Consider the following 60,948-nt stretch of genomic DNA (forward strand, 5'->3'; position numbering starts at 1 on the left):
GTTGAAGTTTCTGTTGTTAATGAATACATTGTGGAGGAAGTAATAATTTTTACATCATATTATTTTGAGCATCACGTTTAGACTAAAAGACGAAAATCAGAAAGAAATGATGAAGACTCTATTGATCCCAATTTGAACTCATTATCAATTTTTAATTATCTTGGTCAACCAAATGGAACATATAAGTAGAGATACTTAACTAATCAAGAATAACAGACAACCCAGACATATGTTTTACTTAATTATCCAAAACTATCATCATATTTTGGGTTAGTATATATTTCCTATTTTATTTCTTATGTCGTAAATTATTTGTATTATAATTCAATTTTTTATAATAGGATTTTACAAAACTTATATCCTAAAATGCAGACACTAGAGTTTGATCGATTCTACGATGAAGAATTTGCACCATGGTTCAAATCATATGTAAGTAGTTTTACCTAAATTTGGTTTGTGCATATCTTAACTTTTAAATAAATAACATATTCATTTGAGTTTAGGTTTATGCTAATCAAGCTCGCGTTGAGCAAGAATTTCTAATCTATCTGTCATGGGATCTAAAAGCATTGGCACACACTTGACCAGTATATTTCATAAATGAATATAATTTTCATACTCAAGAATATGGAAATGGGAATACTACAATAAATAGTGGGGTATGTGTTCAATCATCCAATGATGGAGGTGCAAGCAATGATTTTTATGATTAGCTGGATGAAATTATAGAGATAGAATGCCTTGGCCCATAAATGCGAGTTATTTTATTTATGTGTCGTTAGTTTGACCTTGTCAGAGAGATGAAGGTGCATCCACGATATAATTTGGTTGAAATAAATCATAAAAGACTGTATAAGAGATATGAATTATTTGTGTTGCCACAACAAGCGAGTCAAGTTTTCTATGCTTTATATCCTAGTTTGAAATGTGATAAAATTGATTGGTAGAATGTTTGTAAAACGAACATTGGGAAGATATTGTATATCAACAAGAGAAAGTTGCAATTGTTGGAGCAATCTAATGACCCTAGGTTTTGATGTTTGAGCAAAGGTTTAAGTTAGGTTTATTGTTGTATTTGATATGCATTATGAGTGTGCAGGATACAGGTATAACAAGAAAAGTCCAAGTGTGATCTTGGCAAAGGAGAAAAGTCCAAGGATGAGTCTTGGTGGTATAAGTCCAAGCAAGTAGTCTTGGCAACGTAAGTCCAAGTGTGACTTGACAATGGATGAAGTCCCGAAGGCGTGACCTCTTAGCAAAGGAAGACCCGACAGTAATTACAAGGCCAATGGAAACTCTAGAAGGCAAGACATGAAGGATGGAGAGGCATCCGAGGGACGCAAGGCTGATGGAGGAGGCTAGAAGGCTAGGTCTAGGTTGGTCGGACGAGGATGAGTGTTGAGTGAATGCAATCGGGGGTTAAATCCTAGGATTAGAGTTTTGCTGTAGCGTTACTATAGCAGTATTGTAGCAGTCGACTGGTGTTTTTATTAGTCGACTGGTAGCCGACCGTTGGCTTGTAACGATCAAATTTTACTTAGGACCAGTCGACTGGTGGTTGCACCAGTTGACTGGTGGCGGGAAAAATAGTAGGTGTTTTCCTCTCGAGCTCTATTTAATAGAGCTCGGGGTGCTTGACCAATGTTGATGAAATTAGTGGTGGTTAACCCTAATTAGAGTCTCCAAGTGCCCAAGTGATCTAGTGTGCTTGTACGAGGTTGTGGTGAGGTTTCTCCACCCATAAGGAGTTACGTGAGCTAGCCGAAAGTTCTCCGGGGAGTCATCCACCGACGGATCGGGATCATCCACCTTACGGACAACTGTGGAGTAGGACTTTTTATCTGAACCGCGTTAAATCAACGTGTTAGGTTTGTTTTCTATTGTTAGTATTTATTTTTGTATTTCGCTATACGTACTAACCATTGTAGGAAGTGACGTTTTGGGTGAGACGCTATTCAGCCCCCCTCTGGCATACGTCAAGGTCCCAACAACAACTACATTTCAGATCAAGGAATATAATATTCTGACATTACGAGATTCTAGCAGAGTTGTGATAAATGTGGATGCAAGTGAAATTCATGAGAATGATGACGATGACGAGGATGAGGATGAGGATGAAAATGATACTAAGGACTTTGATTTTTGAAGTGTAGGGTAAGCTTTTTTATGATTAAATTTTATTTTAATATGTAAATTTATAAAATTCGTAGCTCAATTAGTTATCTAGATATTGTCTCTTTGTTAAATTTAGATATTTTATTTGCGTTTGTTTTGTATTTTTTTCCTATAGGTCATAATTGATGACATTATCGTCGTAAATTCTCTCTCATATCTTCATTATGCATATTGTAAGTTTTTCATGTTCTTCATTAAGCATCAAGCTTTAATTTACTTTATTCTAATTTTGATTTTTAATTGACAATTTCAACGTGATGGCCATAGACAACAGAGTTTTGGCACTAGGCAAACTGATTCACCGCTTGTCAGCATGCATCAAACTGCAGCGTCTAGTTTAACTCGGTTGATCATATCAAAATCTAATCGAGATACTTACATTTCTCCCTTTTTGATGGTATCAACCCAAGTTAAGTTAGGAAAAATAAACAATAAAATGATTTATTCTAAAATAAATAAATTTACAATTTAATACATATAGTAAATTTTAAATAAATACAAGAAAAATTGATGCCTCTCTCTTAACTTAATCCCTAATTTCTCTTCATTTGATCACATCAAAAAAATATTAGGAAAAATAAAAGAAATTTAAGAAAAAATTGGGAAATTTTTTTAGGGATTTTAAATAGAGTATTGACGAACTTGTCATTTTATCGAAATTGTTTTTCAAAGATAATGATTTTTATCAATTAATTTTCTATTTTGATAAAATAATTTAAAAATAATTTTTATATTTTAAAAACATCTGAAATTTTTTCATGGTTAAAAAGCATTAGTTGGATGAGGATAATTTTTTTAAAAAAAATATTTTTATTTAAAAAGATAAATATTTTTAACAGAAATAATTATTTTCAAAATTAAATGTTATCTAAAAATCTTTCTGATTTTTCTATCCATCCAAAATATAAGGTCTTTAGTTGTGAAATCAAATTGTTGAAAAATAATTTTTAAAAAATTGTAAAATTATATTTTTTGAGAAAAAATGATATAAATGTCGAAAAATCTTAAAAAATTTGCTAGCAATAGGAAACATAATATTTTATTATAGATTTTTTTTTAAAGAATAATTTTTGAAATAATTTTAATTTTAAAAATCCAAATTTTGTTAAAAGTTCATGAAAAAAATTATATAACAGTAAATAAATTTTAAAAATTTATCTGTTAGCATATAATATATTTATTTTTTTTAAAAAAATTAATAGAAAATATGAACTAAAGGTTTATTAAATAATTAAATTTGTTAATAAGGTTAAAATTAAATCAAATTAAATTTAAGTATGCAAAAATTAATTTAACAGTTTAGAACAAATTTAGGATCCCAAAATAAATTTCTATCTACTGTAATTATTAGAAATTTTTTAGAATATAAATTCTAAGTATGTTTACTATTTGGACCTTATGAGTTTTGATATACTAATTTTGCCCTCTAGTATTTTTGAAATTTGAAATTGGCAAAAATTGGAGCATGCATAATACTTTTTCAATAAGTCTATTTGTTTTTTTAATTTTGAGTTTTCCATTTGAATTTTATCAAAATTTTCTAATGGATATGCATTAGTTAAGTTTATTTTTAACTCATTGTTATCTTTTTTTCCCTAAATTTATATATTTAGTTCATAGTTTGCATAAGGATCTAGATAACATTTTCACTGCTTCATAAAATTTATCAGGAGGTAAAAGTCATACCTCACTTATTGTGATGGACTCATAATTTGAACCTCCCTCTTCATCGATGCTCATCTCAGACGAGGTTTCATCTTCTTTTTGGTGACTTGCCATTTGTGCAAGTTTTGCATATGCTTCAACTTTGGATTTTGATGACATTTCGTTTGATGTAGCTTTCAAGTTCTTGTGTTTCGATCATCTTAGCCCTTTATCTTTGGCCTTGTTTTTGAATTTTGAGTAGCTATACTTGAGGTGCCATTCTTCTTGACAGTTGTAGCATCTAACTTTTTTGTTTACCCAGAGAATCTTGTTGGCTTGTCTCTTATAAAAATTATTAGACTTAAAGAACTTTGAAAAGTTCCTTACCTTAAAAATTGCTTTATCTTCGTCGAGCGATGATTCAGAATCCAGCTCAATTTTGTTGGTTTGTAGTGTTAAACCCTAATTTGGTTATTTTCATTGTCATGTAAATTGAGACTCATGTAATTCAAAAATAGAGAATAAATTTTCTAAATTACTTACCTCGAGTTCTTTGGAAATATAGTAGGAATTTATGATAAATGTCTATTATGGTATCCTCGGGGATGCATTTAGCACATGCCTTAGTGAATCCTAATTTATTACCAATTCTTCGAGGTTCGTGAGTCCGATGATCAGCTCCTTAATCTTTGCGTGTAGATGAACTACTGTTTCTTCCTTTTCCATCTAGAGGTTGTTGAGTTGGTTCCGGAGCAAGTCCTACCTCGCTAGCTTAGCCCCTGAGATTCCTTCATGAAGATCCAGGGATTTATCTCAGAGTTCCTTGGCGAAGTTGTAGATACCGATTTGGTTGACTTCTTACGGCAGTAGAACGCTCAACAAATGAAATTTTGCTTTGTCGTTTGCCATAAAATTAACCAGCTCTTTGCTCCATAGATGTTCCTCTTTTTCTTGTTAGTGTTGATTTTTGGGTTCTACAAAACTATATTTTATGATTAAAAGAATTTCAAAGTCTTTTTTAAAAAAATACCTCTATTATCAATTTCCAAATTGTGAAATCTCACTTGAACTTTAGTGGGTGAATGCTTAATCTAGTCATCTCATTGTTTCAGTTGTTGGTTAGTCCTTATAAAACGAACTTCGCTCTTATATTACTTGTAGGTCTAGCGAGGGAAGCTAGACGGGGGTGAATATCTTGCAATTAAAATTAGAACAATTTTCTTGATATTTGAACTTAACAAAGACAAAACACACATTAATTTAAAAAAATGTATAAAATCAAGTAAGAGACAAGGAGTTTACTTGGTTATAACTGGGGTGGTTGTTAATCTAAGACAGTTGAAAAGCTCCAATAAAGATCTCCTTTGCTTATAATCGTTGAAAGTGTAGATTTTAAAAAATAGAAATAATTCGATTATAGAGTGTGTTGTATACAATCTTCGAGCACCAGGACTATATTTATAGCTCACTGGTCGCAACTAGCCATTTGCTAACATGGCACCTCTTGAGCGCCTAAACCTATCCGGGCGCTTGGACTTGGTCAACTCGATCCACTTCCCAATGACTTCTTTCCAACTGATCTCCACTTCTCGAGTGCTTGGACCCGACCCGAGCGCTTAGAGTCAGCTGATGTGTACTCTAGTGTTGATTCTCGTTACAACATCTTGCTGACTTAATTGAGACATCCAGGGCACCTGCACCCAGCCTGGACCTAGTCCAAGTACTTAGATAAAGTCAACTCAGTAGTTGACTTATCCGATCATTTGGATGATTCTCCTGTTGGAATGTATACTAAAAGCCTAGCTTTTTGTATAAACATTTACTTAGAAATAAAAATCATATTGGTTAAATATCTACATTTATAAGTTAAGTGTAGTTGTTTGATTAATTTATATTGTAGATAACATGGTGTGTGGTGTCACACACAGAAGATCATGTTATCAATTCCTTACAAATTATAAACAGTAGCTCACGACTGAGATGGAAAGTAACAAACCATTGGAATAGTCGTAGTGTAATTAGGTATTAGTTTATCTTGACTGATAAATTATACTAGTACACTCTGAATGTATTGAGCAGGATCATTTAAGGTAAGTTTTTTTTATACTGACTTAATAAAAGAACAAGACCTTAGTTATTATCGAAGTGTGTGCTCTTAATCCTAATATAATAACAAGCACATATATTTAGTATTTATTTCTTTGACTTATCAAAGGGTGAGATTTAACTCGATAAATCAATAGGTCTGATAAGTTGGGAAATGATATTACTTATAGTGTGTGTTGTTGATTATAGAAGGAAACTGTGTCCTAGTAATCTAGGTTGATAATGTCCCTAAGAGGAGTTCATAAGGATTGTCATGTTAAACTCTGTATGTGGACTTAGTCCAACACGACAATAATGTTGAGTGGTACTACTCTTGGACTAAGATATTAATTAAAGCGAGTTGTCAGTAACTCAATTAATTAGTGGGCATCCGACATCTTAAACACAGGGAGATTAACACACTCATGATAAGAAGGAGCCCAAAATGTAATTTGGGATTGGTGCGGTAGTTCAATAATAATTCTTTAGTGGAATGAATTATTATTGATGAAATTAAGTTGGGTGTTTGGGGCGAACACGGGAAGCTTAATTTCATCGGGAGACCAAAACCAATTCCTCCTCTCGGTCCCTATCGTAGCCTCTTATTAATAAAGTATTATACCCACCTATACCCACCTTTATACCCATCCTAAGGTGGCCGACCAAGCAATCTTGGAACCCAAGCTTGGGCCGGCTAAGCAAATAGGATGAGCCAAGTTGTGTGACCGACCCTAGCTTGGATTTGTTTTGGGCCGGCCACACAACTTGGCTCATCCTCTAAGACAAAAAAAAGAGTCATATATTTATTACCAAAAAAGGGTAATTTTTATTTTTTTGGTATTTAGGGTAATTTTCATATTTTTGGTATTTTTTAGAGAGGATTTGTCTTGATTCGCGTTTTCATTTAAGTTAAGATCATTAAGTTAATTACTTTCTTTTTGGGTAAAAATCTATTTCCTTTCTTTACAAGATTGAGATTAAGATTTGTTAATTGTAATTATTATAATTTTTTTTCTTTTGACTCTTAGGTTGTGGTCTATATAAAAATCATATTTAGATGTTAAGGGATTAACCCCTCAAGTTTCAATAAAAAGTTTCCTTCTTGAAGGTTTCTCTTCTTATCTTCTCCTTAATTTTCATTTCGCGTCAGCCAGTAAGATAATCACTATCTTGTCTAACGTCACATAGTCATATTTACTAAAATCATCAGTAAAAGTAATGAAGTATTAATAGCCTCCTTTAGCTGCTATATTAAAAGGACCGTAAACATTAGTATGTATGAGTCCTAATAAATCATTAGCTCTTTCGCTGTGTCCATTAAAAGAAGTTTTTGTCATCTTGCATAGTAGACAGGATTCACATACCTTATATGATTCGAAATCAAATGAGTCTAAAAGTTCATCCTTATAGAGTTGTCATATGTGATTCTCATTTATGTGACTCAAGCGATAATTCCAAAGATATGTTTGGTTTAAATCATTAGATTTGAACTGTTTTGTATTTATATTATAAATTAAGTTTTCAAAGTCAAGAATATAGAGTCTATTCATAAGATGTGCACTATAGTAGACCATGTCATTTAAATAAATAAAATAATATTTGTCCTTTATTATAAATGAAAAACCTTTCTTGTCCAAACAAGAAATAAAGATAATATTCTTAGTTAAAGCAGATACATAATAGCACTCTTCGAATTCCAAACTAAGACCAATGGGAAAAGATAAAAAATATGTTCCTACAGCTATAGCAGCAATTCTTGTGGCATTGCCTACTCGTAGGTCCACTTCGCCCTTTTTGAACGATCTATTCTTTCTTAGGCTATGCATATTAATATAAATATGAGATGCACAGTCGATATCTAATACCTATGAAGAAGAAATAAATATACTGACTTTTATAACATATATATCTGAGGCAGAAGTCTCAACAACAACAACGACAATAACAACAAAGCCTTATCCCACTAGGTGGGGTCGACTATATGGATCCTTTTACACCATTGAGCTCTATCTCTTACTATATCATTATATACTTAAATAAATTTTATCTTATTTTATTGTTGCTAACCAAGTATTTTTTTTTATCTTCCTTTCATTTGATATGCATATTTGTCATAGTTTTACATTGCCTAACTGGAACATTTATTGGTCGTACAAGTACATGCCTGTATTATCTTAAATGTGTCTCTCGGATTTTTTCCTCAATAGATGCAACTCCGACTTTCTCTTTTTTTTTTTTTAACTTCCTCCATATACAATTTATAATTCCCCTCCAATGTCTGGTCTCACCACCGTAGAAGCTGGTTCCTTCCTTAGACACCCCGCCTTTAGGTTTCAATGCATAAGATTTTGTTGGATAGAAAGCGCTAGAGGGGGAGGGGGGGGGGGGTGAATAGCGCTCGTGGCTTTCACTTTTCATTTCGGAAATCTTACGAATAACGCAGCGGAAATAAGTAAAATAACAAACACACCAAAGACTTCAAGATTTACTTGGTTCGGAGCCTGTGACGACTCCTACTCCAAGGCCTGCGATCATTGATCGCTTTCGGTGGGCAAAAACTATAAGTTCGTAAATCTTTACAAACAGGTGAGTACAGATTTAAGCTTGAAAGAAAAGTTATACCGACAAACTACAAAAGATGAAAATAATTACTGATTGTCGGAGCAGCAGAGTGTAGTCGAAGGCTTCGGAGCAGCACACCAGATCACAAGTTCTTCTGTTCGAGTTGTCTTTTCGGCTGCTTCCGAGGCTCCTTTTTATAGCTTCTATGAAGATGATCCAGATCCTCAAGCTTCGGGATCAGGCTTGACCCGAGGCGGATCAGTCGACCGATCCCTGCGTTCGGTCGACCGATCAGATGGTCTTCTCCCATCTGATCCGCTCGCTCCGCTTCGATCTGGTCAAGTCTCATCCTCGGTTCAGTCGATCGATCCCCTTGTTCGGTCGACCGATCCCCTTGTTCGGTCGACCGATCAGCTCCTTTGACCCGATCAACCTAGCCTGATCCAGTCGACACTGATCCTTGGTTTGGTCGACCGATCCCCAGGTCCGGTCGACCGATCCCCAGGTCCGGTCAACCGATCCCCTGGTCGAGCCCGGTCCAACCTCCAGAAATCTGATCTGCTAGCTTGGGGGTTCGGTCGACCAATCCCAATGTTCGGTCGACCGATCCCGATCAGTCCTAACCTTGCATAAAAATATTAGTTTCCGGCAAAACAGAGTTTAGAACACAAACGATAATATGTAGAAATAAATTTGACAGTCTCCAGACTGTCCGGGTCTGACTTCGGATTTCCAACCGGAAAACCCTAGGTCGACCCGACGCCTATTGTTCCCTCTACGGGGAACGCGTCCTCACCTACTCCACTCAGGAGATTTATCTGTTACTAGTGCGATCCTCCAGATCGACTGGACTTTTGCTCAGCGTTCGAAGCTTCCGGACTTTCTGCTGGACTTCCGCTTCCCGACTAGTCCAGTCTTTCACCTGGTCCGCGACACCAGGACTTTCCACTTAGGGTTACCCTCCCCCCTCCTAGGACTTTTGCCTGAAGCTCTCGACCCGCCAAGACTTTCCACATAGGGTTACCACCTCCTATGACCTAGATTTACCACCCCTTAGGGTTTTCCACTTGCCTAATCGCAGCTGGGACTTTCTTGAAACACTCAATTAAGTACGTTTGATCACGAAATAACTTAACTTTGAATTCTTTTGCCATTATCAAAACAACGGTCGATCGTCGGATGCTGCCCGCACCAACAATGTCCCCCTTTTTGATTATGACAACTGAAATTCAAAGCTAAGTAAAATCGATGCATAAAGTTTAAGTAAGCAAGCTTAACAAATTTTGAATGTCAGCATGGTTAAGCTAAAACTTAAACTTTGTCAGGCTCCCCCTTAATCAAAGCTTTCTTTAAAACTTTCTTTATAAAATTTTTTCTTTTGAATTTCCCTACTCTCCTCCTTTGCCATTTATCAAAAAATAAATACGTTTGAAAAAAAATGTTAACTTTTTATGAAGATACGTTTGAAAAAATAAGGTAAGACTAAGTAAGGATTCTTTAAGTTACATTTCTTGTAAATCAAATTCGCTAAGTAAGATAATTTAAGCTTGAAGTTGGTTTTCTAAAAATTTATCAATTAATTTGGCTTAGAGAAAGATTTCTCTTTGTAATATAGTAAAAACTATAGTTTCAACCATTCCTTAGGACACTTAGCTTTCTATAATTCATTATAAAGTCTTAGCTAAGTGAAACCAAAGTCTAAACATTAATTTTTTTTTCAACTGAATTTAAAAGGCTAAAAAATTGACTTTTAAGAATGGCTAAGGCTAAAAAAGAACAAAATGATTTTTAAAGGAGATTTTTGAAAGTAATAGGCTAAATTTTACAAAAACTTAACTAAATTTGAAGGGATTTTTCTTTTAGGCGAATAGTTAATTTAAAACTTTTTGGAGGCAAATGAGGAGCTTAAAGCCTTAATGTCCAAGCATGAGTTGAGTTAGATTGATTGTAAATTAGCTTATTTCTTTTAAGTAAGGTATCAGAGCCCTAATGTTCAAGCCTAAGTGAACTCAAAAATTTAAAAGTCAAGCACTTAGGTTCGCGGCCAACTGTCTAACAATTTAGCTACTTGCTGATTACCTAGAGGGCAACAACTTTCACTTGGTTAGTCAAGTTAAGTCAATAGATCCAGTTAGATTTGACTAGGGCTGGATGACTTGACTTGATTACTGTTAGTTAGGTGTTTAACGCCGTGACTCATATTGATGCAGGGACATAAGCATTCTTGAGTTTAGGCTGTACCCTATGCATCTCACACCATTCTAAGTTTTTCAGGCACAATCAAGGTACACCTAGGTGTTTGTTTGATAATCTGGCTGAATTCTAGGGGAACATGATTTCTAAGATAAAGCCTAGGCTAAGTCCAAATTTTGAAAATCTAGCAAAATGATTTTGAAACCAAAGTTGAGATTTTGAAACCAAAGTTTTGCGTAGAATTTAGAAATATTATTTTGAAAACAAGTAACACATTTAAAAGTGAAGGTAGGAAACAGATTTGAAAATCAATATCTATTCTACCCAACACATTCCTATTTGCCTTCTAAGTGCACTGAACTCAAGTTCAGGTAAGGGTTTTGTGAAAATGTCAGCTAGGTTTGATTTGGACTCAACATAGCTAAGTACAATTTCACCCTTAGCTACATGATCCCTTACAAAATAGTGTTTTACCTCTATGTGTTTGGTCCTAGAGTGATGAATTGGATTTTTAGTTAAATTAATTGAACTCACATTATCAATTAAAATTTTTGTATTTTTGTATTCTAGCTGATAGTCTTTTAGTGTATGCATCATCCATAAAAGTTGGGAAGCACATTCTCCTAGGGCTATGTATTCAACTTCAATAGTGGATAGAGCAACACAGTGTTGCTTTCGGCTTGACCAACTTACTAGGCACTGACCTAGAATTTGGCATCTACCACTTGTGCTTTTTCTATCTAATTTGCATTTGGCATAGTCTGAATCAGAATAGCCAAAAAGGTCAAGGGTGCAAGTTCTAGGGTACCAAAGTCCCACATTTAGGGTGCCCTTAATGTACCTAAGTATCCTTTTAACATATGTTAGGTGTGACTCTTTTGCACAGGATTGATATCTTGCGCACATACCTACTACAAATAAAATATCAGGTCGACTTGCAGTTAGGTAGAGTAGGCTACCTATTATACTTCTATAGTACTTTGGCTCTACTGGTCTTCCTTCTGAGTCAGAATCAATGTTGCTATTTGTTGCCATTGGAGTGTTTATAATTTTTGAGTTTTCCATGCCAAATTTTTTAATTAGTTCTTTAGCATATTTGGTTTGATAAATATAGATTCCATCTTTAGTTTGTTTAATTTGTAAGCCTAATAAAAAATTGAGTTCCCCCACCAAATTCATCTCAAATTCATTTTTCATTAAATTAACAAATTCTTTTAAAAGTTTAGTGTTGGTTAAGCCAAAAATTATGTCGTCAACATAGATTTGGGCAATAAAAATATCTTTTTCTATGGTTTTGACAAATAGGGTCTGATCTATTTGACCTTGGTTAAAGCCCTTGGATATTAAGTAATTAGATAACCGTTCATACCATGCCTTAGGTGCTTGTTTTAGTCCATATAAGACATTTTTTAGTCTAAATACATGGTTTGGATGATCTAAGTCCTCAAAACCTGGGGGTTGACCTACATATACCTCTTCCTTAATAAATCCATTCAAAAAGGATGACTTGACATCCATTTGGTATAATCTAAATCCTTTATGTGCTGCATAAGCCAGCAGCATCCTAATGGATTCGAGTCTAGCTACTGGTGCATAGGTTTCGTCATAATCTAAACCTTCAACCTGACTGAAACCTTTGACTACTAGTCTGACCTTGTTTCTAACTATTTCACCCTGATCATCCAATTTGTTCCTAAATACCCATTTGATGTCAATTATGGACTTATCTACGGGTTTAGGTACAAGTTCCCAGACTTGGTTTATATCAAATTGAGCTAACTCTTCCTGCATAGCAATGATCTAATCTGGGTTAGGTAGGGCTTCCTCTATAGTCTTAGGCTCAATTTTAGAAATGAGGGCAATCTGGCTCAAGTTTCTATAAGAAGACCTAGTTCTAACTCCTAGGTTTGGGTCACCCAAAATTTGGTCAGGTGGGTGACTAGTACTTATTCTTGTTGGTCTTATATATGTGTTAGGAGTTAGTTCCTCTGGTTTACTAATGTTAGGTTAAATTTCATCGTCTTCTGTAATTTTTGGATTGATGTCAGGGTTTTCATTTATATTAGGTAGGTTATTGTCTTCATCAAAGATTACATTAGTTGTTTTTTCAACTTTTAAAGTATTTTGGTTATATACCCTAAAGGCCCTAATAGTTGAGGAGTATCCTAAAAAGATTCCTTGCTTTGATTTGGGTGTAAATTTTCCTAAGTAATCTTTAGTGTTTAAAATATGAACTTTACATCCAAGTACTTTTAAATAGTTTAAGTTTGGAATTTTATTATAATATATTTCATAAGGGGTTTTATTATGAAGTTTGTTAATTATAATTCGATTTTGAATGTAGTTTGCCATGTTTATTGCTTCCGCCCAAAATTGATGACTTAAGTTATACTCGCTTAACATGGTTCTAGCGGCCTCTTGTAGGGTTCTATTTTTCCGTTCCACTAGATCGTTCTGTTGAGGAGTTCTAGGGCATGAAAATTGATGTTTGTATCCATTAATCTTATAAAATTGGGTAAACCTTTGATTTTCAAATTCACCTCCATGATCACTTCTTATTCTTTTAGTTTTGGTGTCTTTTTCATTTTCTATTAACTTGCAGAAATTATTAAAAATTTCAAAGGCTTCATCCTTTGTCTTTAGAAATTTTACCCAAGTGAACCTAGAGTAATCATCAATTATGACTAAGCAGTATTGGTTCTTACTTAGTGATTTGGCTCCATGTGAATCAAATAGGTCTAAATGTAGGAGCTCAAGTAAGGAATCAGTTCTATCTAGGTTGGTTGACTTGTGGGTTGATTTGGTTTGCTTACCTTGTTGGCAAGCTTGGCAAACTGTATTTTCTAAGTTTCTTATTTTTGGGTAGCCCTCTAACTAAGCCATTTTGACTCATTTTTGAAATGAGTTTGACATGAGTGTGACCCAGTTGTCTGTGCCACAGGGTGGTTTCCTCTTGTTGTGTCAAGAGGCACTTTATTGATGATTTGGGTAGATTAATTGTGTAGATGTTATTCTTCCTACATCCCTTAAGTATGACTTCGGGGTTATCAATATTTTTAACTAAACACCTAGACTTATTAAAAATAACTAGGTAGCCACTATCACACAATTGATTTATACTTAGTAAATTAAAGTTAAAATTTTCAATTAATAAAACATTTCGAATAATAAAATCGGAATTAAGTTCGATATTACCTTTTCCGATTACCTTAAGTTTACCGTCGTTGTCGAATGCAACTGATCCTAGGTTCTTGTATTTGAGCTTAGTGAACTTCAATCTATCTCCAGTCATTGTCTGGAGCATCCACTATCCAACATCCATTGATTCAATTTCTACACATAAGGTATTTGAATTAGATTTATTTCGATGGATCAACAGATAGTTTGATTGAAATAAACTCTCTAATTCTCCATCTTACACATTCTATATTAACAATCAGTTATGTCTATGAGTGATTGTGAGATGGTTGAATTTAACAATTGATTTAATTTTTGAAAATTTTAAGTTGATTAAATTTTTGAAAAATATTTTAAGTTGATTAAATTTTTGAAAAATATTTTAAGTTAATTAAATTTTTGTAAAATGTTTTAAGTTAATTAAGTTTTTGAAAAATGTTGTAAGTTAATTAAATTTTTGAAAAAATATTTTAAGTTAATTAAATTTTTGAAAAATGTTTTAAGTTAATTAAATTTTTGAAAAATGTTTTAAGTTAATTAAAATTTTGAAAAATATTTTATGTTAATTAAATTTTTGAAAAATATTTTAAGTTGATTAAATTTTGAAAAATATTTTAAGTTGATTAAATTTTAAAAATATTTTAAGTTGATTAAATTTTTGAAAAATATTTAAGTTAGTTAAATTTTTGAAAAATATTTTAAGTTGATTAAATGTTGAAAAATATTTTAAGTTGATTAAATTTTGAAAAATATTTTAAATTAATTAATTTTTGAAAAATATTTTAAGTTAATTAAGTTTTGAAAAATGTTTTAAGTTAATTAAATTTTTGAAAAATGTTTTAAGTTAGTTAAATTTTTGAAAAATATTTTAAGTTAATTAAAATTTTGAAACAAATTTTAAGTTAATCAAATTTTTGAAAAATGTTTTAATTTAATTTAATTTTTGAAAAATGTTTAAGTTAATTTAATATTTGAAAAATGTTTAAGTTAATTTAATTTTTGAAAAAATATTTTAAGTTAATTAAATTTTTGAAAAATATTTTAAGTTAATTTAATTTTTGAAAAATATTTTAAGTTGATTAAATTTTTGAAAAATATTTAAGTTAATTAATTTTTTGAAAAATATTTTAAGTTGATTAAATTTTAAAAATATTTAAGTTGATTAAATTTTGAAAAATATTTAAGCTAATTAATTTTTGAAAAATATTTTAAGTTAATTAATTTTTGAAAAATATTTTAAGTTGATTAAATTTTAAAAATATTTAAGTTGATTAAATTTTGAAAAATATTTAAGTTAATTAATTTTTTTAAAAATATTTTAAGTTAATTAAATTTTTGAAAAATATTTTAAGTTAATTAAATTTTTGAAAAATATTTTAAGTTAATTAAATTTTTGAAAAATGTTTTAAGTTAATTTAATTTTTGAAAAATGTTTAAGTTAATTTAATTTTTGAAAAATGTTTAAGTTTATTTAATTTTTGAAAAATATTTATGTTAATTTAATTTTTGAAAAAATATTTTAAGTTAATTAAATTTTTGAAAAATATTTTAATTTGATTAAATTTTTATAAAATATTTAAGTTAATTAAATTTTTGAAAAATATTTTAAGTTGATTAAATTTTGAAAAATATTTTAAGTTGATTAAATTTTAAAAAATATTTAAGTTGATTAAATTTTGGAAAATATTTAAGTTAATTAATTTTTGAAAAATATTTTAGTTAATTAATTTTTGGAAAATATTTTAGTTAATTAATTTTTGAAAAATATTTTAGTTAATTAAATTTTGGAAAATACTTTAATTTGATTAAATTTTAAAAAATATTTAAGTTGATTAAATTTATGAAAAATATTTAAGTTAATTATATTTTTGAAAAATATTTTAAGTTGATTAAATTTTAAAAAATATTTAAGTTGATTAAATTTTGAAAAATCTTTAAGTTAATTATTTTTTGAAAAATATTTTAATATTTTAAGTTTATTAATTTTTGAAAAATAATTTAAGTTAATTAATTTTTGAAATATATTTTAGTTAATTAATTTTTGAAAAAAGATTTTAGTTCATTAATTTTTGAAAAAATATTTTAAGTTGATTAATTTTTGAAAAAATATTTTTAGTTGATTAAATTTTAATTTAGAATTTGAATTTTAATTCGAATTTCGAATTTGAATCTTAATTTAATTTTAATTACGAATTTTGAAATTTTATTCGAATTTCGAATTTGAATCGAAATTTAATTTGATTACGAATTTTAATATAGAATTTCTAATTTTAATTTGAATTTGAATCTAAATTTAATTTTCTTTTAATTTCTATTCCTTAGTTATCTCAACTGATCTAAATTTTTAATCAGGTAATCCTATAATTTTTGTGAGATGAATTAGGTTCAATTTTAGGGTTTGATTAACTTTGTGTTAGATTTAGGTTTAGCTTTGGGTTCAACAAATAGACGTTGTTTGGATAAACTTCTGGGCTATGGTGAGTCACAAGGACATCATTAAAGTAATCATGCCTTTGAGGTTTTCCAAATAGTCCTACCCATTGAACTTAGTACAAAACCTTGGTCTAACTGGTTAGGATCCATAAAAGGTAGCTTCGGTGAGTTCCACTTAGCCAAATGCACCAGGTCGAAGCCATATCTTCCTAGACATGCGATGACTAAGTTTCCCCAACGTACTATCATCCAATACTTCACCAGTATCGTGAGTCAAGTTAAACCTAGCCTAGTTTAATCTAACCTTAATTACCCTTCCGGGTAGTCTACTTTTTGTTACCCTTGTCGGGTGGATTATGTTTGGAGGTGCCAGCTATTCTGGAGCCTTCCCTTGGATTTTTAAGATTTTATTTGAATTTGATCTTAATTTAAATTTAATTTAATTTGGATTTTGATTTAATTTGAATTTTAATTTAAGTTTAATTTTAATCTTAATTTTATTTTATTTTTAATTTAGTTTTATTTTTATTATTTTTCTTCTAGCTCCCCCTGGATCATAGCCTCGATATGGTTTATCGAGGTAATGTATTTGATCCTTAGGGACCCAATATTGACCAAGTCCAACTTGATTAACCAGGTTGGATTTGGGTACCCATGCTTGGACTGATTTATCATTTTTGTCTATTTACTAAGGATAGGTAAGATCTATATTTTCTTTTAGTTTTATAACCTAGCCCAGTTTTGTTGTAAACGACTCTTTTTGTCCCAAGAATTAGGTCAAGCTTCTTGGAGCCAAAAGAGAACCATTCTAATGTATTTTTTAAATCCTTAACCTGAGTTTTCAGACTGGAGTTTTCTTCCTCAAGTTTTTTAACTCGAGTTGAACTTCCAATCTGAACTGGGCCAGGTAAGGTCTTGGGGTTAGTCACTTCTTTAAGGACTGCTACTTCCTTTAGAAGTGACTTGACCTTTAGGTTTGACTTAGCTAATTTGTGTAGTAAGTAATTAACTAAATTGTTAAGTCGAGGAACACTTACAGCGCAGTCAGGCCCTTCGGAAACGGATACAGATCCGTGGCTTCGTTCGGACTCGGCTTCTGACTCGTTCTCGCTCTCGGACAATTCAATCTGGTCCCGGGCCATCAGCGCAAGTAGACTCGTCTGATTGAGTTCATCGTCGGTGTCTTCTTCTGAGGATTCTTCCCAAGTTGCTTTCAGCACCTTCCTTTTCTTTTGCTTCTTTGCTTTCTTTTGGTTTGGGCAGTTGGCCTTGATGTGCCCTTTCTAGTTGCACCCATAGCAGATCACCTCGAACTTGACTCTTGAGCTGGGTTGACCTTCCTTGGATTGTACTCTTTCTTTAGGTCTCTCTTGTTGAAGCCCTTCTTCTTCTTGTAGAGTTTCTTTACAAGATTTACTAGTTCGGTTGTTAATTCATCATCTTCATTATCTAAGTCGGGTTTGACTTCCGATTCCGGTTCAGTTCTTCGCCGTGATTTTGGTTCTCGTGTTCGACTGGTACCTGCAACCAAAGCAACACCCTTCTCGGTTGGCTGTGTATTAATCTGTTCATGCAATTCAAACTTTTGTAAGCATCTACCATTGATGCCCACAATGTACTCTTTGGAAACGAGTTTAGTGCGTGCCATATAATGTCTTGGTTCTCGACTTTTTGCCCAATTGCATGGAGGGCGTTGAGAACGTATTGTATACGCGCGTGGAGTTGACTTGTCGTCTCTCCTTCCTGTATTTTTAGATTATATAGTTTATTGAATAGAAGATCTCTTTTACTGACCTTGGTGTCGGAGGTGCCCTCGTGGAGTTCGATCAACTTCTCCCAAAGCTCTTTTGCGTTGGAGAACGGTCCAACTCTGTTGAGCTCCTCCTTGGTCAGTCCGCACTGGAGGGTGCAGGTCGCTCTAGCATCAGCTTCCACCTTCTTGATTAGAGTCGGTTCCCATTTTTCGCAGGGTGTCGGCTTGCCGTCTTCATCGGTTGGTAGTTGTATTCTAGTCTTGATAATCATCCAAGTATCAAACTGGATCTTCAGGTAAGTTTCCATTCGTCCCTTCCAGTACCCGAAGTCTTCTCCGGAGAAGTGTGGGTGACAAACGGTGCTGAAACCCTCTTGTTGGGCCATTTGTTAAATATGCAAAACAAAAATAGTAGAAATGTCCCAAGACTATGTCTTGGATTAGCAGTGCAGGAAATAAGGTCAAGAAATAACGAACTCGAGTGGTGTTGCACCAGCCTCGAGCAAAGACCGATTCGAAAAGAAATAATTAGAATATAGCTATTAAGCTAATTCTAATTGACTCTGTAAAACTGAAAATACCACGAAAAATTACGTGATTGGTGGTTGCACCAGATCAACGTGACCCCACTCTGATACCAATTGTTGGATCAAAAGCGCTAGAGGGGGGGTGAATAGCGCTCGTGGCTTTCACTTTTCGTTTCAAAAATCTTACGAATAACGCAGTGGAAATAAATAAAATAATAAACACACCAAAGACTCCAAGATTTACTTGGTTCGGAGTCTGTGACGACTCCTACTCCAAGGCCCGCGATCGTTGATCGCTTTCTGTGGGCAACAACTATAAGTTCGTAAATCTTTACAAACAGGTGAGTATAGATTTAAGCTTGAAAGAAAAGTTATACCGACAAACTACAAAAGATGAAAATGATTGCCGATTGTCGGAGCAGCAGAGTGTAGTCGAAGGCTTCGGAGCAGCACACCAGATCACAAGTTCTTCTGTTCGAGTTGTTTTTTCGGCTGCTTCTGAGGCTCCTTTTTATAGCTTCTGTGAAGATGATCCAGATCCCCAGGCTTCGGGATCATGCTTGACTCGAGGCAGATCGGTCGACCGATCCCTGCATTCGGTCGACCGATCAGACGGTCTTCTCCCATCCGATCCGCTCGCTTCGCTTCGATCTGATCAAGTCTCATCCTCAGTTCGGTCGACCGATCCCCTTGTTCGATCGATCGATCAGCTCCTTTGACCCGATCAATCTAGCCTGATCCAGTTGACGCTGATCCTTGGTTCGGTCGACCGATCCCCTGGTTGTGACGACCCGCCTTCTACTAACTAGGCTGTAAGGCCGGACCGTCACAATATGCTGTGCTACACTATATCCATGACCATCACTAAGTCTAGGTGCGGAAAACTGTACCAAATTAAACCTTTGCTATACTAATACCATTTCTTTATTCTACATGTGCTAAGGGATGCAATCTAAGGTATACATGGCATATCCTGCATCCCCTATGGTCAAGGAGCTGAGTTACAGGGTTTCCTGGTCGAAACCCAGCTTCCCAATCGATTCAGACTCAACTCAATCGATTGCAAGCTGTTGGATCGATCCATGGATCGATTCAGATGGCTACTGTGCTCGGGTTAATATTCTAGATCGATCAGCTGATCGATCCAGACTGGCCAATCGATCCATTGATCGATTCCAGGGCTCTCTGTTCGTGGGAGCGATTTCCTCGATCGATCGAACGATCGATCCCCAACTCTCTGTTCGCGACAGAATGCGATTGGATCGATCGGCTGATCGATCCAGGACCTTACTGTTTGCGGAACCAGGCTCCCAATCGATCCACTGATCGATTGAGGGCCCCCAATCGATCCACTGATCGATTGGGGTTTTTGATTTCGTATCAGAAGTCTGATTTTAGCACTGTTTCGTGCCAAACTCACCTACAAGCTTTCTACAATAGCTGGGAACATACTAATAACACATAACTAGGATTATGAGCATAAGCACTAACAATCTAAACAAGTCTTTCATGATTCAAGGCATTAAAATAACTAGAAATGCGGAAATAACATTATGTAAAATCTAAAGTCTTAGTTTGCTAATTTCTCCAAGATCTTCATTCCAGGTTCCTTCCACACACATCTTCATCGCATTGACCTCCAGCCTCCACTAGTTCATCTTTCCTTTACCTTTATCTACAGTATAAGGAAAAGAGTATCTGTAAGCTTGAGAGCTTAGTAAGAAACCATCTACCTCACAAAACATGCATACGATGCAATTTATGATTTGAAAACATGCTATTTGAAAGATACGCTGAACAGATGAGAGCATGGCATGGTATCATACACATGGAAACCAAAAATTGATCATGGAACTATCACATGTATCAATGATGAACTAAGCTGAAGCATGAACTGAGCTAAAACTAAGACTAAGCTAGAACTGAGTTTAAACTGTATACACCACTGATTTGTGAGTTTTGAAAACTATTTATCATAGATAGATGAAAATACATAATCATGCTGCTGATGGGACCGGCAACTGTACTTGCTATGCGCGCATCCCTAACTAGACCCGGGTTTGCAAGTCCCAAATTTAGTAGGGTTTACTAGGTTATCTAAACCTAGGGACGACTGTGGGAGCCCAACCTAATGGATATCTAATCCAGTACAGTGCCACTGCTAAAATAAAATACTAATTATAGCTGAGTTCTTCTTATATTGCTATTTCCAGGTTATCTGAACCTATCTGAACCTATCTGAACCTAGAGCTAGGTTATCTGAACCTAGAGGCGATTGTGGGAGCCCACCCATTGGACCGTAGTCCTATAAAAACTGTAATAAAACTGGACATGCTATAAAAATGTTTCTATTACATTTACTGAGCTATTATAATGCCTAAGTTGCATTTTTAAATGAGCTGCACCTACTATCGAGCACTTGGTGTGCGCTATTGCTCACCCTATGTGCCCAAAAATCCATATACTACTAAACTAAAACATGAAATCATACGAAAGCTACTTATACTGTAGGTGAGGGGTTTCTTACTTCCTGCGCTAGATTTCCTTACGATCTGATCGCTAGATTTCCGGTGGAGAAGATCCCTTCAGCGATCTCCTTGCGTCTACGTGTTCCTCTTGTAGTGGAGAGCGTCCTCGTACCGGAGTTATCGTCGGAAGGTGCTCTTGGAACCCTTGGAATGGAACCCTAGTCTTCCTTGTGGTTGGCGCCGAGAGATGAGGGAGAAGGGAGGTTCGGCGGGATTAGGGTGAGGAGAAGAGGTAAGTCACGATAAAAATAAAACTCCTCACTTAATTCCCTATTTATAATAAGGAATTAATTCACCCAACTTTAACTTAAATAAAATTGTTTCCCTTTCCTTTCAGCATGACCCTGCTGGGTTCTCCTGGTTACTAGAGTTCACCTTAAGTCATAGGACCCAATAGGTCTCGGGTTCAATCCCCGCATAGGTTATTCTACGATTCTATTTATTTTTGCTACTTCCGTTACTCTAAAAATTCCATAAAAATATCCTAAAATTCCAGAAAAATCATAGAATATTTCTAAAATAATTTTGAGAATTTCCGGGCATTACAATCCCCCATACCTTATAAAAAGTTCATCCTCGAACTTAGAATAATTCTGGGTACTTCTGTCTCATACTAGCTTCTGTCTCCCACGTTGCCCCTTCTGTGGTGTGATTTTGCCAAATAACTTTTATTAATGGTACCTCCTTGTTCCGCAATTTCCTAACTGCTCGGTCTATTATCTGAATAGGCCGACTATCACAGCTGAGGTTTTCGCGGACTGGTACCGTCTGGGGCTCAATCACCTGGGTGGCATCTGGGATATGCTTCTTCAGCATAAAGACATGAAATACATTATGGATGGCTGACATCTCCTATGGTAGCTCTAGCTCATATGCTACCTTGCCAACTTTTCTAGTGATAAGGTATGGTCCCACATATCTGGGACTTAGTTTTCCCTTCTTCCCAAAACGCATTACTCCCTTCATGGGAGCTACTCTGAGGAACACTGAATCCCCAACTGAAAACTCTAATGGTCTGCGCCGTGTATCAGCATAGCTTTTCTGGTGGCTCTGAGCTGTCTCTATCCTCTGGCGGATCTGCTGTATAGCTGCTGTGGTATCTGCTACTAGATCTGTCTGAAGTTCCAGTTCTTTCTGTTCACCACTCTCATACCAGCAGATTGGAGATCTACACCTCCGCCCATAGAGAGCCTCGTAAGGTGCCATACTGATAGTGGCCTGATAGTTATTGTTGTATGCAAATTCTGCTAAACTCAGATATTTGCACCAACTTCCCTTGAAGTCTAGGGCACATGCGCGGAGCATGTCTTCGAGTACCTGATTTACTCGCTCCATCTGACCATCTGTCTGAGGATGGAATGCTGTGCTAAATTTTAACTTAGTGCCCAATGCTGACTGTACACACTCCCAGAAGTGTGATGTGAATCGGCTGTCTCTGTCTGAAATAATGGTCCGTGAGACTCCATGTAGTCTGACGATCTCCTTGAGATACAACTGAGCTAGCTATTCCATGGAGTAGGATATCCTGATACCTAAGAAGTGAGCTGATTTAGTTAACCTGTCAACTATTACCCAGATGGTATCAAAACCATTTGTGGTTCTGGGTAGTCCCACTATAAAATCCATAGAAATGTCTTCCCACTTCCATTCTGGGATCTGGATAGACTGTAGAACTCCTCCTGGTCTCTGCTGTTCCACCTTGACCCTCTGACAGGTCAGACAGGTGCTAACATATCTAGCGACGTCTCTTTTCATCCCGGGCCACCAAAAACGTTTCTTTAGATCTTGGTACATCTTGGTGGAACCTGGATGCATCGCATAAGGAGTCCTGTGAGCCTCGTCTAAAATCTTCCTCTTTAGTTCCTCCTAATCTGGAACACAGAGTCTGTCACCAAAGTATAGTACCCCATTATCGGACACTCTGAATTCTCTATTTTCTGATTCCGCTAACCCTTGCTTGGTTTTCTGAATTTCAGGATCCTGTTCCTGAGCTGTCTGGATGTCACCAAGCAGGGTAGATGCTAATGTCATGGTAGAGAGCTGTCCCACTATAAGTTTGAGACCAAAATCTGTGATCTCTTTCTGTAGGGGCGGTGACATGGCTGCTAGAGATAGTAAGGTAGCACTGGACTTTCTGCTAAGTGCGTCCGCTACCTTATTGGCTTTTCCTGGGTGGTAGAGGATGTCTATATCGTAGTCTTTGACCAGCTCAAGTCATCTACGCTATCGCATATTCAGATCCTTCTAAGTGAAGAAGTACTTCAGACTCTGATGATCTGTATACACTCTGCACTGAGCTCCATACAAGTAATGTCTCCAAATTTTGAGAGCGAACACTACTGCTGCAAGCTCAAGGTCGTGAGTAGGGTAATTCTTCTCATATTCCTTGAGTTTTCTGGAGGCATAGGCGATCACCTTGCCATTTTGCATCAATACTGCTCCTAGTCCCAACTTAGAGGCATCACTATAAATATCAAAGCTGTCTGTGTTTTCTGGTAGAGTCAAAATGGGAGCACTGGTCAATCTCCTTTTTAACTCGCTGAAGCTGTTCTCACAGTCCTCTGTCCACTGAAATTTTCTGTTCTTCCTAGTGAGAGCTGTTAGTAGGGAGGCTATTCTGGAGAAGTCCTCTACAAACTTTCTGTAATAACCTGCTAGTCCCAAAAATCTTCTGATTTCACTGGCATTCTTGGGTCTTTTCCAATTACTCACAACTTCTATCTTACTGGGGTCTACCATGATACCATCCTTTGAGATGATGTGACCTAGGAAGGACACCTGATCTAACCAAAATTCACATTTCGTGAACTTGGCGTACAGCTGGTTCTGCTGAAGGGTCTGCAATACTATTCTCAGGTGCTCTGCGTGTTCTTCCTGAGTTCCTGAATAGATAAGAATGTCATCGATGAACATGATAACGAACTTATCTAAGTATTCCCTGAGTAACCTGTTCATGAGGTCCATAAAAGTAGCTGGAGCATTTGTCACGCCAAAGGGCATGACTACGAACTCGTAGTGTCCGTATCTAGTCCTGAATGCTGTCTTGGGTATATCCCCTTCTTTAACTTTCACCTGATGATAACCTGATCTGAGATCTATCTTAGAGAACACTGCTGCTCCCTTTAGCTGATCGAACAGGTCATCTATTCTGGGAAGAGGATACCTGTTCTTGATGGTGACTTGGTTCAGTGCCCGGTAGTCTATGCACATGCGCATGCTCCCGTCCTTCTTCTTCACGAACAATACAGGCGCTCCCCATGGTGAGTGAGTAGGGCGTATGAAACCTTTGTCAAGCAGCTCCTGTAATTGCTCCTGAAGTTCCTTCAGTTCTGCTGGAGCCATGCGGTAAGGCGTTTTGGAGATAGGATTTGTACCGGGAATGAGCTCTATCTCAAATTCAATCTCCCTGTCTGGTGCTAGGCCTGGTAACTCTTCAGGGAAGACTGCTGGGTAGTCACATACGACTCGGACCTCTGCTAGCTGTTGGTCCTTGTCCTGACTGGCATTGACTACATGCGCTAAAAATCCCGTATATCCTGAATCCAACAATTTCTGTGCCTTTAGAGCTGAGAGAAATTTCTTTGCTTTTCTCTTTGATTCTCCGCTATACTCAAATTGTACTCCTACTTCAGGTTGGAATATGACTTTCTGTTTACGACACTCGATAGAGGCACCGTATCTGATTAGAAAGTCCATTCCAAGGATGACATCATAATCAGTCATATCTAGCACTATCAGATCACAAAAGAATTCTATGTTTGCTATAATGACTGGCACTGCTCTGAGCCAGTGCGTGGATGCCATAATTTTTCCTGAAGGTAGTGTTGTCAAAAACTGACCACTGAATACCTCTGGGGGTACTGCTAACCTTTCGGCGAATGCCCTGGATATATAAGAATGGGTTGCCCCAGTATCGAATAAGACAGTTGTACTTTGCTGTAAAATACTAATCTGACCTGTAACAACTGTCGAGGCATTCGCTACGTCCTCTCTGGTTAAGGAGTAGATCCTTGCATTCGTCATAGCTGGAGGGGCTTCTAGTCTGCCCTGGCTGATGTGTGGACCATCCAAAACGGCCTGCATCTGATGTAGCTGTGCTGGCTGACCTTCGTACTGTATCGGCTGTGGTTGAGGAAGACTTGTCTTGTTCGGGCATTGCTTAGCCATATGCCCTTCTTGTCCACATTCAAAGCATCCTCGTGTGCCTTTGCGACAAACTCCTGGGTGAAATTTCCCGCAAGTAGCACATTTGGGATAACTAGGCTGTTTGCTGGCTGGTCCTCCCTTTGGGTAACTCCCTGGTTTGCGCTTGTTGCTGGAGTTCCCTTTCCAGTTAGAGCTGTGACCCTGTTGTTTCTGAACACCTGAGCCTCCTTGCCCTTTGGACTCTGAGAGGACTTGCTTCTGCTGCCTGATACTGTTCTGGTAGTGCTCGGTGGTCAGAGCACTGCTGACTAGTTCTTCGGTGGTTTGCGGCCTATGCTATTTCCGGCCTCAGCATCTTGAGCATCAACCGGACTCGTTCTTTTTCTGTGCTGACTAGTTCGGGGCATAGACGAGCCAGTCTATTGAATTTCTTCATGGCTTCCTCAACTGATAGGTTGCCCTGACGAAACTCAGTGAACTCGTCGTAGTGGCGGTTTGTGACCCGCATGTGAAAGAACACCTCGAAGAGTTCTTTCTCGAAGTCAGCCCATGTCATCTAGTTCACTGGGCGCTTCGCTCTAATTCTCTCCCATCATATACGTGCATCTCCTGTTAAGCAGAAGGAGACGCACTTCACTTTTTCATGCTCTGGCCAGTCCAAAAGCTCCATCGTACTCTCCAGTGTTTTGAACCAGGCTTGGGCATCCCATGGTTCACTGGTGCCTAAGAAGTTCTCGGGCTTGACTCTCTGCCACTGGATCAGATAGGCTTCTCTCTTTGCCTCTACTACTGCGGCTACTGGTACTGTAGGCTGGACTGGTGGAACCTCAATAACTACTGGGATTGCTATGTTTGGTTTCGGGGTGACAGTGGGAGTATTCTGCTGATTAGTCTTTAAGGTGGCTATCTCCTGTTGCTGTTCTTCTAGCTGCTTCCATAACTGAGCCACTACCGCTGTAAGGTCTGGGGGAGGCACTGAACTGCCTGCCTCATGCTGAGGCTCAGTAGCTGGTGCCCTTCTAGCTGGGCGTCCTCGTGCCATTTCTAAAGGAACAAAAGACATATATAACTAAAGCATCACGCTTACATAGCTAATACTATCATGTTAGTTACTATCACAGATAAGCATACTTTAGTTATCTACAAACATGAAAGCAATAAACGTAACAAAGTGAGAGGTATTCTTACTTGGAAGCTGCAGGTTCAATGCTGATGTGTGTGTAAGAAGTATGGAACTTAGTGCTCTGATACCACTCTGTAACGACCCGCCTTATACTAACTAGGCTGTAAGGCCGGACCGTCACAATATGCTATGCTACACTATATCCATAACCATCACTAAGTCTAGGTGTGGAAAACTGTACCAAATTAAACCTTTGCTATACTAATACCATTTCTTTATTCTACATGTGCTAAGGGATGCAATCTAAGGTATACATGGCATATTCTGCATCCCCTATGGTCAAGGAGCTGAGTTACAGGGTTTCCTGGTCGAAACCCAGCTTCCCAATCGATTCAGACTCAACTCAATCGATTGCAAGCTGTTGGATCGATCCATGGATCGATTCAGATGGCTACTGTGCTCGGGTTAATATTTTGGATCGATCGGCTGATCGATCCAGACTGACCAATCGATCCATTGATTGATTCCAGGGCTCTCTGTTCGCCGGAGCGATTTCCTCGATCGATCGAATGATCGATCCCCAACTCTCTGTTCGCGACAGAATGCGACTGGATCGATCGACTGATCGATCCAGGACCTTACTATTCGCGGAACTAGGCTCCCAATCGATCCACTGATCGATTGAGGGCCCCCAATCGATCCACTGTCCGGGTATGACTTCGGATTTCCAACCAGAAAACCCTAGGTTGACCCGACGCCTATTGTTCCCTCTACGGGGAACGCGCCCTCACCTACTCCACCCAGGAGATTTACTTGTTGCCAGTGCGATCCTCCAGATCGACTGGACTTTTGCTCAACGTTCGAAGCTTCCGGACTTTCTGCTGGACTTCTGCTTCTCGGCTGGTCCAGTCTTTCACCTGGTTCGCGACACCAGGACTTTCCACCTAGGGTTACCCCCCCCCCCCCCCATGACCTAGGGTTACCACCCCCTAGGGTTTTCACTTGCCTAACCATAGCTAGGACTTTTCCTGAAACACTTAAACAAACTTGTTAGATCACAACATAATCTTTACTTTGAATCCTTTGACATTATCAAAACTTAGGTTCGATCGTCGGATGCTTCCCGCACCAACAATCTCCCCCTTTTTGATTATGGCAACTCAAATTCAAAGTTAAGTAAAACAAATGCATAAATATATTTAAAATATTTAAGTGAGCAAGCTTAAGTATATAAATTCAAATACAAGCATAACTTAAGCTAACACTTAAACTTTGTGAAGCTCCCCCTTAATACAGGGCTTTATTTTTGAATCAGACTTTTACTTTTGAATTTTCCTACTCTCTGTTGGGATCTCTTCGTACGGCTAGAGAGGGGGGTGTGAATAGCCGACCCCAAATCTTTGCTCGTTTCTTTCTACAAATTAGGTTAGCAGCGGAAATAACAAAAGGAAACGAAAATAAAACAAACCAAACCTCAACTCGTCGATGTAACGAGGTTCGGAGATGAAACTCCTACTCCTCGGCGTGTCCGTAAGGTGGACGAAGCCTATCAATCCGTCGGTGGATGAGTCCCCGGAAAACCGGCTAATACAATATACTCCTTGTGGGTGGAGAAACCTCGCCACAATATTCTTGCAACAGCAAGAAAGGAATACAACAAGAAATACAAGAAGACAAGAACAATAAATGTAAAACACAGTTTTCTTGCCTCCTCGCCCATCGGATTCGTTGAAGCGGCTCCTCGAACACCTACAACAGGATATCCCGATGAGAAGCTCACGCTGAAGCTTGTGAAGAAGAGCTCAACAAAGCTCAAGCACCGCAATGGCGGCTCAGAGAAGAAGAGAAGAGGAAGAAGAAGTAGTGCACAACTCTCGACCCTTTATACCGCCAAGAAGACAATGAAGAAACTAGCCGCGTCAGAACGCTAGAACCCCGATCGGGCACCGATCACCCTAAGCGCTGAAGCTTCGTTTGTCACCGACGGTCCCGGACCGATCAGGTGTCGCGATCGAAGCCCCGATCGGTCGTGGACCGATCAGGAACCTCTGACGGTCCATAGACCGATCAGCTCGCCTCACGCCATCGATCTATGCCCGATCGGTCCGCCGATCGATCAGTGGGTGGATCGGCCGCCAGACCGATCCACGGCTTTTCTCGCAGTTGCGTTGCCTCCCGATCGGTCTCCGGACATCGATCAGATTACAACCGCGAGCCATCGATTCGATTCTCGATCGGTCACCGCACCGATCGTGGCAACGAATATCACCGGATCGGTCACCATCCGATCCAACTCCTAGGTTTAGAGTGCCCTCTCTACCTAGTTGGAGAACGAGCCACCGAGCCCTCTCCGACTCCATATGCCAAGCTTCACTCACTTGGACTTCTCAACACCGGATGTCCGATCACCCTTGATCCATCTGGATTTTCCTTGCTTGCTTTACTCACCGGGACTTTCCACGCTTCACTCACCAGATTTCCACACCGCCTAACATCCCAGCTAGGACTTTCCCACCGCCTCTTCACTCACCAGGGACTTTCCAACCGCCTAACATCCCAGTTAGGACTTTCCCACTGCCCGGCTTCACTCACGGGACTTTCCCGTGCCAAGTCTCCATACTTGACTTTTCCTGGCAAGTCTCCATACTTGGACTTTTCCAGGCCAAGTCTCCATACTTGGACTTTTCGTGCCAAGCTCCCTTGCTTGACTTTTCCGTGCCAAGTCTCCATACTTGGACTTTTCGAATCAAGTCAACAGGTCAACCTCGACCTATGGTTGCACCAATAATCTCCCAAACATCTATTCTTGTCCCACATCAAGAATAGAACTCTCTCACGAGTGTCAAACATCAACATGCAACACAACTAGGTCAACCTTGACCTAAGGTTGCACCGACAATCTTCCCAAGTCAAACATCAAAATACAACTCGAGTCACGTCAACTCGAGTTGGTCGGGTCAACCAGTCAACCTTGACCTAAGGTTGCACCAACAATCTCCCCTTTGATGTTTGACAAAACCATAATCAAGTTAGGTTAACCCGATAACCTAACTTAGGTTTTCAATCATCTTCCAATGTCCAATGTTCCTTCCTTGAACATTCTCCGGACATTCTCCCTTAGGTTAACCCGATAACCTAACTTGGGTTCTCCAATAATTCTCCCCTTTTGACACACATCAAAAGAATTCCAATGTTCTTCCTTGAACATTCCTAGACATTCTTCCCTAGCTTAGGTTAACCCGATAACCTAACTTGGGTTCTCCAATAATTCTCCAATGAACACTCTCCCTTTTGACACACATCAAAAGAAAAGGAGGGTATCAAGGTCAAGATTTTCTTCCTAATGAAAGTCCCATACCTTCCATTGAAACTCTTAATTTCCTCCTTGATACTAAACTCAACAATCAACTTAGTGATAATCCCATATCACTAATCCTCAAAAGTCTTAAGGAGTAAAAACTCCCCCTAAAAGTCAACTCCCCCTTGACCATTGCACCAACAATGTCTTTGAGAGTTCCAAACCTTTAGAAATCCGAAAACACCACTTCCATAACTGAAATTTCAGACAACAGCTGAGAAATCAGAAATTCGGCACGCCCTGATCGGTCCCCAGACCGATCAGCCCTTCACCAGATCGCACTCGTGCTACTGGAACTCACTGGATCGGTCTGCAGACCGATCCACAATACTCTGGATCGGTCCGCTGGATCGGTCCGCAGACCGATCAGATCTTCCTTGGATCGGTCCCCGGACCGATTCAGCTACTGAAATCAGAACTTCTGATTTTCTCCCCGGGAGAAGTTCAGAAACTCACAGAAAATTACAGAAAATTCTAAAAATTACGAAACTTTGAGGATACATTCCTCATAACATACACTATCATGGAAAAATAGTTTTAGATGAAAATAACTTCCATTTTCAAATCTTGATACAAAGTTCGAAAAGTTTTGAAATAGCTCAAAGTTTCAAAAACTTTGTATCACTTTGTTCAATGATGAATGCAATCACTAAGATGGCTTCATCAAGGTTTTCCAAATCAATTTTAAAATGATTTTAAACCTTTTAATTTAGGACCATAATCTTAGGGCTAGATGTACATGACTTGTACACAAGCTTTCCCTATGATCCTTAATTTCTTGAATTAGGGTCATCTAGGTACAAGGACTATGCACCTTGATCCTAACTCATGATCCTAATATCTCACACACATCTAAGGTGTATCAAACCACATTCAAGTCAATTTGATGTGAGACATGGATTAAGGTCAACTTAGGCTAAGTTCTCATGCATTTTCTAAACTACACTTTGATCTCAATATCAAAATGTGTTTTTATCCTTAAATCAATTTCATTGATTATTAATGCAAGAGATGATGACATGGCATAAAATGGTATCATAAATGAAAACATGTGCCAATGTCATGATGTCATGGCATAAAGTTTGAAACTTAAATAAACATGACATAAAAACTAGCCTAAGCATTATCATGACATTTCAAATGATAATAAAATAAATATGATGTCATGGCATGGCATATGACAACCAATCATGGCAAGTTAGCACAAATAAAATACCTAAATTCCCTATCTAAGTATCCTTAGCCTTAGCTAACTTAAAATCTAACCCTAGACTGCCCATATATCCCTAAGAGAAAACCAAAATCCCAATTATGGTATTTCTCTAGGTTTTCTTAAATTGTGCCAAATAAGATTAAAATCGATATTTCCCAATTATGGCACAATTTACTCTTCAAGGAGTAAATGATAATTCCATTTCATTTTCAAAAGTTCTCAAAACCTTGAAAATGCTCCTTGAGTGTCAATTTCCTCAAAGTTGGGTTAACTACCCTTCTAATTGGAGTTGACACTCTCTAACCCATCTATGGGATAGAGAAGATGCTCCTAGGAACCCAATACCTATTTGAGCTCATTGGGTTCACTAAAAATTCACTAGGGATAACTTCCCTAGCAACTCTCCTAATGACCCTCTTAGGCTTTAAAGCCTTGGCCATTTGGGACTCATCAAGATCAACTCTAGGGGTGACTCCCCTTGTGACCTTGGCAATGGTCTTCCTAGCCCTAGGTTTTGTTCCATAATCGAATGGAACATTATGATAAGTGGGCTTGACCATTTGGGACTTAGGTTTGTGACCCAAACCTTTCTTGTCCTTGGACTTGGGTTTTTGACTCTTAAACCCTAGAGATGACTTCTCCATGTTTTTAAGAGCCTTTTCTAAATTATCAATTCTTGACCTCAAGACTTGATTTTCCCTCTCTAATACCTCAAGTTTTAATTTGTCATTTTCTCTTGAGATATTCCTAGGCATGTGTCTTGTTTTCTTGGGATTTCTACCTAGGTTTTCCTTAACTTTAGAAGCGTTAATCCTAGGGTTGGTATTTCTAGTGTTATCCTTACCTAGGCTAACATGTTTAGCTCCTAAGCACATGTATTGGTTCCTAAAGTTAACATGCTTATCATTATTAACAATTGCAACAAAACTACTAGCATGAGTTTTATTAGAATTGCAATAATGAACCTTAGAGATTACCTTAGGGTTTGCCTTAGCTCCCCCTATCGATGTGCTCGGTCTCTTGTCCTTGTGAGATTGCCTCCCCCTCGGACATTGGCTCCTATAGTGTCCCCTTCGCTTGCATTGGAAACACACCACGTGCTCCTTGCCCTTGCGTGTCGGGACTCCGGCTTCCTTGACTTTTGGCGCCGGTGGAGTCTTTCTAACCCTCTTTGGACACTTACTCTTGTAGTGCCCAAATTCCCTACACTCAAAACACATTATATGCAATTTACTTGAACTTAAAGTGTTTGAGTTACCTAGGGTTGAGGATGAATGGATGCTCTCTTCTTCATCCCTCCCGGAGGTAGAAGCTTCTTCTTCGTGCTCCGATCTTGAAGAAGAACTCACTTCCTCTTCTTCTTTAGATGTTGAGTAACCCTCAACTTCCAATTTGCTCCCTTCATGATGTGAGCTACTTGGCTCACTAGGCTCCTCTTCATGGCTTGAAGTGGAGCTCTCTTCATGGTACTTGGCCAAGTTATCCCATAATTCCTTGGCATTGTTGTAACCTATCTTACACAAGATGTTAGTAGGCAATGAAAATTCAATTATTTTCGTTACCTCTTCGTTGATTTCGGATTTGTGAATTTGTTCTCTTGTCCACTCCTTCTTCTCAAGTGGTTTTCCTTCCTTATCCACCGGAGGAGTAAATCCTTCTTGTACACAAAACCAATTCATTATGTTAGTCATAAGAAAATACTTCATCCTTACCTTCCAATACGCGAAGTCGCCGCATTCGTAGAAGGGTGGAATGGTGACATCTTCTCCATAGAGATCCATTCTCTAGCTTTGCTCCCACGGGTGTTGATCAGATGAAGAGCGAACCTTCGCTCTGATACCACTTGTTGGGATCTCTTCGTACGGCTAGAGAGGGGGGGTGTGAATAGCCGACCCCAAATCTTTGCTCGTTTCTTTCTACAAATTAGGTTAGCAGCGGAAATAACAAAAGGAAACGAAAACAAAACAAACCAAACCTCAACTCGTCGATGTAACGAGGTTCGGAGATGAAACTCCTACTCCTCGGCGTGTCCGTAAGGTGGACGAAGCCTATCAATCCGTCGGTGGATGAGTCCCCGGAAAACCGGCTAATACAATATACTCCTTGTGGGTGGAGAAACCTCGCCACAATATTCTTGCAACAGCAAGAAAGGAATACAACAAGAAATACAAGAAGACAAGAACAATAAATGTAAAAACACAGGTTTTCTTGCCTCCTCGCCGACTAGATTCGTTGAAGCAGCAGCTCCTCAGAACACCTACAACAGCAGGATATCCCAGTCGAGAAGCTCACGCGAAGCTTGTGAAAAAGAGCTCAACAAAGCTCAAGCACCAGAAACAGCAGCTCTGTAGAAGAAGAGAAGAGGAAGAAGAAGTAGTGCAGCTACAACTCTCGACCCCTTTATACCTGCGAAGAAGACAGCGAAGAAACTAGCCGTTGCGTCGCAATGGCTAGAACCCTGATCGGTCTGCAGACCGATCAGCCTAGGCGCGTGAAGCTTCTGTTTGTCACCTGATCGGTCCCCAGACCGATCAGGTGTCGCGATCGAATCCCTGATCGGTCTGTGGACCGATCAGGGAACCTCCTGATCGGTCCATAGACCGATCAGGCTTCGGCTCCTCACGCCACTGATCTATGCCTGATCGGTCTGCCGATCGATCAGGCCATGGGTGGATCGGTCAGCAGACCGATCCACGGCTTTCTTCTCGCAAGTTGCGTTGCCTCCTGATCGGTCTCCAGACCGATCAGATTATAATCAGTGAGCCACTGATCTGATTCTGATCGGTCACCAGACCGATCAGGGCAAACGCAATATCACTGGATCGGTCACCAGTCCGATCCAACTCCTAGGTTTAGAGTGCCCTCTCTAACCTAGTTCGGAGAACGAGCTACCGAGCCCTCTCCGACTCCATATGCCAAGCTTCACTCACTTGGACTTCTCAACACCAGATGTCCGATCACCCTTGATCCATCTGGATTTTCCCTTGCCCGGCTTTACTCACCAGGACTTTCCACCTGGCTTCACTCACCAGGATTTCCACACTGCCTAACATCCCAGTTAGGACTTTCCCACTGCCTGGCTTCACTCACCAGGACTTTCCAACTGCCTAACATCCCAGTTAGGACTTTCCCACTGCCTGGCTTCACTCACCAGGACTTTCCCCGTGCCAAGTCTCCATACTTGGACTTTTCCAGTGCCAAGTCTCCATACTTGGACTTTTCCAGTGCCAAGTCTCCATACTTGGACTTTTCGCGTGCCAAGCTCCCTGCTTGGACTTTTCCGTGCCAAGTCTCCATACTTGGACTTTTCCCGAATCAAGTCAACCAGGTCAACCCTGACCTATGGTTGCACCAATAATCTCCCAAACATCTATTCTTGTCCCACATCAAGAATAGAACTCTCTCACGAGTGTCAAACATCAACATGCAACACAACTAGGTCAACCTTGACCTAAGGTTGCACCGACAATCTTCCCAAGTCAAACATCAAAATACAACTCGAGTCACGTCAACTCGAGTCGGGTCAACCAGGTCAACCTTGACCTAAGGTTGCACCAACAATCTCCCCCTTTTTGATGTTTGACAAAACCATAATCAAGTTAGGTTAACCCGATAACCTAACTTAGGTTTTCAATCATCTTCCAATGTCCAATGTTCCTTCCTTGAACATTCTCTGGACATTCTCCCCTTAGGTTAACCCGATAACCTAACTTGGGTTCTCCAATAATTCTCCCCCTTTTTGACACACATCAAAAAGAATTCAAATTCTTCCTATGACATTCCCCTAGCTTAGGTTCACCCCATAGCCTAACTTGGGTTCTCCAATAATTCTCCAATGAACACTCTCCCCTTTTTGACACACATCAAAAAGAAAAAGGAGGGTATCAAGGTCAAGATTTTCTTCCTAATGAAAGTCCCATACCTTCCATTGAAACTCTTAATTTCCCCCTTGATACTAAACTCAACAATCAACTTAGTGATAATCCCATATCACTAATCCTCAAAAGTCTTAAGGAGTAAAACTCCCCTAAGTCAGCTCCCCTTGACAATTAGGTAAAAACTCCCCCTACAGGTCAACTCCCCCTTGACCATTGCACCAACAATGTCTTTGAGAGTTCCAAACCTTTAGAAATCCAAAACACCAACTTCCAACTGAAATTTCAGACAAAACAGTCGAAAATCAGAAGTTGGCACGCGCTGATCGGTCACCAGACCGATCAGCCTTCACTGGATCGGTCACCAGACCGATCCACACTCTCCTGGATCGGTCCCCAGACCGATCCAGACTTCCTGGATCGGTCCTAGTAGAAAACTCTAGAAAATTACAGAAAATTTCTAAAATTATAAAACTTTGAGGATACATTCCTCATAACATACACTATCATGGAAAAATAGTTTTAGATGAAAATAACTTCCATTTTCAAATCTTGATACAAAGTTCGAAAAGTTTTGAAATAGCTCAAAGTTTCAAAAACTTTGTATCACTTTGTTCAATGATGAATGCAATCACTAAGATGGCTTCATCAAGGTTTTCCAAATCAATTTTAAAATGATTTTAAACCTTTTAATTTAGGACCATAATCTTAGGGCTAGATGTACATGACTTGTACACAAGCTTTCCCTATGATCCTTAATTTCTTGAATTAGGGTCATCTAGGTACAAGGACTATGCACCTTGATCCTAACTCATGATCCTAATATCTCACACACATCTAAGGTGTATCAAACCACATTCAAGTCAATTTGATGTGAGACATGGATTAAGGTCAACTTAGGCTAAGTTCTCATGCATTTTCTAAACTACACTTTGATCTCAATATCAAAATGTGTTTTATCCTTAAATCAATTTCATTGATTATTAATGCAAGAGATGATGACATGGCATAAAATGGTATCATAAATGAAAACATGTGCCAATGTCATGATGTCATGGCATAAAGTTTGAAACTTAAATAAACATGACATAAAAACTAGCCTAAGCATTATCATGACATTTCAAATGATAATAAAATAAATATGATGTCATGGCATGGCATATGACAACCAATCATGGCAAGTTAGCACAAATAAAATACCTAAATTCCCTATCTAAGTATCCTTAGCCTTAGCTAACTTAAAATCTAACCCTAGACTGCCCATATATCCCTAAGAGAAAACCAAAATCCCAATTATGGTATTTCTCTAGGTTTTCTTAAATTGTGCCAAATAAGATTAAAATCGATATTTCCCAATTATGGCACAATTTACTCTTCAAGGAGTAAATGATAATTCCATTTCATTTTCAAAAGTTCTCAAAACCTTGAAAATGCTCCTTGAGTGTCAATTTCCTCAAAGTTGGGTTAACTACCCTTCTAATTGGAGTTGACACTCTCTAACCCATCTATGGGGTAGAGAAGATGCTCCTAGGAACCCAATACCTATTTGAGCTCATTGGGTTCACTAAAAATTCACTAGGGATAACTTCCCTAGCAACTCTCCTAATGACCCTCTTAGGCTTTAAAGCCTTGGCCATTTGGGACTCATCAAGATCAACTCTAGGGGTGACTCCCCTTGTGACCTTGGCAATGGTCTTCCTAGCCCTAGGTTTTGTTCCATAATCGAATGGAACATTATGATAAGTGGGCTTGACCATTTGGGACTTAGGTTTGTGACCCAAACCTTTCTTGTCCTTGGACTTGAGTTTTTGACTCTTAAACCCTAGAGATGACTTCTCCATGTTTTTAAGAGCCTTTTCTAAATTATCAATTCTTGACCTCAAGACTTGATTTTCCCTCTCTAATACCTCAAGTTTTAATTTGTCATTTTCTCTTGAGATATTCCTAGGCATGTGTCTTGTTTTCTTGGGATTTCTACCTAGGTTTTCCTTAACTTTAGAAGCGTTAATCCTAGGGTTGGTATTTCTAGTGTTATCCTTACCTAGGCTAACATGTTTAGCTCCTAAGCACATGTATTGGTTCCTAAAGTTAACATGCTTATCATTATTAACAATTGCAACAAAACTACTAGCATGAGTTTTATTAGAATTGCAATAATGAACCTTAGAGATTACCTTAGGGTTTGCCTTAGCTCCCCCTATTGATGTGCTCGGTCTCTTGTCCTTGTGAGATTGCCTCCCCCTCGGACATTGGCTCCTATAGTGTCCCCTTCGCTTGCATTGGAAACACACCACGTGCTCCTTGCCCTTGCGTGTCGGGACTCCGGCTTCCTTGACTTTTGGCGCCGGTGGAGTCTTTCTAACCCTCTTTGGACACTTACTCTTGTAGTGCCCAAATTCCCTACACTCAAAACACATTATATGCAATTTACTTGAACTTAAAGTGTTTGAGTTACCTAGGGTTGAGGATGAATGGATGCTCTCTTCTTCATCCCTCCCGGAGGTAGAAGCTTCTTCTTCGTGCTCCGATCTTGAAGAAGAACTCACTTCCTCTTCTTCTTTAGATGTTGAGTAACCCTCAACTTCCAATTTGCTCCCTCCATGATGTGAGCTACTTGGCTCACTAGGCTCCTCTTCATGGCTTGAAGTGGAGCTCTCTTCATGGTACTTGGCCAAGTTATCCCATAATTCCTTGGCATTGTTGTAACCTATCTTACACAAGATGTTAGTAGGCAATGAAAATTCAATTATTTTCGTTACCTCTTCGTTGATTTCGGATTTGTGAATTTGTTCTCTTGTCCACTCCTTCTTCTCAAGTGGTTTTCCTTCCTTATCCACCGGAGGAGTAAATCCTTCTTGTACACAAAACCAATTCATTATGTTAGTCATAAGAAAATACTTCATCCTTACCTTCCAATACGCGAAGTCGCCGCATTCGTAGAAGGGTGGAATGGTGACATCTTCTCCATAGAGATCCATTCTCTAGCTTTGCTCCCACGGGTGTTGATCCGATGAAGAGCGAACCTTCGCTCTGATACCACTTGTTGGGATCTCTTCGTACGGCTAGAGAGGGGGGTGTGAATAGCCGACCCCAAATCTTTGCTCGTTTCTTTCTACAAATTAGGTTAGCAGCGGAAATAACAAAAGGAAACGAAAACAAAACAAACCAAACCTCAACTCGTCGATGTAACGAGGTTCGGAGATGAAACTCCTACTCCTCGGCGTGTCCGTAAGGTGGACGAAGCCTATCAATCCGTCGGTGGATGAGTCCCCGGAAAACCGGCTAATACAATATACTCCTTGTGGGTGGAGAAACCTCGCCACAATATTCTTGCAACAGCAAGAAAGGAATACAACAAGAAATACAAGAAGACAAGAACAATAAATGTAAAAACACAGGTTTTCTTGCCTCCTCGCCGACTGGATTCGTTGAAGCAGCAGCTCCTCAGAACACCTACAACAGCAGGATATCCCAGTCGAGAAGCTCACGCGAAGCTTGTGAAGAAGAGCTCAACAAAGCTCAAGCACCAGAACAGCAGCTCTGTAGAAGAAGAGAAGAGGAAGAAGAAGTAGTGCAGCTACAGCTCTCGACCCCTTTATACCTGCGAAGAAACTAGCCGTTGCGTCGCAACGGCTAGAACCCTGATCGGTCTGCAGACCGATCAGCCTAGGCGCGTGAAGCTTCTGTTTGTCACCTGATCGGTCCCCAGACCGATCAGGTGTCGCGATCGAAGCCCTGATCGGTCTGTGGACCGATCAGGGAACCTCCTGATCGGTCCATAGACCGATCAGGCTTCGGCTCCTCACGCCACTGATCTATGCCTGATCGGTCTGCCGATCGATCAGGCCATGGGTGGATCGGTCAGCAGACCGATCCACGGCTTTCTTCTCGCGAGGTTGCGTTGCCTCCTGATCGGTCTCCAGACCGATCAGATTACAATCAGTGAGCCACTGATCTGATTCTGATCGGTCACCAGACCGATCAGGGCAAACGCAGTATCACTGGATCGGTCACCAGACCGATCCAACTCCTCGGTTTAGAGTGCCCTCTCTAACCTAGTTCGGAGAACGAGCTACCGAGCCCTCTCCGACTCCATATGCCAAGCTTCACTCACTTGGACTTCTCAACACCAGATGTCCGATCACCCTTGATCCATCTGGATTTTCCTCGCCCGCTTTACTCACCAGGACTTTCACACGGCTTCACTCACCAGGATTTCCACACCGCCTAACATCCCAGTTAGGACTTTCCCACCGCCCGGCTTCACTCACGGGACTTTCCAACCGCCTAACATCCCACTTAGGACTTTCCCACCGCCCGGCTTCACTCACGGGACTTTCCCGTGCCAAGTCTCCATACTTGGACTTTTCCAGTGCCAAGTCTCCATACTTGGACTTTTCCAGTGCCAAGTCTCCATACTTGGACTTTTCGCGTGCCAAGCTCCCTGCTTGGACTTTTCCGTGCCAAGTCTCCATACTTGGACTTTTCCCGAATCAAGTCAACCAGGTCAACCCTGACCTATGGTTGCACCAATAATCTCCCAAACATCTATTCTTGTCCCACATCAAGAATAGAACTCTCTCACGAGTGTCAAACATCAACATGCAACACAACTAGGTCAACCTTGACCTAAGGTTGCACCGACAATCTTCCCAAGTCAAACATCAAAATACAACTCGAGTCACGTCAACTCGAGTCGGGTCAACCAGGTCAACCTTGACCTAAGGTTGCACCAACACTCTCCCCCTTTGCCATTTATAAAAAATTAAGCCAGTTGAAAGCAAGTTTTAAGTTTTTAGAAAAAACAGATTTAGGCTTTGAGAGAAGGTAAAAATGCTTGTGTAACACTTAGCTTATAATTAAATTTTACTAAAAAAATTGTTAGCTAAGGGAGAAAGAGGACTTAAAAAGGAATATTTTTCACCTAAGTTTAAAAGGCTAATATATGGATGACTTCGAAGGATGACTTTAGCCACTTTTGAAACTTAGTTGTTTTTAGAAAAAATACTTAACTAAATTTTGAAAAACTTAGCTAGATTTTAAAGAATTTTTGGAGCCAAATTATTTTTGAAAAAAAATTTGAAGTCTCTTTTTACTTAGCAGACATCTTTTGAAAGCAATGAGTTAAATTATGCAAGTAAAGAAATATGCATTTTAATACTTTTAGCTAAGTATAGAATGAATCTAAGAGGTAACTTAGAAAAGTATTTTAGCAAAAATTTATAAAGGTGGCTAAGTTTGAGAAAGTTTGAAAGTTGCTATATGAGTCACTTAGCTAAGTCTTTTGCAAACATTAAATTTTGAAAATGTAGTTTCAGTTTAAAAAGGTACTTAGCTTGAAAACTTAATTTTGAAAAAATAGAAGTAAGAATTTATTAAATTTTAGGATGAAGAGGGAGTAACTAAATATTTAATTTAGGTTATTTAATCAAATATAGTTGGTCCTTAAGTCCAAGCATGAGTCAAGTTAAATAGTTGTTAACTTATCCAAATTGTTTTGATCAGGTATCAGAGCCCTAAAGTACAAGCATGCTCAATCTTAAAATCTCCATTTCCTTCACCAACTGTCTAACCTTTAGCTACTTGCTGATAGCCTAGAGGGCAGCAGCTTTCACTCGGTTAGTCAAGTTAAGTCTTTTAGTTCAGTTAGATTTGACTAAGGCTGGATGACTTAAACTGATTACTGTTAAGAAAGTATTTAACGCCTAGACTCATAATGATGCACAAATATAAGCATACTGGAGTTCAAGCTATACCCTATGCATCTCACGTCGTTCTATGTATTTCAAACACAAGCAAGGTATACCTAGGTGTTTGTGAGATGCTCTGGCTTAAATCTTGGGGAACATGATTTCTAGGGTAGAGCCTAAACTAAGTCCAACTTTTGAAAATTCTAAGAAAATGGTATTTTAAAACCAATATTTTCCTAGAATTTAAAAGGTAAGGAAAAAAAATGTAGGAAACTGATTAAAAAAAAACTATTCTACCCAACACATTTCTATTTCAGTAAACAACTAAAAACCAATAAACATGAGTAAGTAGAAGTCAACCAAATACTAATACAGTCTGAGAAGACAAATAGGTGTCTGTCCAAAATACATCAAGTAATAGTCTCAGAAGGTAGGATCATCAAGAGCGGGATCATCAGCTGGAGGATCATCAGCTGAGTTCAGCAGTTCTTAACATGCTTAACATATCATGCGATGGCTTGTCAATTTCATTTATGTTATAGTTCATGACAAATTGACTATAGTCTTCTGGCAACGATTGCAGAACAAGGTCAGTGCCAATTCTTGGCCCAATGGAAACCCAATCTTTCAAGGTTCTCAACAACCTAATCATTTTAAGTACACGAGTTCCTACGGGACTTCCTTCTTGCATCTCGCGTTGAAATTGTTAGGATCGATGATCGCGGCTAGAGAGGGGGGTGTGAATAGCCGACCCCAAATTCTCGTTTCTTCCTACGAATTAGGTTAGCGCATCGGAAATAAACACAAGAAACGAAAACAAGAAGATCAAACCTCAACGCGTCGATGTAACGAGGTTCGGAGATGATACTCCTACTCCTCGGCGTGTCCGTAAGGTGGACGAAGTCTACCAATCCGTCGGTGGATGAGTCCCCGGAGAACCGGCTAATAACTACTCCTTGTGGGTGGAGAAACCTCGCCACAATACTTGTAACAACAAGAAAGGAGTACAACAGATACAAGAAAGCAAAAGACAATATGAAACACTTGCTTGCCTTTCTTGTTGACTGGAGTGATGAAGCAGCAACCTCACACCAGCAGCAGCTGACGAGAATCCAGTCGAGAAGCTCATGCGAAGCTTCAGCAGCGAGGAGCTCAGCAAAGCTCTGATAGTAGGTAAGAGCAGAAGCTCTAGAGCACCAGAACAGAAGTTCTAAGAAAAAAAAGTAGCACGCAGCAGCAGCCCTTCACCTAGATTTATACCTGCGAAGAACCTACAACGAAGACAGAAGATGCAGAACCTAACCGTTGTCACTCACAACGGCTAGATCCAGACCGATCAGGCTTCACCCGATCGGTGCGGCTTGCTCGACGGTCGGGGACCGATCAGGTGCCGATCGGTCCCAGCATCGATCGAGGCTTGCAGAGTTGCCCAACTCTCGTGGAATCTGATCGGTCCCGGACCGATCCCACCGTGGTAGCGCCCCGATCGGTCCCGGGACCGATCAGCTCCATGCCGATCGGTCCCGCACCGATCGAAGCCCACGTAACCATGATCGCCTTGTTTGTTATCCGATCGGTCACCGCACCGATCGGATACCAAGCTCTCGATCGGTCTGCAGACCGATCCAGAGCTTGGTTTTTGCCCAAACCAAGTCCCAAACCTTCCAAACCAATATCCGGTCAACCTTGACCTATTGGTACATCATTCTTAGCATCCGGTCACTCCCTTGACCTGCTAAGATTCTCCACCAAGTGTCCGATCAATCCCTTTGACCTACTTGGACTTTCCTCTTCGTGCCAAGTATCCGATCACTCCCTTGATCTACTTGGACTTCCCAACACCAGATGTCCGATCACCCTTGATCCATCTGGATTTTCCCTTGCCCGGCTTAACTCACCAGGACTTTCACCTAGCTTCACTCACTAGGGTTTTCACCTGGCTTCACTCACCAGGATTTCCAATCTGCCTGGCTTCACTCACCAGGACTTCCAAACTGCCTGGCTTCACTCACCAGGACTTTCCCTTGCCTGGCTTTACTCACCAGGACTTTCTCGAATGCCTGGCTTCACTCACCAGGACTTTCACCTTCACCTAGCTTCACTCACTAGGATTTTCACCTGGCTTCACTCACCAGGATTTCCCGACTGCCTGGCTTCACTCACCAGGACTTCTCCGACTGCCTGGCTTCACTCACCAGGACTTTTCCCCGTGCCAAACTCCCTGTTTGGACTTTCCCCGTGCCAAGTCTCCATACTTGGACTTTCCGCGTGCCAAGCTACCTGCTTGGACTTTTCCCGAATCAGGTCAACCAGGTCAACCTTGACCTAAGGTTGCACCTACAATCTCCCAAACACCTATCCTTGTCAGACATCAAGAATACAACTCTCTTCTCGTCAAACATCGTCAAACATTAAAACACAACTCGAGTCAGGTCAACTCAAGTCAGGTCAACCAGGTCAACCTTGACCTAAGGTTGCACTAACAATCTTCCCCTTTTTGATGTTTGACAAAATCCAAAATCAAGTTAGGTTAACTCGATAACCTAACTTAGGTTTTCCAATGTTCTTCCTTGAACATTCTTCCAAAACCTACACTCTCCCCCTTGGGACATCTCTCCCCCTTTTTGACACACATCAAAAAGAGGGAATCAAGGTCAAGAGTTTCTTCCTAATGAAAGTCCCATACCTTTCATTGAAACCCTTAATTTCCCCCTTAATACTAAACTCAACACTCAACTTAGTGACAATCCCATATTACTAATCCTCAAAAATCTTAAGGAGTAAAAACTCCCCCTAAAAGTCAACTCCCCCTTGACAATTAGTTAAGACTCCCCCTAAAGGTCAACTCCCCCTTGACCATTGCACCAACAATGTCTTGGAGAGTTTCAAACCTTTAGAGACCCGAAACTCAACTCCCACAGCTGAAATTTCATACCACAGTCGAAATTCAGCAAATTCAGCGTGCCTGATCGGTCACCGGACCGATCAGGACCCCTCTGGATCGGTCCAGTGACCGATCCAAGTTCAGATCAGGCGGTTTTTGATTTCTTCTCTCCCGAAATTCAGAAACTCACAACAAATTCCAGAAAATTCGAAAAATTGTGAAATTTTGAGGATACATTCCTCATACCATATACTATCAAGGAAAAATAGTTTTCTATGAAAATAACTTTCATTTTCAAATCTTGATACAAAGTTCAAAAGTCTTTGAAATAGTTCAAAGTTAACTCATCTTTGTATCAATTTGCTCAATGATGAATGCTATCACTAGAAAAGCTTCATCAAGGTTTTTCAAACCAATTTCAAAATGATTTTAAACCTTTTAATTTAGGACCACAATCTTAGGGCTATATGTACATGACTTGTACATAAGCTTTCCCTATGATCCCCAATTTCGAATTAGGCTCATCTAGGTACAAGAACTATGCACCTTGATCCTAACTCATGATCCTAATATCTCACACACATCTAAGGTGTATAAAACACATCCAAGTCAATTTTGATGTGAGATATGGGTTTAGGTTATCTTAGGCTAAGTTTTCATGCATTTTCTAAAACAACAACTTGATCTCCATATCAAATTGTGTTGTTTATCCTTAGATCAATTTCATTGATTATAAATGCAAGAAATGATGGCATGGCATAAAAAGATATCATAAATGAAAACATGTGCCAATATCATGATGTCATGGCATAAAGTATGAAACTTAAATAAAGCATGACATATAGATAACCTAAGCATTATCATGACATTTTAAATGATCATAAACTAATTATGATGTCATGACATGGCATATGGCAAACAATATATGACAAATAGCACATAAAGGTATAGAAAATACCTAATTCTAGCCTTAGTTGCCATTTTTAATAATTTTGATCATTTTTCCATAGGTTCTATATTCCTAAGTGTAATAGACCTAAAATCATATACTAAAGATTTTTAGATCACCATGTGCCAATTAGATTGATCCTAGAAAACTCCTCAAATGAGATTGACACATCCTAATCACCTTAGGAATAATTCTTAATTTCATTTTCAAGGCTTGATTATACCTTGAAAAATCCTAAAGTGCCACATTTTGCCATGATTAGGTTAACTACCTATTCAAGTAAGGTTGACACACCCTAACTCATCTAGTGTGATGAAATCACGCTCCTAGGAACCCAATACCTATTGGAGGTCTATGGGTTCACTAAATATTCACTAGGGATGACTTCCCTAGCAATCCTCCTAATGACCCTCTTAGGCTTTAAAGCCTTGGTCATTTGGGACTCATCAAGATCAACTCTAGGGGTGACTCCCCTTGTGACCTTGGTGATGGTCTTCCTAGCCCTAGATTTTGTTCCATAATCGAATGGAACATTGTGATAAGTGGGCTTGACCACTTGGGACTTAGGTTTGTGACCCAAACCTTTCTTGTCCTTGGACATTGGTTTTTGACCCTTAAACCCTATAGATGACTTCTCCAAGTTCTTAAGAGCCTTTTCCAAAGTATCAAGTCTTGACCTCAAGACTTGATTCTCCTTCTCTAATACCTCAATTTTTAATTTTTAATTTTTCTTTGAGGTATTCCTAGGCATATGTCTAGATGATTTGGGATTTCTATCTAGGTTTCCCTTAACCTTAGATGAGTTAATCCTAGGGTTGGCTTTCCTAGTGTTATCCTTATCTAGACTAACATCTTTGGCACCTAAGCACATATATTGGTTCCTAGAATTAACATGCTTATCATTCTTGACAATAGCAATAAGGCTACTAGCATGCATCCTACTAGAATTGCAAGAATGTGCCTTAGAGATTACCTTAGGGTTTGCCCTAGCTCCCCCTATACATGTGCTCGATCTCTTGTCCTTGTGAGGTTGCCTCCCCCTTGGACATTGGCTCCGATAATGTCCCCTTCGCTTGCATTGAAAGCACACCACGTGCTCCTTGCCTTTGCGTATCGGGACTCCGGCTTCCTTGACTTTTGGTGCCGATGGAGTCTTCCTAATCCTCCTTGGACACTTACTCTTGTAATGCCCATACTCCCTACACTCAAAGCACATTATGTGTAATTTGCTAGAAATTAAATGGCTTGAGTTACCTAGGTTTGAGGATGGATGAACGCTCTCTCCTTCATCCCTTCCGGAGGTAGAAACTTCTTCTTCTTGCTCCGAACTTGAAGAAGAAATCTCCTCCTCTTCTTCTTTAGATGTTGAGTGGCCCTCAACTTCTAAATCCACATCCCCATGGTGTGAGCTACTTAGCTCACTTGACTCCTCTTCATGACTTGAAATGGAGCTTTCTTCATGGAGCTTGGCCAAATTGTTCCACAATTCCTTGGCATTGTTGTAACCATCTATCTTACACAATATATCATTAGGTAATGAAAATTCAAAAATTTTCAATACCTCATCGTTGACTAGGGATTGGTGGACTTGTTCCTTGGTCCACTTCTTCTTCTCTAGGGTTTCTCCTTTCTTGTCCATCGGAGGCTTGAACCCTAATTGAACACAACTCCAATTTTCAAGATTAGTCATAAGAAAATATTTCATTCTTACCTTCCAAAATGCGAAGTCGTCGCGATCGTAGAAAGGTGGAATTGTGACATCTTCTCCGAACCGATCCATTCTCTAGCGCTTGTGCTCCCCTGGGTGTTGATCCAACGAAGAGCAACCTGGCTCTGATACCACTTGTTAGGATCGATGATCGCGGCTAGAGAGGGGGGGTGTGAATAGCCGACCCCAAATTCTCGTTTCTTCCTACGAATTAGGTTAGCGCAGCGGAAATAAACACAAGAAACGAAAACAAGAAGATCAAACCTCAACGCGTCGATGTAACGAGGTTCGGAAATGATACTCCTACTCCTCGGCTTGTCCGTAAGGTGGACGAAGCCTACCAATCCGTCGGTGGATGAGTCCCCGGAGAAGCGGCTAATAACTACTCCTTGTGGGTGGAGAAACCTCGCCACAATACTTGTAACAACAAGAAAGGAGTACAACAGATACAAGAAAGCAAAAGACAATATGAAACACTTGCTTGCCTTTCTTGTTGACTGGAGTGATGAAGCAGCAACCTCACACCAGCAGCAGCTGACGAGAATCCAGTCGAGAAGCTCACGCGAAGCTTCAGCAGCGAGGAGCTCAGCAAAGCTCTGATAGCAGGTAAGAGCAGAAGCTCTAGAGCACCAGAACAGAAGTTCTAAGAAAAAAAGCAGCACGCAGCAGCAGCCCTTCACCTAGATTTATACCTGCGAAGAACCTGCAACGAAGACAGAAGACGCAGAACCTAGCCGTTGTCACTCACAACGGCTAGATCCAGACCGATCAGGCTTCACCCTGATCGGTCTGGGGCTTGCCTGATCGGTCGTGGGGACCGATCAGGCCCTGTGCTGATCGGTCCCCAGACCGATCAGAAGGCTTCACAGAGAGTTGCCCAACTCTCTGTGTGGAATCTGATCGGTCCCTGGACCGATCCCACCTCAGGTGGTAGCGTCCCTGATCGGTCCCGGGGACCGATCAGGCTCCATGCTGATCGGTCCCCAGACCGATCAGTAAGCCCACAGAACCATGATCGCCTTCTGTTTGTTATCTGATCGGTCACCAGACCGATCAGATACACAAACGTATCACTGGATCGGTCTGCAGACCGATCCAGAGCTTGGTTTTTGCCCAAACCAAGTCCCAAACCTTCCAAACCAATATCCGGTCAACCTTGACCTATTGGTACATCATTCTTAGCATCCGGTCACTCCCTTGACCTGCTAAGATTCCCCACCAAGTGTCCGATCAATCCCTTTGACCCACTTGGACTTTCCTCTTCGTGCCAAGTATCCGATCACTCCCTTGATCTACTTGGACTTTCCAACACCAGATGTCCGATCACCCTTGATCCATCTGGATTTTCCCTTGCCCGGCTTAACTCACCAGGACTTTCACCTAGCTTCACTCACTAGGGTTTTCACCTGGCTTCACTCACCAGGATTTCCAATCTGCCTGGTTTCACTCACCAGGACTTCCAAACTGCCTGGTTTCACTCACCAGGACTTTCCCTTGCCTGTCTTCACTCACCAGGACTTTCTCGAATGTCTGGCTTCACTCACCAGGACTTTCACCTTCACCTAGCTTCACTCACTAGGATTTTCACCTGGCTTCACTCACCAGGATTTCCCGACTGCCTGGTTTCACTCACCAGGACTTCTCCGACTGCCTGACTTCACTCACCAGAACTTTTCCCCGTGCCAAACTCCCTGTTTGGACTTTCCCCGTGCCAAGTCTCCATACTTGGACTTTCCGCGTGCCAAGCTACCTGCTTGGACTTTTCCCGAATCAGGTCAACCAGGTCAACCTTGACCTAAGGTTGCACTTACAATCTCCCAAACACCTATCCTTGTCAAACATCAAGAATACAACTCTCTTCTCGTCAAACATCGTCAAACATCAAAACACAACTCGAGTCAGGTCAACTCGAGTCAGGTCAACCAGGTCAACCTTGACCTAAGGTTGCACCAACAGAAATAAAGCTTTAGATATCTCAAATCTCTCATGCCTTGCCTGCCCTGATATAGTTGTCTAAGATGTTTAACCATATCGTGAGTATCCATGTTCTCATGTTTCTTCTGAAGCTCAAAGTTCATGTTGGCAAGCATAAGGCATGACACATCCAATGTATTATCTTGATGCTTCTTATAAGCATCCTTATTAGAATGAGTAGTATTAGTGGAGGGTGGTTCAGGAATAGGTTACTCTAGGGCATATGATTTTCTTCCTTGTTTGAGAACAATTCTCAAATTTCTGTACCAGTCTAGGAAATTAGCTCCATTGAACTTGCCTTTATCAAGGATAGATCACAGTGAGAAAGTATTAGACGTATTTGTTGACCTAGTGATCTACAATAAAAAATACAGAAATAAGAATCATATTTAAATCACTTAATTAGGCCTTTAATTAAATGATTCTTCCACTAAACTGTAAATCTTGGTAGGAGCAAGTCATAGATGTGGACAACCGTAGTTTATCCACACTACTAGCTCTAGACCCAATAATAATAACATTTAAGTGAGATAAGATTCACATTATAGCTCATCTTGAGTTAGCTTTGGTTAATCACCCAAAACTAGTGTAATTTATGTAAACAATGTTTACTAATTACATCGCATGCAACTCTTGGATAGTTAGGTGAATAAGACTATTTATTCGTTTGCCTAACGTATGAGATATGACTCTAAGTTCTCAATCTAATTGAGGTAACTTAATTAAGTCACACTCAAAGTTCAATAATTGGACATCATAATTGTTCTGTCACACTCTACCAAGATCAATTGAGTCACATTACTTTGACAAACATGTCTATAGTTGATCAAGATAATAGTGAGTACCAAACTTTGGTAGGCATATAAAATTGACCTAATTAAGATAAAACCACTAATTAAACATGCATCACATACAAGCAAGACATATATCAACATATATGCATAATAAATAAAGAAACATTACATGTTTATGACCTGTCTACTGCGATCTTCTCAAGTCAATGAGAAGATAAAAAAGTCAACCTAAGGAATTGTATCTTCTCTAAGTGCTTCCTTGGTTGTCGTGTGTTGTTGGCATCCTTCTTTTCAATCATCGTCTAGTAGACTAGAACTCCTTCCTTGTTGCGTTACAAAGAAAAGAAACCCTGAGTTACATTCGAGGGAAATCTAATTTTACAACTAGAAGTATGAAGGCAAAAGACACGACATGCAAGTCCTATTATGAATTATAACATGCACGCACGCATAATCCAATCACATTGGATAAGGGGCCATAACCATGGACCATGGCATACATCATTCGTAATATATCTATGACATAATTGTAGGACCTGTGCGACCGACAAGAGGTGAGTGAATTGCTTGTAAAATAGAAATAACCCCTTTCTCATTCTTTCTACGTAGTTAGATAACACAATTAAAATAAACAAAAATGAGCAACTAAAGAAAGAAAGTAAGAATGTTGATTTACTTGGTTACAACCTAGGTGGTTATTAATCCAAAGCGTTGAAAAGCTCTACTAGAAATACTTCTTCGTTGAAGGCGGAGTAGCCTCTTACAGAGGTTAACAACTCAAGAAAAAGACTAGAAAAGATGATAATAGGTGTTGTTCAAGTTGTTTTTTAATATCTAGATCCAGGGGCCTTTTTATAGCTCCTAGAAAATATTATCCGAAGCTTGAAGGAGCCTTCAAGGTGGTCCAGGACGCATTTAACAAAACAAGTTTTATCACTGAAGATGAAACTTTATTTTCAGCTAAAGGTTATCTGAAGGCGCCTTTAATAGACTGGAAGACGCCTTTGATTCTATTCATGCGAGACACCTTCCAAGACATTGAAGGTGCCTTCCATGAGGTAGGTCAGCCTTTTTGCTGTTCTTCTTCGCGTGGGTGATGCTCTGGTTATCCGAAATTGAGCTCACTCAAATCTAACTCTGAGCTTCTCTTCGAGTAGGCTTCCTTTCCGGCTTCTCGTCCCTCGAACGCCATGCATGCCCTTCTCATCCACCGGTGTACTCTTGCACAACACCTCATCCCTCGGATGCACCGAGTCTTTCAACTCATTTCCAGTGTCATCCTTCTTGCTAGCCGTGTCTTTCACTCGGCTTCTTGTGCTCCTAAGTTCCTGCACACTTAGACACAAGACATCAAACATAAACATGACCTAACTTCAATAGGTTGACTATATCAAAACTACCATGGGGTACTTACAATAGTTTTATTATGATTGCAAACAGTGATTTATAAGGTGTAACCTATGACAATCCAACTAGTTGGTTAGCGAGCGAGATCAAGGGGCAACACCCCTTGAGAGGGAAGGGGGGGGGGGGGGGGGGTCAGGGTAGTGCCCCTTGCGGGGGGCTGGGGCAGTGCCCCTGAAGTAAAATTATTTTAGTAATTCATTGAATGAGTTGCCGCCCTTAGTCCATAAAGAGGAACCCAAGACTCTTTATAACAGATTGATGCATCCTTGCAATACATATTGTACAGTCGTTCATAATAGTTTGTGAGTTATTTCATAATCTGTTCTCAATAGATTGATGCAACTGCATCAATGATTATGAAAACCGTGGATTTTGTAAGCTTTTTCGAATGAAATCGGACTGAAGCACACATTCATATTATGTATGTGTTGGTGCGGTTAACACTAACGATCTAACTCAGGTTTTGATGAATGACAAAATAGGTTAAGTTAGTTTCATTATTATCTAACAGTTTGACCGAGTGTGCAGGAGAAGCCCAGACATGTCGACGGGTTGACCTGATGTATGGCACGAAGCCCAGCTAGGTCGACGGGTCGACCGGATAGCTGGCACGAAGTCCAAACGGGTCGATGGGTTGACCAGACGTTTGACACGAAGTCCAGCTAGGTCGACGGGCTGACCGAATAGCCGGCACGAAGCCTAGATGGGTCGAAGGGTTGACCAGATGTTTGACAGGTAAGTGAAGGTAAGCCACTGGAGGGGAGTGACTGTAAGGACGCGTTCCCGGGAAGGGAACATTAGGCGTCGATCCGACTTAGATCTATTTCGGATATCTAAGTCGAGATCGTGACTAGGTATCGAGGAGACAGAATCTAATTAATATTTTATTTGATGATAAACTGTGCTAACACTCTATTTTGCAGGATATATATTTGCCTCGGACTAACGTTTTCTTGTAGGAAGGAAACTGCTGGAAAATAAGGGTCCGAGCGTCCGGAAGGGATTTGGGCGCCCGAAGGTGAATTTTATCCCCAACGTCACTTTGCCACGTGGAGATCCCTGGTTGGCTCGGCTTCGTCATATTCAGGGTGCCCGAAGGGATCCAGGCGCCCCAAACCTCTTATATAAGGAGGGTGAAGGCTGAAACAAAGGAACAACACAACAACTCACGATCTACTTTCCTATGCTCCTGCGACGCTGCGAAGGCTCTCCGACAAAGTGCTAATTTGATTGTTCTTTTTCTTATTGTCGATTGTTTTTCTTAGTAATTCCTATACTTCTTTTGTAATCAATATTTCGAATTATTAGTGATTGGCTAACGGAAGCACTCAACGAGTGCGGACCTTGGAGTATGAGTCGACACAGGCTCCGAACCAAGTAAAAACTACTTGTGTCATTTTTTTCTGTTTTCGATTTTTTCGCTGCGTACTTTCGTTAAAATTTTAATCGATATTCATCCCCCCTCTCTATCGAATTCACGATCCAACAGTATGAAGATGCTGCAATTGCTTCAGTTTGATTAACATACATTATTTCATGCTCAACCAAACACTCATATAATCATGTAAATCATAATAAAGATATATTCTTTATCTATATCATATATAAAACAAAATTAAAAATGATATATATGCATTCGCAAGCAGTTCTGATACCATTTGTTGTGTCTAAAGGATATTAACATATCTTTACAATGATATAATATTGTCTACTTTGAGGTTAAACCCTCATAATTTTATTTTTGGGCTCCATTAAAAAAACCTCATTTCAATAGGGATATCTTATATTTTTTTAAAACCCATTATTTTTTTTTATATCTTTCTAATATGAAATTTTAATTTATTCCAATATTTTTCCCATTGTGTACTTTAAGATTAGCATTTTTGTTTTTCTTGTTCACTATGCTGATTATGTGATATGTGATTTATGATTTGAGTAATGACTTACTCAACGTGAGTTTCACCCTTAATTGTGGCAATGTCATTTACAAAGCTAACATGTTTGAAAACACACAAAAGAAGGGAAAAAAAATCAATTGAAATTCAGTAGCTTACACCATAATGATCAAAAGGGAATTTATATACCTGCGGGGTCCAGGCGGGCTACGGATTAGACCAAACACATGACCTCATTAAATTTTTTATTTTAATTTTAAATTTTTAAGTATTTTTTTCTTTTAACTCATGAGTCAACTCAACCTCATCTTAGGTTGATCCGTGCAGTCATGAGCTTAAGTAAATCAGTCCATCTAAATCCACTTTAAATAAATTGATAAAATTTTAATCTAATTTATTTAAATTATTTGACAGGATGGGTCAATCTAACGAATCCAACTTAAATTGACAATTCTAACGGAAACTTACGTCGAGTACCAAATTACATTGATACTTAGGGATGTCAATTTCTGTGCAAGAAGCCATGATACTCATACAATCGATATTTAAGTATTAAATCTGGAAACTCAAGGGAGCGGGGAGCTGATATCTGAATACTAAGTCTAGATGCTCAAAGAAAGTCGATATCCAAGCACTAAATCTGTATGTTGAAGCAAAGTCGATATGTGAGAGAACTAAGTGCGGATTTTAGGAGAAAGTCGATATTTGAGCATTAAGTCCGGATGCTTAGGCAAATCCGATATTCGAGTACTAAGGTAGGGTGCTCGGGAAATAACTCGGGTACCATCACATGTCTCCTTCAAGTCGGACTAAGCTATGTAATCGAATGAAGTCCGATTAAAAATTATCCAATCGAAGATGATTAACCTAGGGATAATTTTGAATGTCATTAGATGTCTCTTCTTCAAATAGTATAGAGAGGGGTGAATTTTAAGATTTTTTTAAAATAAAAATGACAAGGTTAATTTTAGTTTTTTATTTTAAATTATTTAAGAAATATGAAGAGAATTTCCTTGGCTGTTTCATTTGGCAGTGAAAGCCTTGTGTGCCGCTACTTGTGTAGCAAATTAGTTCAATGCCCTGATTTTGCCAATATAGAAAAAGAGATTAAATCTAACCCAACCCCTCCTTAGGTAAAGACCCAATTGAAGCGTCGTAAGTGGCAAACATCTGTTTCTTTAACCAACCACAATGCAAACAGGCAGCGTACAGTAGCAGTCATTACATTAATTCCTCCCGACAATTAACTCCTCATCTCAGAGAAGAAAACCACCAACAGTACAACATTTTTAATACTGTTGGTACTAAATAGCTAAATCTGCTCTCTCTCCTCTGCTTTTCCAGTTTTCTCGCTCACCAAATATCCAGTTCTACGTCCAACTCTTGCAAGGAGACGCCTTTACCTTTTGTCTTCCCTCAAAAAACTGATCCTTTTTTGCTTTACTCTGCGGCGGGGAGATGAAGAAGCTCGGAAACGGGAAGGGGCGGAAGGTGCACCCTGCGCCGGCGCAGCAAGACCACCTGGCCGCGCTCCCAGCGGCAGTGATGGCCCTGGCGGCGACTCTGACGCCGGGCGAGCAGGAGGTCCTGGCCTACTTGCTGTCTGGCGGCGGTAGGTGGAGGGAGCAGCGGAGGCGTAGGCCGCATCCCCCGGAGCTGGGGTGCGACTGCTTCGGGTGCTACAAGAGCTTTTGGGCGCGGTGGGACGCGTCGCCGAACAGACATGTCATCCATCGAATCATCGACGCCGTCGAGGAGACCCTGGAGAGCAAGGAGCGCGTTCGCGGGCGCCGCCGGAGGCAAAGGGAGCGGAAAGGCTGCGGCTTTGTGGCGGCGGATGGGGAGGAGAGCTTGGAATTGGAAGCCAAACTGTTCCCGGGGGCGGATGGAGGTCATTTGGCTGGCGATAATATTACTGATGGATTGGGCGATGAGGGCTGTGTTCATGGTGATGGTGATAATGATGATGAAGAAGATGAAGATGAAGAAATAGAGGGAAAACAAGAAGACGAAGAAGAACAATTAGAAGACGAAGAAGAACAAGATAACGATGAGAACAACAGCCATGAGAGCAAGAGCTCAATGAGGAGATTCATGAGTTTTCTTGGAGAAAGTGTTTGGGGAGTTTGGAGTTGAACGAAAAGCCAAAGATAGAGATGGAAAAAAGAAGGGTGTTTTCTGCAGAAATAAAAGAAGGTTAATGAACACTCTATCTTTTGTTCTATAATTTATCTTGTCAATAGTGTTCTAAGAAATCTGCCGACTAGTGGTCTTCAGCTTCATGTTGTTAAAAAAAACACAAGGGGGAAAAAGTTAGGCGGTCGCTTTGCATGTGCTAAACCTTTCGCCTGTTTTTAGTGATTTGCTTTCCCAATCTGTTGTCAAATCCATCATTAGAAAGACCATTTATTGCTTCCAGACCCCAGTCCCGTTCCTTGGAAATGCTCAACAGAAAATCATCATAAAAATGTTCGAGATTGATAGCCTCTTAATATTTCAAAAGCTCAAACCGAAACCATTACCAAATCATTAATGGCTCTTCACTTCATGCCCAAAGTTGATTTAGCATTTTTGCATCATCAAGTTTGCTGAGTAATTTAATTGCTAAAGAAGAGAATAGTCATCTAAGCTACCAAGTTTCAATTATTGTGCTCACTTTCTCCATGTTTATTTATTAATCTCTGCAGCCATCTTGTAGGCGTGTGATAGCCCATGCTCAATGGCTAAATTATTAATGCAATCAATTGTTCCTTTCAAAAAGTTGATTTCAAAATTCATAGGATGCTTGGTCCTCTTTTGTCCTGGGGAAATAACAGTGGATAACCCATAGCACAAGGACACAGTCTTGTCAATATTGAGGCCATTTTTTGTCAGCTTTTGCTAGTTTTTAGGTTGCATCCAAAACATGGCTCTGCTTCTTTCAGTGTTTTTTCTGCGGTGGCTCTTCTGATCTTATCCTTTGTGTCTTTCATTTCCATCCCTGTTTTCTTGAGATTCAAGGCATTATTTTTATTTCTACATGTTCTTGGTTTGTGGTTCCTGGGCCAAATTATACAAGCGATTTGACATGGTGCCCTACAGGTGGGACTTGGTCATGGTGGAGATAGAATTCTGCATTCTTTTTTTTTTTTCTGTCTCATATTTTTTGTGTTGGATTTTGTGCGGTTTGTATTTTAAATGAACGAGTTTAACTGCAATTGTTGGGTGTTGTGCTCTGTAATTAGTTTGCAATTTCAGTCGCCATATTGTTCAACCTTGTGCATCTCGATGTCATATTGAATTTTCAATTCTTTCAAGCTTATCTTCAGAGATTCTCATTTGTTATAAATACAATGACATAGGCCATGAGGTAGCCTGAAGGTTTCTGATTATATAAAAGGTTCTGTTTTCTGTTACTACACATATGCATACTTTTAAAAGCACTACTAAATTTTTATAGGGATTATGTCCAAGTATCAACTTAGCTATACTACGGGGTTACTTTGTGATATAATCTGATGGTAACAGGTGAAGTTGTGACTTTAGTGGTCTCTCCAAGATGATCTCACGTATTTTGAAAGGGATAACTCATGAGAATTTATTCAGCCTTAGTCTTCATATGGGATATGAGATAATCCAATATAAGATAATCCATAAAAAAGTGAATCAAGAGATAGACTATTTGTAATTGCGATCAGATTGTGGTCATGATTCGGTCGTAATTGGTTATGATCCCTCTCTGAATTCATCGTCCCCTTAGGTTATAGTTTGGAGTCGGACGGATGACCGAAGATCGCCAACAGTGGGCAAGTGGTCAAGCTGTTAGGCGCCGAGTGATGGGTGGACGTCGGCCGGCCTTCGTATGAATTTAGAGAGGGATCGCAATAAGAAAAAAAATTAATCTTTTAAAATTAGTGAATGAATCTACTTTATCATTATAGAAAGTACCTTCATACCACACAAATTGGAATCGTATCTAAGGCCGCACAATTGACGAGCCCAAATGGAGGCCTAGGCCCAACAATGTTGGTGATTAAGAGGCCCTGGCGCCTGGCAGCGGCCGCTGAACCAGTCAGCGGTGTCGACGATGGCTGCTCTACGCCTCATCATGCTCAGCGCTGCCAATCCATGGTCTTCGCCAGCGCCCGCCGCTGCTCGCTGTGGAAATTATTCCTTCCCTGTCAAGTCCTCAAGCCTTCCTCTTTCCTGCAGCTCGAGAACTGGCCAAATTATCAGGGGGAGGAGGTTGATGGTTAGGGCTGGCCCTCCGAGCACCAACAGCCTCATCCTCGCGTTCCTGCTCCCGCTCTCCCTTCTCGTCGGCACCATCTTCGCGGCCGCGCGCATCGCCGACAGGCTCGACGAGAAGTTCCTCGATGAGGTAAGGACGAGGCGAGTGACTCCGCCCACCACCTGTTCGACATTTGACAATTTATTTTGATTTTCTCAATGCCCCCTTCTTGAAGCTCGCGATGAACGAAGCGATCTTGGAGGAAATGGATGAGGATGATGTAGACGAAGATGAGGACGATCGAGGCGTATTGGTAGAGGAAGAGGACGGGGTTGCGGCGATTCCAAAGACTCGAAATCGCCCCAAACGAGTAGTGTAAAAACTAGTGATCGCCATCTATGTATGTGTCAGTTCTTAACTATGAATTTGTACCATGGTTGTGCTTGATATCTTTGAATTCTGTACTGCATCCAAACTTCGATCATCATCCGAATCTGTAGTGGAATTACTAAAATCTGAGCTCAAACAAAAATAATCGAGAAGAGAACGACGGAGGCAGGTGCAGATTTGGGTGTTGTTGATCCAAATAAAAAATCTTGTATCCGTGAGCAATTTGATTGTTGTTAGAAGGTGCCCGAGCAAACTGTGTAGTGCGGCTTAGTGTAAGGCTCCTGATGCCAGGGTGCGGTTTCTAAATGTGTATAAATTATACTTGGAACGAATCAACTTTGCTCAGGACGAATTAGTCACCGACTCAAAACTGAATAAGGGAGGAGAGTTAGAGTTCTGTTAGATTTCTGGCTGGTATTAAAATTATGATAAATATTTAATGAATAGATTTATTGAATTATTATGTTAATATTAGGTTGTTTCTTGAAAGAAACGTATTGTAGTATCCGACTGTAAAATATCAATAAGGATCGTTACAGTTCTATAAGAATTTTAATGTCATATTAAATAAATGAAAATTTTCACATCGTAAATCGTGATGTGATATGAACAAATATTATAGAAAATTAATAGTTTAAGATTTGAAACATAAAGTATAAGAACTTTCATTGATAAATCAATAGAGGTAGTATATATAAGGATAATATTTTATGTATATAAGAGACATAATTGATAAGTGAGAAAATAAAGATGATAAAAAAAACTTGAGTTTTAAGTTATAGTTCACACAACAAGTAAAATAAGAAATATAGTAGATATTGTTGTAGATAGTTCGTTAAATAATGAAGTTATAACGTTAGTTAGAAAAAATGATAGAATTATAGCTCTCAATATAGTAATGGTGAAAGAAACTATGAACGTAATTAGTATATATGCATCTCAAGTAGGATTAGATAAAGCTATCAAATCAAGATTTTAGGATTATCTAGATAAAATATTATAAAATATTCCATCAAATGAAATGATTTTAATATGAGACAATATAAATGAGCATGTCGGAGTGAAAAAATAAAGAATATGAGAAGGTACATTGGGATTATTAATTTGGAACGAAAAATGAAGAAGAGAAAATTATATTAAATTTTGTGATAGCATATGACCTTCTATTAGTCAATATATTCTTTAAGAAAATAGAACACTTGGTCACGTTCAAAGTGGAAATAATAAATCACAAACTAAATAAATCACTTTGGATTGCCTTTTGATGGTTGGAAATGTAGCAACATTTCTCTTTCAAACCCTCAAGAACTGGCATAAATAAGTGTTCTTCAAATCTTTATGAAAATCCCTTTTCTAGGGTTACTTTAACACCTCTTAATCGATTGGCTTACCCCCAATGATTATCACGTCAGTTTAATCGTTCAAAATTTATAGAACGACTCTTTTTCATCCATCTAATCAATTAGTGAGCTATATCAATCGATTCGGTAGCTTTTAATCAATTACCTAATTGATTCAGATGCTTTTTATTCTCGTGCAACTTTCTACCAATCGATTGGCCAAATTCCCAATCGATTCAGCACCCCTCTGTTTGCTAGAAGGCTACTTCCAATTGATTGGCCTAGCCTTAATCGATTTCCCCAATCGATTTCAGGCTTTCTGTTCATGAGAGAAACACAGCTTAATCGATTGCCCTAATCGATTATCATGAGCCAATCGATTACTCAATTGATTCCTCACCCATTTATACTCTCGCGAAGAACTCCTAAACGATTACTTGGGCCTAATCGTTTGTCCAACCCTTAACTCTACCCGAGTTTAGTGTTCATTTGCCCAACCCTAGCGTCATCTGTGACTCGTTGGGACTTTTCATTGTCTAGCATCTAGTCAACCTTGACCTACGAGAGCTTCTTCACCAAGTTTCTGGTCAACCCTTGATACACTTGGACTTTCCATCTCGTACCAACTTTTGGTTGAACTTTCGATCACCAACTGTCCGGTCAACTTTTAATCCACTTAGATTTTTTCCTTGCATAGCCCCGCTAGAACTTCCATTGCTTAGTTTCCAACTAGGTCTTCACTGGCTAGCCCTACTAGAACTTCCATTGCATAGTTCGCAACTAGGTCTCTGAAGCTCTATTTTTTTAGTGAATTATTAAAATAGGAGATGACGAGTTGTCTAGAACTGAAAGTTTTAAGTATTTAGAATCATTTTTGTAAAATGATGAAGAGATTGAGAGATATATTTTATATAAAATACAAGCAGAATGGTTGAAATGGAGGAGAGCATTAGACTTTTTATGTGATCGTAAAGAACCTTTGAAACTTAAAGGGAAGTTTTATAAAATGACGATTAGATCTACTATATTATATTGCGCTAAATGTTGGGATATGACTCGTGCACATGAGCAGAAGATGAGAGTTGTAGAAATTAGGATGTTAAGGTGGATATGTGAATATATGAGGATGAACAAAATAAAAAATAAGGATATTAGAGAAAAAGTCAAAGTTACATCTATTGAGAAAAAATTTCGATATATATGTTTAAAATAGTACAAACATATACTTACTTATCAATAAATGTACTGTGAAATTAAGACAAATATGTAATCAAACGAGAAAGATTAAAAAAGACTTGACTAATTATGATAAAATAAGATAAAATTTATTTAAATATAAATAATTATATAGTAGAAGATAGAGATATATGTTACCAATTTTTTTTCTCCTAATTATTTTTTTTAGAAATTTGATTATTAATTAAAGACCCGCACTCTAAATTTTAGGTGTTCCGTTGCTATGCGCGATGCAATATCGCTGGCTATTTTGATTCTACTAATTTCTTATTTAATTATTTTATCATCATCTTCACTCCCACCAAATCTAATTCTTAGATTCTAAATTTTAGGTTAAGATCCTAAATAATTAAAGTCTAATTTTTAGGTATTCTGTTATTGTTGTTAGCGTTAATAAATTCTCTTGCGCCGCTTATAATTTTTATCCTACCAAATTCGTATTCCCCTGCTTACCAATTCTTGTTCAATCCATCAATGGCGTCTTCGCCCAGGATCAGTACCACACCTGTTGACGATGATCTGATGTATTTCTCGCCATGGATAATATCGACAATCTTTGCGGAACTTCGTGTCACGGCGCGGGCTCGAGTTTCACTGCAGGAATGCCAGAGTCCGCCGGTGCCGACGGCACTACCGCAATTGATGTTCGACTTCTCTCGTCGGACTTCCCCGTCGCCCGAGCACCCCGCCGAGCACGTCGACTCCGCCGTCGGCGAGCCCTTCCGACTCTCCATGCAGGATTCTGAGTGGGAAGTGGAAGCACACTCTGCGTTTATGCAGGCGACGGCCGATTACTTGCCGCTTGCTGTCGGCGTGCTTTTCGCACCGGCTTTTTGCAGGTACATCTCAACGGTTTTCGGTCACTTGCCCAGAACAGACGCAGTCCTAGTGGAGGTCTCGTCCCTCATTCTCGTCTCCGATGACTCTTCGCCCATCGACCAACTCCGGCTCGCGTTGCCTGGGGAAGAGTATAGTTTGCTGTACGGCTACGACGACCCCGACGAAACCGACGACATCGACGATGCCGACTCCGGTGGACGGCCCAGACCGGCGTCTGCTGCGGCCGTGGAAGGCCTAAAAACGGTGAACGTAATGGAAGAGGGATCCTGCTCGATTTGTCTGGAGGATTTCGAGGTAGAGGTTTGTGTGTTGATAATGCCTTGTAGCCATGCGTTTCACGAGACGTGCTTGAAAAAGTGGCTGGGGCGGAGTCATTCCTGCCCTCTCTGTCGCTTCCTGCTTCCTGAAGCAGAGTAGGATCCATCACAACCCAATTTGAGTATTTACGACTGCAAAGAGACATATAATTAAGACTAGCTAATTCCTTCTCGTTCATATTGCTCTGAAAAAGTTGAGTTTACAATTTTATTAATTGTTTCATTTTTTAAACGAAGCACATTATTAGTTGAGACTTGATATTAACTGTATATATATCTATATCACGCAGGAGACTTCATGACTAGTAAAGTTAGTCTACAAATTGCTTCCGTCTGGTTTTTCTTATTTCAGAGTTCAATTTCAAGATGCTAGTTTCTTTTGGCTTCTCAATATCAATCACTTTATGTATAAAAATCTGCAGAATTGACGTAGAGAAAATTAATGCCAATGTCATAAACTGGAAGGTACAAAGGGAATAACACGTAGGGTAACAATAAGGTTCAAGCAAAAGTTTTAAAGGA

At 39.3% G+C, this 60,948-nt stretch overlaps 3 protein-coding genes across 3 annotated transcripts; all 3 read left to right on the forward strand.

Annotated features, from left to right (window-relative positions):
* Positions 1–53,311: 53,311 nt before the first annotated feature.
* LOC122016298 (AT-rich interactive domain-containing protein 4B-like) lies at positions 53,312–55,400 on the forward strand. The gene is made up of 2 exons (XM_042573541.1): positions 53,312–54,289; positions 55,175–55,400. The coding sequence occupies exon 1, from the start codon at positions 53,552–53,554 to the stop codon at positions 54,227–54,229; it is 678 nt and encodes a 225-aa protein (XP_042429475.1). The 5' UTR covers positions 53,312–53,551; the 3' UTR covers positions 54,230–54,289; positions 55,175–55,400.
* Positions 55,401–56,109: 709 nt separating this feature from the next.
* LOC122016299 lies at positions 56,110–56,790 on the forward strand. Its single transcript, XM_042573542.1, has 2 exons — positions 56,110–56,453; positions 56,539–56,790. Exons 1-2 carry the CDS (start codon positions 56,160–56,162, stop codon positions 56,680–56,682), a joined length of 438 nt encoding a protein of 145 aa, XP_042429476.1. The 5' UTR covers positions 56,110–56,159; the 3' UTR covers positions 56,683–56,790.
* Positions 56,791–59,743: 2,953 nt separating this feature from the next.
* On the forward strand, positions 59,744–60,526 carry LOC122013480 (E3 ubiquitin-protein ligase DZIP3-like). Its single transcript, XM_042569758.1, has one exon. The coding sequence runs from the start codon at positions 59,744–59,746 to the stop codon at positions 60,524–60,526; it is 783 nt and encodes a 260-aa protein (XP_042425692.1).
* Positions 60,527–60,948: the final 422 nt, after the last annotated feature.

The sequence above is a fragment of the Zingiber officinale genome, chromosome 8B (genome assembly GCF_018446385.1).
Source record: "Zingiber officinale cultivar Zhangliang chromosome 8B, Zo_v1.1, whole genome shotgun sequence".
NCBI classification, from domain to species: domain Eukaryota; kingdom Viridiplantae; phylum Streptophyta; class Magnoliopsida; order Zingiberales; family Zingiberaceae; genus Zingiber; species Zingiber officinale.

Excerpts from the sequence above, each read along its gene's own strand:
- LOC122016299 (XM_042573542.1), top strand. The coding sequence starts at position 56,160 with ATGGCTGCTCTACGCCTCATCATGCTCAGCGCTGCCAATCCATGGTCT. Across the intron at positions 56,454-56,538 it reads ACGAGAAGTTCCTCGATGAG|CTCGCGATGAACGAAGCGAT; the intron begins GTAAGGACGAGG and ends CCCTTCTTGAAG.
- LOC122013480 (XM_042569758.1), top strand. The coding sequence starts at position 59,744 with ATGGCGTCTTCGCCCAGGATCAGTACCACACCTGTTGACGATGATCTG.
- LOC122016298 (XM_042573541.1), top strand. The coding sequence starts at position 53,552 with ATGAAGAAGCTCGGAAACGGGAAGGGGCGGAAGGTGCACCCTGCGCCG.